The sequence below is a fragment of the Leptosomus discolor genome, chromosome 3 (assembly GCF_034619465.1).
Source record: "Leptosomus discolor isolate bLepDis1 chromosome 3, bLepDis1.hap2, whole genome shotgun sequence".
Lineage (NCBI taxonomy): Eukaryota > Metazoa > Chordata > Aves > Leptosomiformes > Leptosomidae > Leptosomus > Leptosomus discolor.
In genome coordinates, this window is record NC_141393.1 from 49895109 (window position 1) to 49966303 (window position 71195).

The following is a 71195-nucleotide window of genomic DNA, read 5'->3' on the forward strand; positions in this document are numbered from 1 at the left end:
TAATGAATACTTTGGTATTGTCTTATGTGGGAAGCGCACAAACGCTACGAAGACTGTTCACAGTTAAAAGTCAACGGATTGGTAGACAGACAAGCATAACCTAGAGAGCTCTCTGGATAAAGGAATTCACCCTGTAAAAGACCACCTGAAGGCGTAATGGATTTTCCACTGCAGTAGACTACTCAAGGTTTCCACTGGCTACTGCTCTCAAATTTTTGAGGTTGCTTAACGTGCCTAAGAGCTTTACAAACAGCTGTAGGTATTTGTTAAAGCTTTTTGAGATACTCTAGTTTCTACTCCAAAGCAAATGCCAATATTTCAATATTTCGTACTCACAATATATGTACATTTTGAAAATTTGCTACAGAAATGAAGTTGAGAAAGTCTGATTTAGAACTTTGGATAGTATTGAAAAATTGTGCAAGAAAAATACTAGAAAAAATAAAGTGTACTGCTATGAAATATTGGCTGAAGACCAGATAAAATCAGTAGCATGTGCTAATAGAAAAGGCAAAACAAAATATGACACAAAGATAAAATCCAAATTAAATAGTCTCCTTTGTTTGGATTGAACATTTCCTCAATATCAACATGTCCCGACAAAACATTTCAATTTTGCCAGAACTGCATTTCCTGGCAGAAATGGACTCTGTAAAAAGGGTTTGACTAGCTTGAGCGCGTGTATGCCAAGTGATTCCTTTTGTGTTTTGTGGTTTTCATCCACTGTGGAGTGAACTTTCTGTGAGCCTCATTCATTCATCTGCACCACCATAAAAAATGCACAGCTATTTTAAGCACGTTGTAAAGTGGGCCATGTCACTTGGCCAGGCAAGCTGGGTCACAGGAGCATGGGCCAGGAATCCCCCTCTGCACCCACCCACGTTAGGGGCAGTGCCTGGGGGCGCATCAACCCCTGCAAGCCCAGAGGGAGCATGCACTAAGTGCCTCCTTCTGGAGATGTCTTTAACTTCAGCTCACCCACAGCAACCGGGATGATTCACATGAAGAGATATTCGCATTTCTGATTCTTCCCCCTTTACAATGTCTTTCTTTCCAAGATGAAAATCGCTGTCTCAGAGCTGAGCATGGAGCCAATAAACCCATCACAAAAGGGATCGGCTGCCAGAGTCCAGAAAGGGTTAAGGCAGCAGTTGGAGAGGTTTGGGGTGACGTCTGCTTCTGGACGCCTGAGAAGTCTCTTGAAGGTAGTTCCCCTCTGGTGAGGATGGGAGCGAGCTGAGGTCTGAAATCTGAGATTCCTTGCAGCCTGGAGCTGGTGAGGTCCCAGTAAAAGCTGTTTGCCTGCCTTCCCTTCCTGAGCAGTCACACTGCTGCACTGGCCTGGGCAATATGGAGCAAGCCCCCTGGACACATGTAGGACTCATTCTCCTCCAGCTCCTGCTCATCTCCTGCTTGCCAAGAGGTACCGTAAGTGAGCGTGTGCGTTCCCGGCATGTACGAACGAGTCCCTTTCCTTCAGTGCATTCAGAGGGGTTTGATCTCACACGCTGTCATAGGAAGTGGAGAGATCTGCAGGGATGGTAATAACAGAAAGAAGGGGCTCTGCTTTATTTATTTTTTACTTGCTAGCATGGAGTGTGTGTGTGTGGAGGTTTGCCCAGGGAAGATTTCCAGGCAAAATCCATAGCCTTAAAGAGAAACAACTGGCTGGATTTGTTTGCCAATGGCCATCAAGAAAAGGGTACGCAATCACTTTGCTTACTACTGCTTTATTTTCTCAACACTCAGTGCTAAGGAAATTATGATAAAAAGAGGCATTTAAGTCTCTGAATTGTAAAGTGTAATTTGTTTAGTTTGGCAAGACAGAGACTTTCCTTTCCAGCCCCAACACCAAGAATGAAGGCAAGGGAGGAAAAAAGTGAAGGAAAAAAAGAAAACAAAAGCCACACATTGTTTCCAATCTGGGCTTTAGTTCTGCCAATATTATTCTTTCAAAGGGGAAGCATTGTTAAAGCAGAATGATCTTTTTTATACTCACGCTTCACTCCAGTTTCTGCTGAACCAGCATGTATGGTTTCTCCTTGATAAGGTTAGGCAAAATGCATTTACTGTTGAGTGCAAATTTGTTGTTGTTATGGCCACGAACATGGGTTGTTTACACCTAGAAGTGGCTGGAGCTGCTTGCAGCAGCTAGCTATCAGCATCGCAGGCTGCTTTCTGGGAGATACAGCCCTAGGGACTGGGAGGTGACGTGCCCTCAAATCACCCACCCTTCCAGCTGCCACAGATTGCGGCACTCCTGGCAAGGTAAGTGCCTCTCACTGGCAGGGCTGTCAGGTACACAGGCGCTCCGACTGCAACGACTATAAATAATTGGTGTCAAGGACGGCGCTTCAGAGCCCGCCTTGCCAGGGGCCGCGGCAGAGGGTCTGCCTCTGTCGTGTCCTTCCCTGCTGGCCCCTCGGGGTCCAGGCTGCAGGTGACAAGTAGTGAACAGGGACGTCTACCCATCAGGCTGGCCACCAGCGCCTGAGCCTTCCTGGGAGGCTGACCTCCTGCCAAAGTTTCCCCCTGGGGCACGAGCACAGAGAGCTGCTCCACACCTCCGTCCCACATGCAACAACTCTTCCCCGTGGTGGCCTGATCCTCAACCACGTGCCACCTTCCTGGCTCTGTGGCACATGCCGGAGTGGCACAGAAACAGCCCTGCCCCCTCTAGGCACGGGCTGCGGCTCTCAAGCGGCTAGGTGAGCAACGAGTCTCCCCTGCCGCGGGGGCGGCATGTCTCTCATCGTCTGCAGAGCGGGCAGGCACGGGGCCGCTCGGGACCCCTCGGCAGCAGTGACGAGGGGAGGAAGGAGGAGGAACAACAGGCAATGGACATGGGGGTTGTGGGGCTGCGAGCCTGGGAGTAAGGATGCCGGTTCCCCGCGACACCAGCTCCTCACACGCCAGGAGCACAGCAAGAAGGGAGGGCCTGGGAGACACATGGGGGAGAGCCATCCTCCTTGCCGCCTCTCCTTCCTCGCCGTGCCTCCTCTGCCCTGCTATGGGTGCTTGCCTAGCACACTGCTGGCAGTGTGAGGAGGGGGTCAGGAGGTCCCCTCCAGCAGCAGCAGGAGGGGCACTCATAGACAGGGGAGCAATTCAGAAGTGCCGTGGCCTTAGCATGTCAGGGCACGTGGGAAAATAGCATTTTGCCTCCTCCCCACAGATGTATCCAATTTTTATCCCTATTTATCACACCCAGTTGCACAGGGCCTGCCTCAACTGTTGAGGGCAGGAGTCAGGGAGGTCTGGGAATTGATTTTTGGAATAAACTTGAAGTGCAAGTGACTCATATTTCCTTAAAAATATATGTGTGTTTGTGTGTGCTTCTGCCTATCTAAACCCTTCCCAACCTCTCTTCCCCTCCCCCTCCAGCTTCTGCCTAGAGAAGCGGAGGCCAGATGCACTCAGACACATCCAGATGCATTCAATCTTAGCAAATGGGTTACTTCAGTTCACATGTTTAGGTTCCTAGCATGGACAAAGGGAATGAGACTTGCTTTTTATTTTGGAGAAAAGGTGGGGTTACTCACTCTCGACCCCAAGGCCACCTCAAGGTGCTCCCAGGGGTCCCTGCAAGCCTGCTGGTGCCCAGGGTTTGGCTCCATGGGCCCAGAGGGAGCCCTCCCTGTGCAGGGCCGTGCGGGTGCTGCCAGCAGCACAAGCTCCCTTGGGGATGTGGATGCCCCTCTCCCTCCTGCAGGACCAGGGACATCATGCAGGGGCAAACAGAAGGAAGGCCATAGGGCAGGGAGGCAAGCTGTCCGCAGGGACAGAGGGCATCTGCAGGCCTTGGTTAGGGCTGGACTATGCACCCTGGGGAAGCTGTGCAGAGCAGAATTTGAGATGGAGGCTCAGGGGTTTCACTGCTGTCTGTTTGGACTGTCTGGGCAACCTTTATGGCAAGTAGACTGCCAACACATTCCAGGTCTCACACTTTTAGAGCAAGCAAGCGCTTAAGACAGGCCTAGGATCACTCCTCCATGTTTATAACCCAAGCACATTCTCACGTTATGTTGTCATGAATTTCAATACCGCAGCTTCTTCTCCACAGATTCGCAAATATTCTCCCTTACGGCAGAATTCTGGCTTTGCCTCCCAGACCCCATTAGCAAAGGCTGGGCTCTACCCTCACCAATGCTGTCACTAGCTCCAAAGTGCTATGTCCATTACTTGCTCCCTTTCATTGTCTTGCAGCACAGACAACAAAATCTCTTCCTGATCACACCAGTATAATCTTTCTGGCCAGAATAAGTTCCTCTATCCCAGAAAGAAATCAAGGCCTGAAGGGTAATGCGGCAACCTCTGAGTTTTAGCCTTACCCTGGCTATTTTAGTCTGTCACAGCCCTTCTCCGACCAAGACACGAGGCCACAGTGCCGATAATAAGATCACAAATGCCAGTGCATAATTACAGAGAAGAAAACGAAGGAGGGGGAGGTTTAGGGCAGACTTCTTCGGGTTGTTTCAGATGCTAAAAACACCCTGGCTAGTGCCATAGATGGCCTGTAATTTAAATCCAACTATGGCAAAAAGATACAGCAAAAGGAAGCTGTGTGGTGTTTGGAGGGCAGCGGGAAGATGCATGCAGAGGAGAATGAGGTTTAAACTGGAACTGAATATGAAATGTGGTGGAGGCACGAACACTTGATGCAGCTCTCTGGGCCTGTGGCCCAACCGGCCTGTCCCTAAAGGGAAAGGAGGGGATATGAGGGACTGGTACAAGAAAATGGGGAAAGGAACAGTTTCGACTTGGGAGGTGTGCAGTATGGCTCTGTCTTGCATGTTACAGCTTACCACCAGGGAAAAACAGCAGCTGAAACGTAGGAAGAAAGGGAATGGGAAGTTTCCAGTAGGAATAAGCATCCTACCCTAGAGCTACCTCAGTCCTCTCTGCAGCAGTGCATAGAGCAGGCAACAGGAGGAGCTGCAGGGCATACAGCTTATTGAGAGAGGAAAATGGTGGGAATGACACAACTAGCTGGGCACCACAGCTGAGGCAACATTGGCTGAGGGGCAGTGGGATTAGCAAGGCTTTAACATGTAGAAAGACCGAATTGACAGTCCTGTTTTCAGGTAAGGCTGGAAACAGAAAACCCTAGAGCTATTTGTGTTAATGCTCTTTTAGCATTAACCCACCAATACAGCACTTAGATGGGCAAAGTCTAGACCTGACAAATAGGAAGCACAATTTTTATTTGGCTTTCCCTTTAGTTACACTGAGACGCTTGATTTTTATCATGGACAAAGCAAAATAAGGCAGAGTGGAGAGAGATATAAGCTTTGGAATTCACATGAGAGATCCTGTTAAAGACCTGATGGAAACCTCAAAAATAATTTTTTTATTGAACTAACAATTCTTCTCTCCTTGGAGCAGAAGTGTTGGGAGTTTATGATTTCTTTGTCATAGCGTAGTTAAGAATAGAAGCTTACAAATGTAAAAAACGCACTACCGTAGGAGCACGATGGAGCAAACCTACAGCCTATCAGGAACAGCACCAGGACTATTTATTTCTGAATTTACAGCTACGAAACAGTATATGACAACAGGAAACCTGGAATCGAGACCTTCCTATTTCAAAACATTAGGCAGACCCCAACTCCTGAATCAAAGGAGAATGTGCATTAGCCTTTTTTTCTGTGTGAAACATGTTCTGAATTGTTAAAAAGGCAGAGCTTAAGGCAATGGTGGTCTCATCCAGCAGAACACAGTTGTACCTATATTAGACAGGTTTTTAATGCATTTCTTAGACAGAACACACTTTCTGTAGTAGTTTAGTGTGCTTTCAACACAATCCTGCATTTAGGACTTCAAAAAGACAGTTCAGTTAATGCACGTTTATTAAGTGGACAGATTTGGCTTAGTACAGTAGATTTCCCCCTGTGTTCACCCACTGGCTTTGGGTTTTTTTTAATAGAACTCCTTTCTTCCCTCCGCCCCATTCTCACTGCTGTGTGAAAGCACACACTAATGGCCGGGAAAGGATGCTAACCTACGCTGTAGGAGAAGCAGTCTAATCATTCGGAGAAGGTCTGCGACCCATAAAGTAAGGACACTGAGTAAAACTAAAACAGGCATGTATTTTAGCTCCTCTTTTAATTAGCCCAGCTGCTAAAAAGAGTAATAGGTACATAATTTCTAAAGAGAAGTAAGTGTTTTTGGAGTCAGAATTATCCCTTTCATCCTCTTAGCATATCTATTAGGAAAACAAGTGCCATTTGCACAATAGGTTGGTTATCTGAGGCAAAAAGAGGTTAAGAATAAAGACCTGCACTTTTCATCATTATGAATGGTTTGGGGCACACTGCTTTGCAAAAGCTCCAGTAAAAGCCTTTTAAAGGGAACGTTCCTCTTCCCTTCCGAGGTGTATTTCTCCTGGCCTTACTGAAATCAAACGGAGAGTTTTACTGTTCATCACAATAGAGCTGCAGTTTCACTCAATACATTTCTCATTTCCAGCTGACAAACTCTAGATGTCCTGTGTGCTCAGAGCACTTCTTGTTATTAATGTTAGCATCCACACACATGATACCTACAGGGTGGGGCCTAGCTTGCACATCTGTGCAATGACAGTGGAGCTGATTAAGAAAGGACCTGGATAAAACAGTAATAAAAATAAGACAGACCTAAAGAAAATGTTAGCTGTTACTAGGTTTCACCTCTGTTGGAGCAATTTTTTCTTTAAATGAGAAAGTTTCATTTCAGAATTATTACATGGCCAAACATTCCCTAATAAGGGCCTTAAGAAACTCCTCCTTCAAACTCTAATGCTCATTTCTTCTGCCAAAGCCAGTAATTGGTTTTGAGCATCATGCTGAAAAATTAAAATGCAGTTGAATAAAAAGGGGCACGTTCTCATCTGTGGAACATGAACTGGTCGAAACATCAAAGTCCACTCCTGTGGACTTTAATTTTAGAGATGTATCTGTTTGTCTTTGCTCTTATTTACAATGCACTGTTAATTTGTATGGTGTATTTTGGAGCAAATTGAAATAATACTTCTTTGAGCCTAAGTAGTGTTTTACCAATGTGCTGCTGGATAAATTGCGGCATGGAAGGAGAACTCATCTTTGCAGGAGAACAGAATGGACTTGTAGGATGGTAAGTTCCATCAGTTCAGACCAAGACACGGATGTCCTTATAAAGTGATTTCTTCCATCTTTCAGGAATTCTGACAAATACGTATATCCAGCAGGGTCCTAAGGTCCTCTCTCTTTTCCAGGACTGTGGAGAACATTTAGGTTGCAAACTTTTCGGGGAGAGGGGGGGTCCCTTAAGGACAGATGGAGATGGCAAATTGGTTTTCTGGTGGATCGGTCACAGAATCACAGAATGCAGTCCTTTGATCCCTCCACATAGCAGCTAATGCCAGCATAAAGACAGGGAGTGGGAATGGGAAGTCAGGGAGAGAAGGGAGAAAAGTGTCCCATCTCAGCAGCAGCATGGGCTTATATCAGTTTAAAGTGACTGCAGTCTAAAAAAAGCCATTCTTCCAAAGAAGTGGAAGACACAAGAGTTAATCAGTGTAATGAGGCTTGCTTCAATTCACGTCAGATCTTAGCAAGGTAATTTTCCCAGACCTTTGGATCAAAACCCCTCTTACTATCTAGCAAGGTATCTTATGACTGACAAATTCACCATGGCAAAAGATGAGTGTGCTGAAGCTGAAGGTTTTCCATGACAAGCTGCCTGACACACCCCGAGGCACCAATGCACTTGTCAATCTTTTCCTGAATCACTGAAGGTTTAAGCCTGACCTAGTGAGGTAAACCAAAATTGAACGTGGTTTACTTGAATATCCCAAGGTGCAAAGTACAGTTGCTTAGAAGCTCACTAATACATGGATCACACTTTATTTGTTTCCACACCCTCAAACCCTTGCTCACAGAGTCTCCATAAACAACCTCCCTGAAGATGAAAGCTAATAACTTATCACATTCTGCACCATGGTCTCACATTTCATCCGCACCCCAATCCCACAGGAGTTGCTCTTCCTCTTCCCTTATTTCTTTTTTCTTTATATGGCTGAAGAACCTTTTGTTAGTATTTTAATTTCCTTTGCAAGGTCAAATTCAGCTTGGCTTTTGGCAGTTTTTCCTTTGTCCCTGAACTCCAAGACATAGCTTGCTTTGATGATCAGATTTTTTTTCCATCCCTGATAGGTCTCTGCTTTTCCCTTGAATGAGAGATTTGACTGGGCTCATTGTATATCCCACAGGATTTATCACTATCCTCTCCAGCAGACCTTGTATTGAATAGAACTAGTGCTTTAAGGTGGTCTTCTCTTTGCAGCTATTTTTTATTACTTGGGCATCCTCTTTGAACTCACTGGCATAAGATTAAGTAACATATCTCCAGTCTTCAGGGTGAGTGCTAATGGAGCCTTCACTTATCTTCCAAGGAGACTTCTGCCTTTTCAGAATGGTGCAGTAAAAACTACCCTTTTGGAAGGTTGCATTTTCTCTCAATGTCAAATAATATTCCTGTCAAACCTCCAACATGACCCTTCCCAAGTACTAGTAAAAGAATTTCTTGTGTGGTTTTTATCACCTAATTTTCCGAAGTCCTGCAGTTTGGAACAGGATGGTATTTGAGGTTTAGTGAGAACAGAGATGTCTGAGTCGTTTGTGTGCCCAGACCACGAGGGTGATAGCAAAACCAGATGCACTTGTGTCAGGGAGATGATGAAGATGTCGCTGTTCAAGCTCCTCTGCTGCACACTGGGCTGCCCAAGCACATCTTGGCCAAGGAAGCTGGCACATTTTGAAAAGGTGAAGCAAAAATAAGAAGCCAGAAAGGGAATTCTGGGCCAGAGAAAGTGAGGCATGTGAGTGAGTCAAGTCAAATCAGAGCTGGATTTGCTACAATTTCATAAAGGAAGTGAGTGACTGAGTAGAAGCTTGATAGTCCAGCAGATTAAAACTATTTACCCTTCAAGCTGTTGCAGCACCAGAAGTAACTTGCCTCCACTCCTTTCCTTCCCTTCCCTGGCTCCTGTGGGTCCATGGTACAGAGGCAGGCAGGCAAGCACCACTTCTAAAAAGGCAAATACCGAGCCAAGTGAACATGAAGAGCAAAGACTGAAAGATTTGCCTTTGCAGTCCTGAGGATCTGTGGGGGGACTGAGGTCCTGTTACTGATAGGGGAAGTCAGTACGCACTAAACTACTCAGCAAATTGGCTGTGCATCTAATTCGGTGTCAGCTCCTCTGTAGATGTTCTTCATCTGTTTTTCAGTGGCTTGTCTCTCAGTCCTGGCTCAGCAGTGGGCAGAGCAGGATCAGCCAGCCCACCCCTCCACACAGTCCTGCTCCATCTTCCCCTTGCTGCGGCTCATCACCCGCCTGCAGGTTAGCACAGAGGCAGCTCAGGGCTTACCTGTTAGTGGGGAGGGCTCCCCAAAGTGAGGAGACTTTGGATCCTCCAAAGCCCTGGGTCAGCACAGGGGAGCAGGGGAGGTGGCAGCATCACTCTGATGAATTGCCGTTGCTGTAACTCAGCTCCCGGACTGGGCTGCTAACAGGGAGGGCATTGACTGGGAACGTCCCCTCCTACAGCCACCTTACAAAATCCATTGCTGGCAACCTTTAGGATCTGACATGTGCCACAAGGACTAAGCGGTCTTGCTAGGTGCAGATGGCCATGAAAAGCATGAACATGTTGCCATCCAAACCTGGAAAATGCATGAGAATTACCAGCCACCCTGCGTATGCCTCAGTGCTCATCTCCCACCTTACTTGTCCCTCAGGCTGGACTCAAAGCATCGGGTGAAACTTTGCGTTGTGCTCTGCCAGGCTCCTGAGCCAAGCCGGTCTTTGCTCTGCACCTTCCCCGGAAGTTCACGTGCTTCCCCAACATGGCCATTTCTTGCTTGGTTTCCATGGTCTTGAGCTGCTTCCATCTGTGCTGTTTATGCCTGGATTTAATGGGCTTTTCTTCCATCATTAAAATCCCATAAATTAATCCACTGTTTATTTGCCTGTCCAGAGTCTTGTTTGTTCTTTTGAGCTAAATATTTTGCATGGGTTGTCAAGCAGCTTCTTCCTGCTTCTCCCAAAATCAGGTCAAGCCACTTTATGGACTGTGTTTGACTCTGGGAGACACAGGCACTCCCTGCAAGCCAGACAGCCTGCTTTGGAGTACTATCCAAGTCAGGCCCACAAAACACCCCACAATTATCTCTGCCACAGCTGGCCAAGGCCTGGCTTCCAGTAATTTACTCAGTCAATAAATCTCTCACCACTCTTCTCTGCCTCTTTCTTTTCTGTTTTGGGGTAATAATGGCCAAGTGTGATTGTGGGGAGCTGCCAGTGCTCACCATTCCCCAAGCACATAAGGGGGAGCAGGGCTATGGCTCTTCCTCCCTGGAGCCCAGGCTGAGCTCAGCAACACAAACATTCAGCACACACACTAGTGGCTCTGCATCTCCCTCTTAAATTTCTGAGGGAAAGGTTTCCTTTGCCTTTTGTTCAGTAGCCTGGAGATACTTATGCAAAACAACCGCTATCAAAGAGGTGTGCAAAGTCTTCACACAAACTTCTTTAAAGAATAGCTTCTACAAAACTTCAGAATAATAGATTTCATTGTTTCTGTGAAGAAAAAATCTAGAAAGGGTCACTTAAAAAAAGTCTCAAATCCACAAATTTCCTTATCAAGGCTATATATGTGCTCAAACTGCAGTACCTGTGAACCTGAAAGGGAATTAAACTGTCAGTAAATCAAAAGACAGTTTATTTTCATTGTCTCAGTTGAGACAAGGGCAAGAAGTGAGCAAATAGCATTTCTAGGTGGCAGTAAATTTATTTTTACAATTCTTTAAGGGCCAAGATCTGCTGCTCCCATCTTAACACTAAATATTAACCTTAAACTGAACTTACGCTACAAATACACCCATTCAGTTCACCAAGAATAAGTGTGGCATCTGCTTTTTCGCCCTGTTGTTTACACAAGCTCTGCATATAAAAATGAACACGCATATGCAGACACACACTCCTGCACAGACAAATCCGGGTGTAACGTTTTATGGAAGCATAGAGTAATTTAGGTTGAAAGGGACCTCTGGAGGTCATCAGGTCTAGCCCCTCTCTGAGAGAAGTGCTAACTTGGAAGTTATATTGTGCTGCTCGCAGCCTTGTCTCGCCAGGTTTTGAATCCCTGCAAGGCTGGAGACGTGCCTTAGTCACACCAGCGCAACTTTGCCTGTGAACAGTTGGATCATCTTACAGATAGTGATTTCTCCTGGGCAAGCTACAGCTACAACCCAAATGGATGTAGCCATTTTCTTAATAAGCTTTAGCAATCTTGAGAGAAATCAGATTTCTAGCTTGAGTTGGGAAAGACGAGAATTTGAAGGAAGCTTTGCAAAAGCTCCTGAGTGTAGTGTAGTTATTTATTACTCAGACCTTGGGGAGTCCTCCTGCAATAAGGAGTGAGACTCCCCACCCCTATACACCACAGAAACAGCTATTTTCACTCATGTACAGTGAGATGTATCAAACTGAGTGTAATCAATTTGCTCTGGAATCTGAATCAGATACAGTTTCTAGATAAAAGGCTTCATTAAAAGAGAATAATAGCCATAGGTTAAAAAGTCCCAACTTGGCCAAGTTGACTGACTGCTGTTCTGGGAATTAGAAGGCATAAGTTTAATTCCTGGCTCTGCTATAGTTTTTCTCTGGGACCTTGAGCAAAGTCACTTCACCTCCCTTGTGCTTCAGTTTCCCATCTGGAAAAAGGACTTTGTCAAGCATGTTGAGATCTATAGGCAAAAGGCTATATAGCTGCTAACCACTAAGGTTCTTTAGATGCGAGAATTTATTATCGGAATAAAAAAATACAGAACCTTATTGAATGGCAGAAATTATGTTCCTTTTCTTTCTGGAATGATTAGGGAGGCGGGGAGGAGGAACAGAAAGGTTTCAGCACAAACAGCAGCCTGGTTTCCAAACTCAGAGCAGCGGTGGACTCTCCCCAGTCAGTACACCAGGCACAAGTGAAAGGCTCCGTTCTGAGGAGCATAAGGGGCTGAATTTCATTTCCCAGCCAAAGGGGAAAAAAAAATAAGAAACAGTTTGGTGGTCCATTTTTTATGGAGCCTTCTAATTTATAACATTAGGGGGAAAGATAAGCTTCCAGGAACCAGGCTTCATGAGGCCGTGGAGAATCAAGTGAGACAGAGTAGCAAGGCTCAGTGGCAGGGAGCTCCAGCAGACATGGTAAGTAGGTTGTGAGCACAATGAAACAAAAGACAGCAGTGTGAGAAGGGAGCCAGGAACAGGCACGGATGGGCATGCTGCTCCTCAGAGATATATGGCTTGTTACAATGACAAGGCAGCCCTGTAACTCAGAGTTTAAAACAAAAGGAAAAAGGATGTTGCCTAACTGCAATGAAAAAAAAAAAAAGGAAATAAGGGGAGGAGAGAGGGAAGAAGAAAGATATAGTCTCATTATGTTTCCTTCATGTCTCATCTTTCTAGTCTGCGCTCTCTGTTTTTACCATCAAACTCCATGAAAGCAGATATCAGGTCTGTCAGCTGGTTAGTAGACATGCTGACAGCACCGTGCACTCATTAGATTTCACTTTGTAGAATTTAGACAGCATGCTGGTGGAGAAAGACGGGATCTGCACTCACTGTGGTGGTTTGGAGTCACAGTCTGAGGCTGTTTCCTAAAAGGGCACTTCCAGCATAGCTTAAATATCAGCATATGAGGCTATGCTAAATAATAAAAAATATTAATAATGTTACCATATTAGAAATGCCAGACAAAATGAACCTTTAAAAATAACGAAAAATCTTGTTTCCTCTGGCAGCAAAGCTGAGCGCAACACCACATGCTTCTGAGTGAAAACGAAGTGAAACTGGCTAAAACCCAGCCTCGAAATCAGCCTTTCCTGGTGGACACCCTAGTCCTTAAGAGTAGCAAATTAAAAAACAGAAATATGACCAAAGCATGCTATTATAGTTCAGATAATCTATACTATATATGAGGCCATAAATCAGCCCTGTGATCTGAAGAAGACTTTCTCATGTGGTGTCATCCACTGTGGATTTTTTAAACTATTTTTCTCACAACAGAAATGGGAAGGCCTTGCAGAGAAAAGACCGAAGTGAACATATTCCTTTCCTCTGGTCTGCTTGCCTCCTCCAGCTGGCAGTGCAAAACTGCCCGCCTGTTCTTCAGGCACCCATTTGGGCCTGACATTTCAGCTGCACGTTACCATGTAGTTTGGGATTTCCTGGGCCAAAGACCTTGGCTAGCCTCACACCATACATCATGACAGATCACTGAATAATATCCTGCCAATCCTCGGCAGATAATGCATTACACCCGTGTGTCCCCCACTCTGTTCCCTGCTTGCAGAGTACACGGTGATCAATGAAAAGTGCCCGGGCGCCGAGTGGAATATCATGTGTCGGGAATGCTGCGAATACGACCAAATTGAGTGCATCTGCCCAGGACGGAAAGAAAGAGTGGGCTACACCATTCCCTGCTGCAGGAACGAGGAGAATGAGTGTGACTCCTGCTTAATCCACCCAGGTGTGTTTAGGGCCACACTGTGTTCACACTGGATCTTTGGCCAAGGTTTCAGCACATAAGGGTAGCTGCTGGGCAGGGGAGTGGCAGGGGCAGGTACACCTCACTGGGGCATGGGATTGCCTGGCGTCTCCTCAGGAACTCCCTCTGCCACTCTGCTGACAGCAGCAAGAGACTTGGCAAGGTGTCCTTGCAGCAGGTAGCATTGCTGCCAGAAAAAAAATAATTCACTTTCTACAAGCAGTGTTGTCCTCGGTGCATCTTGGGCAGGTTTGGGAGCTGCCAAAGGGTGATGTTGCAGCTGGCTTCCCACCAGAAGTGTTTTGTAGGTGCTCTGTGATGATTTGCATCCTCAAGGCAAGAAGGGAGAGAAAAGCTAGAAAGGAGGAAAGGGCAAAGAGAAAGGTGAGAGCAGGAGGAGACAGGACCAGTTTAGAAGACATCAGAATCACCTGGGCTGGGCCTGAGTGGCACCAGCATCCACACTCTGACTCCTGAGAGAGGCATTTACAGTTGGAGCAATGATATTTAGAGGTTTGGGCAAGACAGACTGGGAGTTTGGTTCCAAATCTGAGAGTCTGCGCTGCCTAGAGTTTGGGGGTGGAGGTTGGGTACAGTTCAAAGCAGGGGAGCTGTCAGCACCACAGCAGTACTCATGTCATTGGCAATTTTTGTGGAAGAGAGAGAGGCTGCTCCTCTCCCTGCAGGACACTCCGCCTTGGCTTTCTTCTAACAGTGCCTCTCCTTTCAGGCTGCACCATTTTTGAGAACTGTAAGTCCTGCCGCAACGGCTCCTGGGGAGGGACGCTTGATGACTTCTACATCAAGGGGATCTACTGTGCAGAGTGCAGACCTGGCTGGTACGGAGGGGACTGCATGAGTAAGTGTGCTACAGGGGCAGGAAGGCATGTCAAAGACAGGGCGAGGTGGGATGGAGTCAGAGCCATGCTGTGCCTTTCCAGCTATTCCTGTACGGTGACTCTTGTGAAGGGCATGGGCAGGAGAGGGCAAGCACAACTAGGCAGGAAGCAGATCTACAGTGGGAATAACTTCTCTCCCAGTGCTCATCTGCTAGGGATCGGCCCGGGCCCCAAGTCATGGGAGGTTACAACCCTGCTGAACTTCTGGTTTGTTTTGATTTATTTAAAAACTTTAACTACTGTGACCCTGGAAATCTTCTGTTCTCTGCGTTTCTTGGACATACTTCAGCATAACTGATTCCCCAGAGGCCTTCAGCAAAGCATAAACATTTATAAGGGTCATCGGCTATATCAAAGAGCTTCTCCTCTCTCCTCCTTCAAGCGCTGGGCTGCAGAACCAGCCCCAAGGAAGTTCCCAGTGCTCCTTCACACACCTCCAACGCACTCCAAGGCAACTCTGGAAAACAGTGTCGGGCAACTGCTAGCAGCATCGCAATGGACCAGGAGTGTTTCAGGCTCTGGTAGCGATAGCTGAAGGTTTTGCTCCCTATAGCATACGAAAGCTCCTGCTTCTTGGGTTTTGCTAAGCTGTTGGTCCCAATGGTATCTTTCCATGATGAATTCATAAGCTAATTGGATACAGCTTAAGACTAGTATTTCCTTTACCAGTTTCCCACCAGCGAAGGTACAGCCTTTCATCAATCCTCTATGAATTTTTATTGACTGTCTCTTTGTTCACATTTCACTGAAAGTGATGAAAGCAGAGCCTGCTTTTCCAACTCTGTTCTGTCCACTGTTCTACACACTTTAGGCTTGTCTCCTCTTCATCATTGATTCTAAAGCAACAATTAAACCTGCTCTCCCAACACAGCCCATGACCATTCAGGAGGTGAAAGCAAACAAAATAAAATCATTGCTTTAACCAGTAGAATATGGGGAATCAACATGTTTCAGCAACAGGGCTAACTCAGCCTTGGTGCTTCGGAAGTTGAGGCACCGAGTCCTTTGCAGTTCACGGTGGGATTTCTGGTAACGCTTCAAAGTCCCGTTTGCTCTGGGTCAATGCTAGAGCTCCCCTGGCACTTTTTATAACAGCAGAGTCAAAAAAGAATCATTAGCTCATCCAATACTTCCTCCCTCTACCCGAGCAGATCACTTGCCTACAGCGTATTTCAGCCTGTTCTGCCTACTCATGTTTTAAAGCAAATACACCACCACACTGCAGTCTGTTTGGATATTTTTGCGATGCTGAAATTTTGCAGAGCTTTGTCTTGAAGTGTTTTTCCTGCTACTTACTCTTTTGAGGGAAACACTGAGGATGTGGTCTCTTTTGTGTGGTTCTGCAGTACTTCAGAGACAGGGTAGGATGGGCAGATAGTGCTATTGTCTCTTCCAGTTTTAAAGAGGAGCACCAGGAACAGCTGTGATCCCAGCACACTCCTGAGCTCCCCTGCTCTGGCTCTCACGGCTATCTCACTCCCGGCTGTGACAGTAGGCTCAGGCATTCAGAGACTGCATCTCCAGGAAGCAGCCTACAACCACACCAGGCGCTGGCCTGCAGGCTCACAGCCTTTGAATGAACAGCCTGCGTTGGCTGTTGGAGCAGCAGATATGCTAACGCAACACATTTTGGAGGGCGAAAGAGGAATCTCTCTTTGGTAACTGCACGCAGGACCACATCTGGAACTTTGCAGCCTGCCCCGGGCGCCTCGCCAGCAGCAGAGTGCCAGAGATGCAAGGCGTCCCCAGCTGAGACTTCTTCCCCGTAATTTCACCTCCTCCTGCTCGGCGAGGCCACCTCCGCCGTGCCCTGCGCGCCCTCTGCCCTCGCCTACTGGCTGCCCGGGGAGCGCCGGGCTCTGTCTCCCTCTCGCGGGGAGCGGCAGCCGTTGCCGCGGAGCAGCGGCCGCGGCCCCGGGGCGCGCCCAGACGGCGAGCGGCTCGGCGGCTCGGGCGGGCTCTGCCGTAACCGAGCAAGCATTCCGGCGGCGGGCGGGCACCTTCTGCCTCTATCCCTTCACCACCGCGCCGCCCTGAGAAACCGCTCCGGGCACGGCGCGGCCCGACCTGGCGGGAGCTCCCCGCTGCGGCGCAGCCCCCTCCGCTCCGCCCTTCCGCCGCGCCATCTCCCTCAGGCGCCCCGGCCCGGCCTAGCGCCCCCTCGGGCGCCGCCCGGCAACGCCGTCTCGGGGGCGCTAGGTGGCGACCGGGGGCGCCGGAGGAGGGGGCGCCGGAGAAGGACGCGACGCCTGGCCCTTGTCCCAGGCCCAGGTCCCCGGCCCAGGCCCAGGCCCCGGCCCCAGGCCCGCTCCTATTAGCCAGATGGGGAAATGCGTGTAGGCACAAGGGGATGAGTGCCAGGGCTGCAGAGGAGCGCGTAGCTGCCGTTTAGCCTCTGGGCAGGATTAATGCCTATTTAATACCGTACAGGGGTGGGGCGCAGCGGTGGGGCAGGACCTGGTTACTCCAAGGGGAGCAGCAAGGCTGCTCGCGGGGCAGCGCTGCAGCCCTCGAGTACCCCATCCAGCTCCATGGGCTGGTTGTGCTGCCGTAGCCATGAGGCAGCAGTCGAGGGGCTGCTTGAAATCATGAGGGCAGGGTGAGCCTCTGGGGGCGATTTCTGGGAACTGCCAGCAGAAGTGGTGATGTGCCTGGAGGGCTGTGGCAAGGAAGAAGCAGCACAGGCTAGCCCGTGGGGCCATCCAGTTCATACCATCTGCTGGTGCGGACGTGGCTGAAAAATAGCGAAAGGACACCAGATCATTTGGTAAAAAGAAAAATGATATAGGGTAGTCCAAAGGAATATTATTAGGAAACAAATACACTGAATAGAGTTAATTGGGTCATCTCCTAATGGGGCTGTTTGTTGGATTGGACTATCTTGCCCTAAAAGGCACATCAGAATCTAAAACCAGAAGAAAAATGACCCTGCAGGACGCTTTCCCCTGTACCCTGCACTCCAATAGCCTTTGTCGACTTCCGATTGTCATGCTGCTTGAGCACACATGCTCCGAGGAGTGGGGGAGAAAGTGGTGTTAGATGGCAGCTGTCCTCAGCCTTGCTGTCCCAGTGTGGTCCCTGTGACGAACAACAGTACTTGTAGGTTTAGAGGCTTTGCAAACATCTGTGCTTCACATGATACTAGTGACCAGCAAGCAGCAGGTAGCAACAAGGCATGATGAGTGACAGCTGTCTTCCTGTATCAGCATGTTTCCCAATACCAGTAACATTTCTACTCTCATTTTCCTCTGTTCAGTTGTCTCGACTTTTGCAGGAGCCCTGCATTGATGCTGTAGCACTGGAACAGCAGATAATGAGTTGTTACCGGAGGTCTCCTCAGGACCTCTCCCTCCATCGACCCGTGGGTCTCTGTGGGCTACAACTCTGTCTCCTGATTTGTTTTCTTTTCTGTTAGTAACAAGCTGTAAAGGAAATCTTACTGTGGCCCTGAAAGCTGCCTTTCTTTCAGGAACAGGAACGGAACAAGGATGTTGACACTCTGCCAAAGTGGATTATTTTTTTTGTAAATGAGGCAGAGTTTGCCAGCATTTGTGTTTAGGATGTGAATTATTTTTGAGAGCTTTCCAGGTCTCCCACGGATTCAGAATGGGAAGAGAAAAGACTCCTTTTGATCAACAGATGATTGAACTGTTGGTCTGGGGAGTCAGCCTAACTTCTGCTAGAAGGGCTGGAGATACAAGAGCACAGATCTGATGTGATCGTGAAGGTGCTTCATGTGGAAAAGGGCAGTAGCAAATCTGAGAACGTTCTTTTGGAGGCGGTCATTGAATGGCTCCTCTTTAGCCTCTGGACCACCTGCTTTGCTGGCCAAACCTACTTCCTTGGCACCAGTGCTCAGAGAATTCAGGCTGTACCACTGCAAACAGAGAAGGGCGTTTAGTATGCCATGCATACAAGTATCTCTTTGCACCAGTTCTTTGGCTTCCCTTTGTTAAAGGCATCAGAAACTCAAAAGCCCTTTGGGATGAAAGGGAAACTTTCTTTGAGGTGGCCCAAGCCCCCTGTCAAACCATCTGAAGATTTCTAGCAGCTTTGTCTCAGGTTGTTTTTGAGGCAGGAGCCAACGGCAGCACAAGGTCCTGTTTCTTGCTGTGGAAAGGAGCTTTATCATATGCACCACAGCAGATTCTGCAGTACTCGCTGAATCCTAATGTGGTTGCTGGGCACAGTCATTAATCCTTGCCTTTTACAGAGTGAACTAAGCAAGCCACAAAGGAGAATGAAACACTTTTGAGGAACTCTTCTGAGCAGGATTTCTCTTTCCTTGGGTCCTGCTTAATTAAGGGTAACCGAGGGTAAATGAACAAAGGGTATTTCATTTGAGCAACACTTTCTTAAGAAGAAAGAGGAGTAATTGACCTGCAGTTTTCACGTTTCCCCATAGACCAGATGCAGCGGGACTGATTTCCAGACACTAGGATCGATGGGAACTGCAGATGCTTGGTACTTCACCAAATCAGATCACTGTCACTCTCTTTTCTCAAAGGAAGGAAGGACCCTAAGGCGAATGCTAAAACCCACCATTTCAGTAGGAAACATTCATCCTGTGTTACTGGTTACCAGTTTAGGGTTCTTCTTTGGAAACAGGTGGAAGGAGCAAGTCTTTCTGTTGGACTAAAGAGGGAAAAAGAAGCAAGAAAGTTGCTGTGGAGGTCTTTTGGGTCATTTGTCTTTTTACTTATTATCTGTGGTGTGCAGCCTATCAGAGTCGCCTGGTTCGGTGATGCTGTTAGACTCAGTTGCAATTTCTGGCTTATGGGTACAGCCCCACCCCCCAGCAAAGCAACAGAAGGCTTAGCAGTGAATGCGGCCATGGGGAAGACTCCATTCAGAAGGATGTAGTCAGGAAAGTAGAAACAGAAATTAGCTCTGTTTGGTGCATGACGATTTAAGTGTGCATTTTGCTAGCACTTGCGTTTACAGATCACAGAAGGCTCTACAAAATCACTAAACAACTTTCCTTCTTCCACAGAGGGAAATGCCGTTAGCCATATTTTATAGCTGGGGGTAAGAGAAGATGAGAGAACTCTGTAGTCTAAAAATGTTCAGCGTCCGAGATGAGGAACTGGGACAACTATCCCTGGACAGCTGCCTAGGGACAGCTGCAGGATAGCCATGAAAAAGATATTGCTTCCTTAGTGTGTAACCTTGTCTGCTGTTTGTTCAGGTTATTGTCCTCTGATGGTGTTCTCAGACTGGCCACAAATGACCGGAGTACTTCATCTTGCTCTGTTGATGCTGGGCACCGAAGTACATTCCGTAGTATGGTGGAAAGCTGAGAGTAACACAGGCAGAATGGGACAGGAGAGAAGGATAGGAATGAACCTGAGAGAAGGGGTGAGGGCTGTGCATTACATACATGTCACATTGAGTCATTGCTGGAGGAGCTTTGATGATTGTATGTCTCCGTTGTCATGGGGGCATTAACATGTAAGGATGATGAGGTGAATCCTCAGGAAAAACAGAGGTCTCCTCCAGGAGTACATCTGCTGTTTTTCCTCCAAGAGTCTCCTTGTGAAGGACTCGAAACCATGATGTTGGGTGCAACAGCTCCTCCTCTCATTGTTTCCTTCACTAGAGGTAATTCCAGTGTTCATTGTACCTTTGGCACTTTCCCACCAGCTTCCTCGGCCTCAGTGATTGCACAGGTCAACATGAGATCCATCAAAACTGTTCTGAGCTGGAATGCCAGCCAGGTGGGTGGGTGGGCTCATCAGGAGTGGGGCAAAAGCTGTAAGAAATGGTTTCATGGGGCTGTGTTGCAAACCAGGGAGAAGCAATAAACTAAAATTTTTCTAGGGATGCTTTCAGCCTAGACAATGCTCTAACAGAGTCATAACTCTTTATAGCCACTGTGTGGCTGTCCCATTATTTTATATACTGCCTTGTAAGAAAGTGTGTATCATCCAGCCACCCTGTCTTCTCGTTCCAGTGTTGTTTCTATATGTATTTTCTTCAAATGCCTCTTGAAGGTCCCTGACACAGATTTTTTTTCTTCTTTTGCTCCCCAGGGTGCGGGCAGGTTCTTCGAGCTGCTAGAGGTCAGATTTTGCTGGATGGTTACCCACTGAACGCACGATGTGAATGGACTATTCATGTTCAAGCTGGACTTAACATTGAATTAAGGTAGGTCGTGCTGACTTTTAGCCAGCGCTGGCTTCAGGTGGACATTGGGGCATGTGGATAACCAAGAGTCAATGAGGATCAGCACCTGGGAGCCCTGGGGCAGTGAAGGTACTGCCACCGCTTTGCATTTGGTGCCTCAGCTCCTTCCCCTGGTCTAGCTTGTGATGTGCAGCCACCGCAGAAATCATCAGTGCTGTGCCTTCAATTCCCATTTAGGACAGCCAGATGCTAAGGAGAGTTTCTCAGATATGGGGCACAACGTATCTCTATAGAGGTCTCTTTGAGACCTTGACACCAAAGGACCCAGTATTTTCTGAAGAGTGTACTAGGCTGAACTTTGAAGAAAAGCTGTAGGAACATTTTAGTATGATGTCTCCTGCCAGGAGAAAGTTGCCCATGGGACCTGCCTTGCATTTAGCCTACATTTTCCCTCTTGTATTTTCCTTTCACTCATTTTACCATCCCTGTCCTCTACCAGCCTCAGTTATTCCTCTTACCACTCCTATGTCTGGAGGAAGTGATTGATTCCCCTGAAAGTCATCGTCCTCTGACCTGTGTGTGCTTAGACCTGTTAACGCACCCCTGCTGACCCAAGCTCACAGTTCTTGATTGGGTGTCCTGCCTAGTGCAGGAGAGCCCCTGGTTGGGGAAATTAATGCTGTTCTCACGTGTGTGTAGTACGGAGCTCACACAAGCAGCAGGAAGCTTGGCAGGAGCTTGTATTCAAAACCTGCTGGCTAATATAATAAAAACAGTAGCTAATGCCTTCACATCAATATTTCACCAGCTTTGGAGCCCAGGCAAAAGAGTTATGCTAGATACATAACCATATTTCCTGCTATATGTTTAAAGGGAGACTTTAATAAGAGGAAGAGAAATCAATTGATGACAAAAGAAGAGCTTGTGGCATTCCCACACTAATGCCCTATTTTCAGACTTCGAAATGGAAGCCTATTGTGTAGTTATGAGCATCTGCAATTATTGCCTGTGTAGTGTTGGAGCCTCTTGACTCTGGAGAAATATGTAGGAGACACAGGGAAGCAACGCTTTGAGGAGGAGTTTTGTGTTCTTATGACACAGCTTTGCATCCGTCTCAGCAGGTGTGAGTTGTATCTACCTCATTTTTAAAAGGTGTCATTGGCTAGGTGTATGATTTGTACAGCACAAGCTCAGGGAGGTAGTAACCTGGTGTTTTTTACATTTCTGAACAAGGCTTTGTCAATTGTAAGGCTTAAAAAAGTGCTTCAGGAGCCCTGTCTTCACTTTTATGGGAGTGGGTGTGAGAGTGGAAATAGATCCTGGGCAGGCACATCACTAGTGAATGCACCCATCCCTGGGTAAAGAGTTGACAGCCAGGTGACACCAGGCACAAGGTACAAGAAAGGGAGGAAGTCTATTTTAACAAAGGCCACTAGATCGGACAGCAGTTCTTGCTGTGGCTGTGCTAAGGAGACTCTCATCTGTTTTCAAGGCAGAGGAATGGGGAGTGCTGTAAAGTAAGCTAACAGAGGTACTAACTCTTTGGTGAAATCAGACTTCGACTCTAGGCCCTGAGGGCCATCCACATACATGCTAGGAAGAGTTAGTGTCATGTGAGATCTTTACAGTTCACTCTGTTTACCTTTGCTGTTACCAGAAGATGCAGAACTTTAACGTGAGGGACGTCTTGCAGAGAGTGCCTCTTTCTTTCCCTGTGTCCATCCTTCCTACAGTCAAACAAAGACCATACTAGCCATCTCCTAGATGTGACATAACGTTACATTCCAACTGTGAAAGTATCCAAGAGGGAAGCCTGGGCTACCAAACTTCTGTTTTCAGCAACTACATTTATTTGAGCTGGGTAGCATTGGAGAAACCTAAAGCCCTGTCCCCAGCCTGAGCTGAACTTGGTGCCTGAAGATCCCAGCAGATGACATGGCACTTCGAGGGAAAGATCAGGAACTGTCCTGAATGTCCACCTTAATCCTGCCACCCTGCAAGTCGGGAGGCATAGGAGGATGCCTCCAGGGCAAACACAGAACATGAGGACCTGTATCTGCCTCACACAGGGTAACCCTGGAATGTGTTCTGAATCAGCTGAGGTTTTCAAGGTAGACCACCTCAAAGCTGGCCGTTGAGGTACTTCAGGAGTTAGATACTGTGGAAAACTGGTACATTTTGCCTAAAGCTTCTCCTTTAGGCCTTTCCTACACAGAACGGCAGGTACAACTAAGCAGGCCACCAGATTTGTCCTCCCCTGTCTGCCATCCACGCTGAGTCTCTGCCTTCCATGCATTTTCATATAAATGCACTGATCCCCTCTGTGAGTGCTAACTCTGCTTAGAGCTTTCTCTGCTTAGAGCTTTCAGCACAGCCAACACTGTGCTGAATCAGCACAACTGCTAACAAAAGAACTACTTTCTTCATTCTCTCTGTGCACAAACCCTGTTTGCCGCTGCTCTGGTGGTTTGCAAGGGCAGGGATGGGGACAGTGTGATACAGAAGGGGAACAAAGTGGTTTGTCTCTGCTTACATACAGCAGGAAGAGGTAGCTCGCAGGAGCACAGATAAATCTTCCCTTGCTTCAAGCTGTGCCACGCAGTCCTTTGGGGGTTGGCTAAGCAGAGCTGTTTTGATAAATGGTGCCCAGATTGTGCTGGTAATTTTTCTCTGCTTTTTTCCAGCCTTGCTTTTCTTTGGGTTGTGATGTATAGGCTCCCTCAGCCCGACTCATGTCAGGGATGTTGCACCGCAGTAGAAGTAGCTCACAGCTTTCAATCATTTTTTTAATGTCTCAGCAGAGATGCAGTTTTAAATGTTTTCCTTTGGCTAGAAGCTTTCCTCAGAGGGATTGGTGAATGTATTCACACTGCAGACGCTGAGGAAATCAAGACAATACTTTGCATTCCATTTTGTAACTGACGACCTGTAGCACTAAATTACCATGCTTAGTTTATAATCTCCAAGAGAATTATGGTATAGTTACAGTTTCACAGGTGAGGGAACTGAGGTTCATTACATTGCCTGTACCTGTGATTTAAACAGCAATGGACCTTGTGGTCTCTAAAGGGTCCCATTCGCTGGGTTAAGAGGTTTTGAAAAGCTGTGGTGGGTTTCCTGACCTGCCAATTCTGAGTCTTAATCATGGGATCCCATGTCATCAGTGCAGTGTATCTACTTCTATGCTAAATTAAATAAAATGCAAATGAGACCCCCCTATGCCTTTCACATCTTCCACTCTGTTTTCATCATTTTTTAAAGCAAAGAAACCAGTTAAAAACGGTATTCTGTGTATGGCTCTTCCATTCTGTGCCTTCGCTCTGTGTGAGTATCTCTTGATATTCATTGTTCAGGAACACACCACTAGACAGGGTTTACCTTTACAACTATAAACGATACTGCTCCCATTACATGGTGGGCACCCCAGAAACCTCCCTTCTGAACTTACATACTTACTCAATTTTAATCAGAAATGTACCGGTTCAGAGAACCAGTAAATATTTTCAGGATTGAGTCAGGATAAACTATAGCCTCCTAAGTGTGACAAGGATGAATGGGTTAATTTGTATTGCTCTGTAACTTCCCTAAGGGTAGATCCCTGCGGTATGATCTGCCAGTGGAAGAATGTTTTGAAGATGTAGTGTATAATGTGATGCCTGTGAGGATGTCTCTGGCAAACCTGACAGAACTAGAATTCAACTCATGCATTTTATGCAAAGCTAAGTTGAGTTAATCTCTCTCTAATGCATATTTAAAACAGATGTCAGTTTTTTCTTATTCTACATTCCACCAGATGATTTTAAAAATGAGAGGCTTTGCTCCATTGGCATAGCTTCCTGCAACAGCTCTTTCGTTTCTCTGTATGCAGTGTGCTCCTGATGCTCTAAAACCAACCGTAACACCTGAACAAAGGTGACTGGGTGAACAGACCTCTTAAGTCAGCTCATGAGTTGTCAAAGAAAGGTCATTTCACATAACATGGGGACCTCCTTAACATGGGGGCCTGAGTCCCAAGAAGAGAAGAGCAGGAAATAGGCTCCAGTACTCTCTTCCCTCTTCAGACTGTGAGAGCCAGCAGCAGATCCAAAATTTGTTTCCTCTCTTTGGTGTGAAAATACAGTCTTTGCAAATCACTAGGCCCACACTGGAACAGGCAATGTGGGAGATCTAGCCTAATCCTAAATACACACGTCTGCGGTGTTAGGAGTTCTGAGGAAGACCAAATACACAGGTTTCATTTATAGCATATTCTGCTGAACAGTTAGTAGCATAGCCTCTCCCAGGCCCAGATCTTCTCATTCTTATCTGCTGTACCAAGGCTAGGCCCAGCACCCTGGCCATTGCTCATTCTCCAGGGGCACTTGGTGTTTCTCCCTCTGTTTCTCATTCATATTGTGGTGGGATGCTTTGGCTCTGTGCCCCCTGGAATTCAAACATTAGCATATAATGTTGCTGTTAATGAACAAGAGCCTCGTGCAGTGCCCAGATCAAAGCTAGGAAAGTTAATCAATGTGGGAAAAGGCTTTAAATATTTCCCTTCTGCACTAACTCCTGTCCCTGATTTCTGCCCTCAAAAGAAGGGCAAGTGACAGACATGGGGGATTTACTACCCTTTTGCTTTCTAATGCAAAATGTGCTGTAGTGCTTTGAAGTCCCTTTCTCTGCCTATTTCTGCTTCTGTTACATACCCAAGCTTTCCTTGTACCCCTGATTGCTGACTTCTGAACATCACAATGTAAATAACTGTTGAACCTTGGTCTTTGATACTGTTACTTTCAGTACTTAGAACTTTATTTAGGGAAAACAGAACAGTGTTTAGCAAACAGCCGCGATAGAAATATGCGCCCTACAGTGTCTGACCCTCGATGAAAGTTCTGGCATTGTGATGTGGTTAGTTAGGGACCTGGTACATGCCAACAGACTGTATGGCTTCAGTTTAGACTCCACTGTTCTGCCACTTAAATATTCTCATGGAGCAACTGTGTAGAGTTGAGCCGGCTTCCAAGGATGATGATGCAGAAACTGAGAGGAAGCGAGGGCGACTTCATGTGATTAGGGACTTGAGAGGGGGGAGGCACTAACGTAACTAAACATCCAAGTAAGACAGAGTCAGGGTGCACAGATGAGTATGCAGTCTGACTGTGTGTCCTTCTTCCCCAAGATTTTCCATGCTGAGCCTGGAGTTCGACTACATGTGCCAGTATGACTATGTGGAGATCCGTGATGGGGACAATCTGGACAGCCGAATAATTAAGAAATTCTGTGGAAATGAGAGGCCATCTCCCATCCGAAGCACTGGATCTTCACTCCATGTCCTCTTCCAGTCCGATGGATCCAAGAACTTTGACGGATTTCATGCTGTCTTTGAAGAAATTACAGGTAAAATAATCCAAAAGCAGAACATGCCGCTGATTCTCATTAATGCAATTTCTAATCTCTCTCCCTGTTTTTTTTTCTTCATTAAAAACTTTCATGCTGTGTTGCAAACAGCAACTTACACAAAGTCAGCACAGGGAAGATTCAAAAGCCGTCAGATGGCATGTGAATGTGGGGCTCTTCTAACAAAGACTGACTTCCTTCTACCTGTGTGAAGAACAAGCACATCAGCCAGCACAGAAAAACTGCTGTTTTGTGAGACTTTTCTATGTGAATCTGAGAACTAAGAGCACAGAAGGAAATAGAGAAAGGGGCATGTGTTTCTGCAATTGCAGAGTTGCTCAATGCTGTGTGCAGGAGCAGAGTCACTGTCTCAATTAGCAAAAACCTGATGCAAAACCTCATAATTAGCTCAGTAAAAATGCCCTGACATGACTCTTGTGTTGGCCCATGTATCATACCATTAGGGCTTAAAAAAAAAAAAGTGTGTACAAAGGACAGATTATTGTATTTAAGAAAAAAAAAAGAGAGGCATTTTGCATTCTGTGATGAAATCAGTGTTATGAATGACAGAAGCAGGGCTCCAGAATTCTGTGTTTTTGTTAGTACTCAGTGCTCAAGTCCCCCACACTGCTCTCCATCGTTTCTTTCTGGCTGCAAAATAACATTGAAAGTGTAGCTGGCTCATCATTTTGCCTCTACGCTTTTCCTGGATCTTCCTTGTTTAGCTATGTGGGGAATTCTGATCAAGTCTATCCATGGTACTACTGGCACAGAAGGCTAATCAGAGTGTGCTGCTTTACCACAGGTAAAGCCTGCCGGAGCTATGAGTCACCATAACTTGCCTTCCACACACCCTGGTGACCCACATTTCATGAGGTCATCCAGGGTATATCTGGCTCAGGAAGTTTAGTTAATTTATGTAATCCTTATATAAATACACAAACCTACAGCAGAGCAGCTGTTCACCATGACCAGGGGTGTAACTAACAATCCAAAGTGGATGCAGTGCCTGTGCCAGTTCTTAGCCTGCCCTGTCCTTCAAGTGTTACCTTTAGTACCCGTTAGTAGCAGAGCAAGAGCAGTTAACTCTGGCTTGCAGCCGCAGAGGTGATATACAACCAAGGAATGTGGTGTGGGCTACATTGCATAAGGACTGCCTACACTCAGGGAACTAACATTTTCCATATGGTGCAAGCTGAATCGATTCTGTTTTCTCTGCCCAGCAGGGAACACTTAGTATTCGAATACTGTTGAGCACTTTCTTTCCGCCCCATTTTTAGAGGTAATTATCCCGAGGCTGGGTGACTGCAACTGTGGTAATCCACACAGAGAACGTAGCAAAGGGCTTCTTAGGGTTTGTGAGAAGGTCTTATTGTGCACTTTATTATTAGGCTGTTCTGGCCCAATGTGTAGCTGCAGTGAAAGGCTTTTAAAACCCTCCCAGTGTCTTTTTATGTGGAGCATTAACCTGGCCAGCAGGACAGTTTAGGAGAAGAATATAGCGTGCATGGGGCAGCATAGAATTGAAAGCGGGGGCAGAACAGGATCGAAAAATCTGGCAGCACATTGCAAACTGAAGCATTTCTCCTGAAAATTTCCCTCTGTGCAGAGCGCTGTGGAAAAGCCGAGGTCCCTGGAACAGATTGCACAGGGCTTGCTGTGCTGCAGATGACAGCAGCAGCAGCACTTTTTCTACAGGGTGTGCACCAGGCCATGGAGGTGATCTGATGTCCCCAGCACCTTAGTGGTGTAATGGAAAGGGCTGAAGAAGCATCTTGTGCTGTCAGAACTGAATTCCTTCCCTTTCAGTCTTCCCTTCCTCTGAGCTCTGTGCTGCCTTATGAGTCATAGCTTGTCGAAGCAGTGGCACTGGCTGCACAAAGGCCACTGGTTCATCTGCAAGAGAGGTTTTGATTGGTACAAAATAAGCTGCAAAGCCTATAGCCCCTTTAGGACAGGTCGCTGCATGTGTTGTTATTAAAGGATGAAACCATACAATCTGCTACACTGCCTGGTCTGAAAGCAGGTCTTGGATCCCATCCCACGCCAAGTGTCAAACGGGAACCAGTAATTGGCATGAATGACTAGAAGGTACTCAGCACATTTCAGATGAGAGGGATGGGGGCCCAGATGAGGAGGCATCAGGGTCTCTTACGGATTAGACATATGCTGGATCTAGTTAGATGAAAGCCTGTTATTGAATTTCAGTAGTGCTTTACTTTCTGTACCTCCAAGCTGGTGATCTTTGACACAACATAGGGACTTTAACCTTTTCTAGTACTGTCCATGTTGTTTGACTGAAGCCAGGAAATTAAGACTCCTTTAAAAAGAAAAATATTTAGTGCTCTTGAATAGCAGGCATATCCTTGTTTGGTTGACATGCTTACTTTTAGAGAAGCATGAGACAAAGCTGGGGCAAGGACAAAGCTGAAAGTTCACTGGCTTCAAACCAGTGACTACAAAATATCAGCCTGTACAGGCTCTTCTGCTTCTCTTTCCCTTTCTCAGTGATATTTTGCATTAGTTGGATAATCCTTTAAGATAGCAAGGAATATGTTTTGTAGTCAATGTGAGCTGAAACTGAGTTGGTATGGATCCAGATGTGAACTTTGCTGCAGAGTCTTGTTTTGTTAAGATGGACTCGAAGCAGGGCATCAGATCCTGAACTCCTCAGGTGTTGGCATGACCTAAATCTTGAACTGGATCTAAGTCTTGAGATTTTGGCTCTGCTTTCCAGGGAGACCTTGTAGTGGCCTTCCAGTGCTTAAAGGGGGCCTACAAGGAAGGTGGGGAGGGACTCTTTATCAGGGAGGGTAGTGGTAGGGCAAGGGGTAACGGTTTCAAACTGAAAGACAGGAGATTTAGATTAGATATTAGGGAGAAGTTCTTTACTGTGAGGGTGGTGAGGCACTGGAACAGGCTGACCAGAGAAGCTGTGGCTGCCCCCTCCTTGGCAGTGTTCAAGGCCAGGTTGGATGGGGCTTGGAGCAACCTGGTCTAGTGGAAGGTGTCCCTGCCCATAGCAGGGGTTGGAACTGGGTGATCTTTAAGGTCCCTTCCAGCGCAAACCATGCTGTGATTCTATGATCTGTAATTTAGGCTAAGCTCTAAACACTGTTGGAGCTTGCTGTTAATTATTTTTCTTCCACAAACCTTTCTCACCACTTGACTACAGTTACAGGAAGATGGTAAGAGTAAATGATGAATGCTGTGAAAAGAACTGCCCATCATTATAACATCCTGTCTCCAGTAAGATGAGCAGAAGGCTTTTTGTCAGGCATTAGGCCCTTTACTGTCTCTTCCTAATTTTTAACCAGAATATGTAATCTACCCCAAGACACAACCGTCATGAGGAAAAGCAGATAGGACCCCCATCCTCTGAGAGACCATGAATGTTCTTGCTTTTCTTTTATAGCTTGTTCTTCGTCTCCATGTCTTCATGATGGAACGTGCATTCTAGACAAAAGCGGTACCTACAAATGTGCCTGTCTGGCTGGCTATACAGGGAGTCGCTGTGAAAACTGTGAGTACAGGCACTGTGTGTATGACCAGCCTCCAGGGTTGTCACTGATGCAGGCCATTAATTGTTAGGACTGTTATTGATGTGTAGGTTAGGTCAGTCACAGTGCCAGAGAATGCACTGAGCTTCTTGTGGCATTTTTTAAGACACGTTGCTTGCAGTTGATGAAGATTTCCACTAAATAGTTCTGGAGCTTTATATCCACCCATAAAAAGGTAAAACAAGATTGGAGCTGAGACACAGCACACAAGAAATCTTGTGATGGACTAGCCTTATCAGACAGAGTTATACCGCCTGCTGTTTTCCACTGTGTGGGTCAGCTGCTCTCTTCTGATAGCACATACCCCAGCTGAGCCCTGCGCTTGGTGCTTTAGCCAGAGTCAGTCCTAGGAGGTTTGTCTTCCCGCACAGCCACCTGAAAGGTAGAGTTCTGGCACCATGAGTGACAGAGACTTGGGATCAAAACAAATGAAAAAGGGTAGATTCTGTCCGTATCTCCTCACTGCACGTATAGTCACACACCTGGTTTTGTCCTGCCGAGAGAATTTAAAATAAATGAGTTCGAATCAATTGTCTGTTCTAGCGATTTTGTTCTTCAAGCTTGAGCAAGTGTCTTCGTCTAACAGGGCTTGAAAGAGCAAGAAGAATTGTGCAATATATGCTATGATAAAGGCTATACCATCTCTACTAGCTGAAAGGAGCATTGTGCAATATTTAAAGTCACTGAGCTACAGCTCTAGCTGACTGTGGAGGATTTCAGTGATTCCAGTGAAATCCACTTGGGATCGTATTTGGCCCAAGACAGAAAGCTTACTGTGCCTTGCTGCCGCATTACTCTGGCCATAAGGCACACAATGCCTTGCCTGCTTCCAGAGTTTCCAATTCTATGTCAGAGCAGCCAGTATACACCAAACCTCATTACTTCAAAATCTTTTTCCCCCAAGGTGCCTTTGTCAGGAGTGGATTTCTTTCCTGGAATTGCTTTTACTTCATCAGGGAGTTAAAATCATAGTGACATGGTACCTCTTTGCATGGATCATTTTGAGATAAAAGACCTTTCGATTTCTATAGGTCCAGAAGTAGTTCGTAAGACTTGACTTTCCTCCCAGCAGACTAGAGGAGAGGTAGTTTTAAATTTTCTATAAGCCTGAAAAAGTTTTGGTTCTGAACAGCATGCCACATTCTGCCAGACTGCACAGATTCCTGGTATGCTTTCTGTAGGGAAGGTGCTGCTGAATATTGAGGTTCCTGACCTTAGGACTGATGTGGCTGGCTCTTCTGCTAACAGCCTCTTTCCTATGAATAGTTGTTTAGCAGGTCATTTAGGGTCTGGAAACTCCCCAGCTCTTTGCAACTGCCAAGTGAGATTAGTTCCATTCCTGTCTTTAGGAGAGAGTTAAAAAAAAAAAAAAAGATTTCTCTCTGGTTAAGAACCAACCTAAATTTCGAATTAATTACATTTCCAGCAAACCTCAACCCTAGTTTTGGCAGGCTGTGCACCACAGTCAAGGCAAGAAATGAAGCTCACATTCTTTTACTAGTTTTCTGTTGTAATTCCAGCGTAGAAACTTCACCCGCAAACACACAGAGCGAACAACAGAGAAGGTAGACGAAAAACAATAGGATAAGACTTCTGTCTTACTATACCAACGAAGGGTGTAGGTAGTAACAGAGTAAAAGGGAGGAGACACTTAAAATATTTTAACTCAACAGCAGTCCTGCAGTTTGATTTGTGAAAGAACAGTTTAGGTGGATAAAATACTGTTACTTTACTATATTTGTAGCTATATGCTTGCCTTTTACTTATGCTATGAAATATTTTTCCAGCATCTATAGTGCTGCCTTCCATAACATAGATAAAAGTTGATCTTTTTTTCTTGTGTGTGAATAGCAGACCTCACAGTGAGAAAACATCATAGCAAATCTCTGTGCTCCCTGGCCTCAAAGAAGTTTTTTCTTAAGACAGTTCCTTCAGTTTTGACAAAATGTATCCTAAGTATTTTCTAGTGTATGGGGGGAAAAAGGCAGAAAATTACAGTTTGATTTGGTTTTTAAGAGCAATAGGAGGAATTGGAAAAAAATATCTGGGGCTGTAATTCTTTAAAAATTAGTCATTTCCTGAATGGAAATGTTAAATGTTTACGTTTAACAGTTTAAATGTTAAAGGGAGACCACGTGATGCTCAGAATCTTTCTCTCTATTAGGTCTTGCAGCAACAGTGCTGTCTTGTGAGGTGGACCCAAGGGAAATAAATTTATTTCTGCAGAAAACAATCATAAAATGGTCACTTTTGGAATATTGACTATGACTTTGGACACTATGAGGCTGATTCTTTCAGTCTGGTTTTCTTGGAGCAAGTCAGGTGCAATCCCATTAAAATCAGTAGATTTATGTTGATGAAAAATAGGTATAAGAAAGAAGAAAATTATAGCCCCTTAATGTTAAGTTAATGTAACGTAGAAGATTTGAGGTGGTTCAACAGAATGTACCCAGAGAGGTATGAGGATTTTAATGAAACTCAAGGAACATACTTCAGAGGAAGTCAGACTGCGGAATTATCTTGTTGAGGAATAAGTTAAGGCTTATTAAACAATTAAATTTATTTTAATTACAATTATTTAAATTTAATTAAATAAAATTAATTTTAAAAAGTCAGCAATGGACATTTCATGACAGAATCAAAAGTCTTCTAGGTCCCTCACCATCCTGATGCAGCTGTGTCTTTTTTGTGTTTCCAAGTTGTTTTAAAGATGTGGGAATCGCTATTGGAATTATGGGAATCACCTTAATGAAATAAACCGCAAGGAACTTATTTTTTCCACTGTTAAACTAAATTCCATCTATTTAATAGGATGATCAGCATTCATCAAGCAGCTTTCCTGGCGTAATATTGAACCCTGATTGCTCTGTCAGTTGCAATTCGCAATATTAATAAAATAATTAAAGGCACAGGTTGCTTATAATGAGCAGTGTCTTTTCTCTTCTATGTGGCAGCCAGAAAATTGTCTTTTTGTTTACAATTAGAGGGACTAATACAGTGATTAAAAGGCTTTGACAGCATGAAGTGAAATGCAGGCATGTACCTTTCTAACAGCTGTTAATATTTCCATCAGAAATATGTCTGATTTCACTCCAGAGACTGATTAAAAAAAAAGCCTATATGAAATTGTAAGCCAAATGCTAACCAAAAGAGTGAAATCTTTCCTTCTTTCTTCTGCCCTAAACCACAATAAAAGTCCTACAGACCAGCAACAAATACCTTCTTATACATAAGCATGCTCTGTTATGATGATACAGTAAGTAGAGAAAACTAATTCCTATTTTAAATATTTGGGCTTTTTTCTGATCTCAAACTGAATGTGCAGTTTACCAGCATACCCCTCCCAGACACCCCTTATCCATGCTGGCCTCATTGAGGTCAAACTCAGGCTTTTCTGACTGACCTCTGCACATTTTAATGCAAATAATCCTGCACTCAGAGGCAGTAGAAAAAAAACCCAAATCTAGATCATGTGATTCTCTTAGCCTGCACTGAAACAGAGCAGTAACTTCCTCAAAAGATGCATGTTAGGGAAAAAGTATCAAGCTGACTAGTGGCCTCGTCCTGGTGCTCTGCATGCTAACAAGCACCTGCTCAAGTGTTAGACTGTCAATGGCACTGTGCAGCATGGCAACTACTTGTTCAGCTCAAAATAAGAAAGCTTTTTTCCAAAGTCTCAGTGTTGAGTTTGCCTGCTGAAGATGCGGCTGTAGAGGGATGACACTACTGGTACCCTATGGCAAATGCTCTCCCCCTCTGCTTGTCCTCCTCCTAGGACGGGGTGTTCTGACTCAAGAGTCCTCCCAGGGCTTGCTGGCCCCAAAGCAAGGGACCTTAACCTCATCCTGCCCTGAAATTTCCTGTTACCTTTATTTCAAACAAAGCCAGGCAAACTAGTCTACGCAAATAAGAGGAACTTGTGCTGAATGGGGAATTCAGGGCTCAGATCCGATTTCCATTTTTATTCTGTTTCTCCCTCCTGTCTGCCAAAAAGAAGAGGTTTGTTCTGCATCCTAATGAAGGGTCTAATCCAACTGGCTAAGCTGTGTAAACTAACTCCTTGCTGTAGCCTTTGATGTTGCTAGGGCTGGCCTTAACATGTTCCAACAGGCTTCTGAATATAGCTTTCAGGCCCTTCCCCACTGCTGATATAATCCCCTTCCATTCTTCTTGGCCTCATACAGCTGTGACTTGGTATGGTTCTTAGGGATGCCCTCACCCTTAACGGACTGACTGGCTGATATTCAAGACAGGGAGAAATCGTTAACTCTCCCCCACCCCCTGCCTTGTTCTGCTATGGGAGCAATGAGCCCAGCTGTCAGTGCCTGGCAGAGGCTGGACAGAGTTTTGATTCCAGCAGAGTCTGGGATGAGGCACCGCGGAAAGGTTCTGAACATTACACATAGTTTCCTTACCTAACCACGGACATGTAATACAGTCTTCTAAGGGAAGGCTTGGAGGTTTTTTTGATGTTGTCAGCAAGATTCTCAGTGATGGTTTTCAAGGAGTGCCTTAATCACTGCCTATAATCACTCATACATGTTGTGCCATTTGCACATGTGTGTTAGACCATGTCTACGCTGCATGATTACCGTGGAGAACTCAGGTATAACCAAATGCCCCTGAACCCTTTCTTGCCACTCTGGCCTGGAAATCAGTCCTATTCCAGTTAGGGAAAATGTTCCAAAAAAGAAATATGACTCTCAGTTTCCCTAATCCTAGCCCTGCCATTGGTTTTTTGGTTGGTTGTTGGGTTTTGCTTATTTTTTTCCAGTGGAAAACAGCTTATTACAGCTTTTTTTAAAGGGACAGAGTTCTTCCCCACTTGTGTCAAGGTGGCTTTTTTGGTGGCTATGTCAAAAAGATGAGATTAATGCCACTCTTTCTCCATTGCATTTCTGCTGTCCTCCCTATAGGCTCGCGTGTATAGGGTGGGAAATAAGAAAGCAACTCCTGCTGCTGCCAAAGCACATACACACCTGGAGCTGCTAAGGAGTAAAGGCTAGTGGCCTTTTTTTCACTGTCACAATGCATGGTTCACCTGCCTTGAGACCCACATGCTAGCAAACACCTTTAACTGGAATGTGTCGGTTCTCGAGTTTTGCAAATCCGTTAGGGGTTACAGGCTAAAGCTTAAACCAGCACTGCCCTTTAGCTGTCATACAGCAACCCTGTAGTGTGAATGCAGGCAGGATCTGCTCAGAGGTGGTTTGTTCTCCAGAACCTTCCTGGGACTCCCTCTGAGAGCCAATGTAGTATTGCTGCTTGTATCTTGAGCGCTATTACTTGGTTACACTGTTCTTGCGGGCAAGTCTATTAAGAAGAACAGTTCAGGCAGGGTGAGATGATCCCGCAGTGCAGATATGGCCAGTGCATTCATATAGGAAGCTTCACGGGCCCACATGTCTCTGCAAATCCAGGTAAGATACTAGTACTGCAGCCCTCAGAGAGGTTTTTAGTAAGTCACCTTCAGAGTTCAGTACTGGTGGGATAATGCCCTCTTTTGTTCTCCTGAGCTGATCAGAAGTGCATTGTGATGCTGGCTAGTCGTTCACTAGGATGTTATCCTTGCTGGCCCATACTGCCCCCCAGTATACTCCTTTCCAGGAGAATTGTGTGTTTGCAAGGCAAGATGTGTATTGTTTAGTGCCTAATGAGTGGATTTGAAGGGCTTGGCTTGAGATGGAGGTAGAGATTTCTGCTCCCAGTTTTCACTTCAGTATATTTCCTGGAGGTCTCTCCCTTAGTTAGAAGGATGCGGGAACTGTTCATGCAGAAGCTGCCAAACCACCAAACATTGTGCCTGGTGCTTTAAGTAACTTAACATCAATTTTGGGTTGTCTTAATTCACTGAGCGACAAACTAAAGCTGTTCAGCTCCTGTTACACAAACAGCCAAGATGCCCCGTAAGAGGACGGAAACACCTAAGAGAAAAATGAGGTTGATGTCTGAGGATGGAAGCTGCTACAAACATCTGAAGCAATCACTAAACAACTGCTCCTTGTGAATCAGCCTGCAGAAAACTGGTCCCTAGAACTGCTCTTTCTTTCCGCTCTGTCAATATGACTGTTGGATTGGGCAAGCCATGCAGTCTCTGGCAGGAAGTTGCTCCTACCATTTAGCAGTATGTGATCTCATAATATTTTTATAGTATTTTGAAACTCCAGTGAGTAAATGTAGCTGCCAGCAAGGCTGAAAGAGACAGGACATCTGCTTTATTGACAGCTCCTTTTGTCCCTTTGTTATTTTCTCAGTCTATTAACTAGTCAATTTTTTTAGTTTGTCAGAAAGCAAAACATGTCGTAAGATACCATGGTGTTCTGCCCAGAGCATAGCCCCAGGCATTGCTATCTTCAAAATAAATCGGAAATTGTATCTTTGTTAATGTTATCCACCCAAGGATAGGCCTGGTGTAGGAAGAGGTGTATTTCTAACCACATTAAGTGGATTCATAGGGAATCTCCACTTGCCCCACCTGAAAATGATCCTGAGCTTTTTCCTCAGACTGCTAACATGCCTTAGAGATAAAAATATCCACAGGATTCTCCCTGGTATGACTTGCTGTGTGGAAGGATGAATCAGTGTTGCAGGAGAACAGGTTAGACCAAGCTACGTTCCAGGTATTCTTGCTATGCTGGATCAGACAAAGATACTTTTCCCTGTCATTTCATCACTGAATCACTTAGGAGACTAAGTCTTCCTGACAGATCTGCTCTAAGGTATGGCATAAATCAGGTCTTCAGCACAGAATATCTGCATGCAGGCCAAAAAAGCAGTCTCCTGGTGTGCAAGCATACAGACTGCATGCTCTTGCAGTGCTTTGGGCTAACCTTAAAACTACTTTGAAAGTGTGCTGGAATAACCAGCATGCTTAAATGCTGTCAGTTTCATCCCTGCCCCGCACCCCTCCCCAAGATCATGCAAAAGCTTCCTTCCTCCTTGAAGATTTTACACAGAAACATCTCTGAGGCAAGCTACCTTACATACTTCCCTTTGTTGCACTCATGGGCATGATTTCACTCTCTTGCACACTGTTTAGAGCTGATACAATCCACTGCCAAGGCAGAATCGCCCCAGGTGGTAGGAATGATGACACAAAACGACCAGGCAGTATCCTGCTTGCTGTCTCTTATGGCTCCCATATTCCTCTTTGGTTTTCTCAAGAGCTCAGGAATGGCATTTCACAACCAACCAAATTGCCCTGCTGCTTCCTTAGTACTCTCCTGCTTTCTAGTTCCCTTAATTTTCTTTTTCCCTACACTCTCATCTCAACACTTGGTAATTTCCGTCTCTTAAACAGGCAATGTCAGATCTTCCTTTCTGTCTGAAATCCAGCTCAGATCACTGCAAAAGGCTGAGTAAATGATCCTGTCAGCTACGCTAGGGTGAATCTGTATCATTAAATGGTGTTTTCCTGTTGCAGCTGATGCACACCACAAACACTGTTTCAAAGCATTATGCATTTCTTTAGAGTGTCCTTCTCATCCAACACTGCCTGGGCATTGTCCCTGTTGACGTCTCCAAAATTAAATACCTCCAGATGGTTTACTCTTTTGTAATTTGGTATAATAACTAGCGTATCAGCTTCTCTATTGCCCTACAGTCTTCCCCCTGAGCAGATAGTGCTCTCCTTTGCAGTGTGATATTGTGATGTTTTCCAAGGCACACCTTGGGGAACTTACTCTAAGTATTAGTTCTTGCCACTGATAGAGAAAGTGATTGTTGAGGATAGTTAGGATTTTGCTCACTCCGGCATCCCATGCACAAACAGGTCCAGCTGTGTAATTAAATAGGCCATCCAAGTACCGGAAAGGTTGTATCCAGAGGCATAGCTTTCTAAGGGCTCAGAACAATGCTGATAAAGATCAAGTGGCTAATTGTAAGCAAAAACCTCCAAATTACCTCCGGATGAATAAATCACAGTGGGTGATCCAAGCATATTTTCTCATGGATACAGTCTCATTCACAGAAGCAGGGAGCTGGAAAACATCAGGGGTGAGTTCCAATTGGCTGGAAGGGAATTAAAAGATTTGGATTTCAGTAGGGATTACATCATAGTTTTGTGTAATTATTCCTAGCTGGTGGAACCACTGCAAAAGCGAAGAGGCCCAGAAAGCAGGACTGGAAATCTATCTTTGGTACTTGGGGTTGGCTGATGAGCTGCTTTTGTTATGATTTCCTTTGACGTTTCCAGGAGTAGTGTGAGGACTGGCAAAATGCAATAGTGAGAGAAGATTTGGACTTCCAGGTCTCTTTCATGGTCGATAAATTAAGGCCAAAAATCTTTGTGATGAATTGCTTGTCCCGGCATTTCTGCATGAGATGGGGCTGGAACTGGGCATGGGGCTGGGAGAATGTGTCCTGAGACATCACAAGAGGCACAAAGGAGGGTGGGGAGTTCCATGTCTTTTGAAATACAAGTGAGTGAGGGCAGAGATATTTATCCAAAATCCTCCCTGGCTAGCAACCTGAATGGAAGCTACTGCAATGCAGGGGCAAACTTTTTGGAAATAGTGCTTTTTACCACTCCAGGACTTGTATTTGATACTGAAGGCCAGTTCCTAAGTGACATTTAGGCATCTATTTAGGCACCTTTTAGCTGCTGAAATCACCATGACATGGTCACCTTTGTGGAACTGGCTGTTAGTATCTTAGCCTTGCTGGCTAAAGTGCTTGTGATATGGTGGAGGTTGGATGTACCCCTGAGACTCCTGCGTAAAGCCTTCCTCCGTCTTTGTCGAGTCTGCAGTGACAGGCATGACCAAGCAGAGCAGTGCTGCTTGGATGTGTGGCTATAGCTGTTCAGAGCATCCTTGTTCTCCAAGGTACAAAAGCCTCCCTATTCCAGAAAACACTGCCATCACTGTGAACACCTTTTTATCACAGTGGTTCCCTTGCACTTTCCCGTACAGGATCTGCTGCAGTGTTTGCATATGTTTGCTTTCTGCTTTGAGAGTCTTGCTTTAAAAAAGATAGTTTTCAACCCAAACCTTAGCACTCTTGGCTTTCCTTGTTCACCCCCTTCTAATTTCTCGTTGTAAAAGTTGCAGCCACACTCTTTTTTTCACCCAAAGCTGGCTAGCTCCAAAAAGCAAAAGTTTTGAGGGGCAACAAAGATGATGAGCAAGCTTTCTAGACATCACCAGCCCCCTCAGACACAGCCTGCATAAACACACACCAACACCACCCCCAGAAAGCATTTCCTTCGGAGAGTCCTGACCAAGGCCACCTGTCATCCAAAGCAGTTCAGCTCCCAGCAGTCTGTTCCTGCTGTGGGGAAGAATGATGGTCAGATAGCAAAGCTAATGCCATGGAGCCTCTCCTGCTCTTATTCATATCGAGCTCTTGCCAGGGTCTGGAGCAGAACAGCTGGGCTGCTTGTCAGTGTGTGGCTTCCTAGTCAGCAGCACTCTCCAGCGTGGGAGAGATGGGAGGTTCAGGGAGGTGGTGGCAAGAAGGTTAATGTCCTCGTGATGGATCCTGCAGTATTTGCTATCATTTATTCAGGCGAGCCTGAGCTGAGAGATGATCTTGAGAGCAGCATCAGAAGATGCCAGGCTCTTCCTGAGCATAAACACCATCACTGTGGATTGAGCTCCTTGTTCCTTGTAGGAACAAAGCCTGTGCAGAAACGATTTCAGGCTCAGGGTCAGCAGTGTCACGGGGAGAAGGACATCCTCACCGCAGCTTACACAGCTTGCTCTATGAGGTGCTGCAGGTCCTCATGAATCCAATGTTGCTATCAGCAGACTTATGATGTGCCCATGATCCCAGCATGCAGAGAACCTTGAAGTCAGACAAGAGCCAGACAAGAACGCTGAGACTCCTAAAGCATAAGTCTGGAGTCAGGGCTCCTGCCTCATAGTGCTTGTGACCTGACACACAATGTCTGACAGCTTTGCGCAGAGGAGAGTGCCGACCCACACTGCCTCTGGATGGCAGGAGGGCCTGATGCTTCCTGATGCTGGCAGGCTCTTTCATCAAATCCATCACCAAACTCATATGCTTGCTTGAAAGCCCTGCTCACTGCTTATGAGAAAGAATAAAAGAGCAGTTCTCCTGAGCTCTCTGAGCCGTGGCCTCCAGAAATCCCTCACCTCATTCCTTCCTTGAGGACACAGCCATTCCAAAAACATTTTGACAGCCAATGTCCTTATGCTTTTGGCTAAAGTTAGTCTCCATGGGCTTATGTATTAGGCATTAACCATCTCTGGGCCTCTATGCCAAGCTGCAGAGTGATGGTGTCTCGGGGGAGCCATCTGAATCCTCCCCCATGTCAAGTTCTCTTCTGCCAGCAAACCCTGTGAGAACCTGGGGCGTCCTCACCTTGTGGATGCACACTGGGGAGAGAAGGGATAACTGTAGAAGTAAATTGTATCAAAGATTTACTTGGACTGACAGAGCTTATGGGGCAAGATTAGGAAATAAGCTCTGTTATGAGTGAAGACCACAAATTGTGTAAGTCTGAATTCGGAAAAGCTCTATACTCACAGGGCTTTGCAAAGGGCATCGCAGTACCCAGCAGTGACTGCTAAGCTGTTTGCGGCTGGTTCCCTCCTCAACTCTACATTCAGGCACACGGGACTGTCTGCTCCCATATGGCTCCATCCCCTTTGTACAAAATGCTGCTGCTGAGAGTAATGTGTGAATTATGTAATGGTGTAATTATTTAATGCAGATTTCTGCACGAAGCTGGGTCAGTTTAAATGTAAATGTACTAAGAATATCAGGAGGTGACAGGACTGTTCCTAGCTCTGCCGCTCACTCACTGTTTGCCTTCAGGTAAATCACTCAATATCTCTGTGCTATAGCTTCCCTAGCAGTAAAATACAGGCAGACACTACTTTTATAACAAACTTTGGAAATGTAGAGATTATAAGCTTTAAGAACTGTTATATAATGCTGCTCAGGTAGCCATGTAAGCAGACTTGCCCTCCGAACAAAAGTTAAACCAAGAAAAATAAGTTGATCAGATAAGAGACTTGCAGGCCAAAAGTCAAACCTGATGGGATTTACCACTGTTGACTTCAGCAGGCTTGGCCATAGGCAGTGACTACAAATATCAGTGAGCTGCAGGAAAGGCATGCAGGTAGAGCTGTCAGGGAGTTTTCTGTTAGAATGCTTTCACAGCAGAAAATTTTCAAAGAAATTTTTATTTTCTGCTGGAATTTTTAAAAATTATTATTTTCATAATCAGAGAGGAAAAAAAATCACTTCCACATACTCTGCGTGTCATGCTCCCTCCAGCAACAGCATCTTGATGCTGTGATTTCTGGGGCTTCCAGGTTCTCTGGCTTCAGAGCACTTGCCAGCCACTGCCGTGGAGCTAGGAAACCCCAAAGCTCAGGATCCAAAATCTTGATGCTGAGGTTCCCTGTGCAGGGGCTACTGTGGCTTTTAGCAGCATGCTGGGCTGTAAATTACAGAAGAATGTCATTTAGGCTTTCTCCTGACAAAATGTCCTCTGTCTGAGGATAGTTATTTAAATTCCTTCAGTTTCAGTCTCTGTCAGGCTTTCTCTGAAGTCATCAGGCCGATTTGGCTAGGATGGGGGTACCCAGGGTCCCAAAGTGAGTCCACAGCTCGCTCTTTCACTGCAGCAAACATGTGTTAGGATTCATAACAGCAGGAGTGGCTCCACTCCCCTACTTGTGACCACGTGCAGTTTCGGTGGCTATTTTCAGTGTTCGGCCTCCACCGAGCATGCCAGCACACGTTATGCGAAAAAAGTATTACAAGTGCATAGAAAAATGTTCCCCAGAGCCACTACTAGCTAGTCAAAATGTGCTATATACATTGGCACCAGTCAGCCTGAAAGGCAAGCGCTGACTTGGGAATATGCAACAAGAGAAATTTCTTTAACAGTAGCAGTATTAAAAAATCCTGTACGCAAATTAAGAACAAAACTCCATACAATTACAATATCTTGCACCCCATATTTCAGGGTGGGACAAAACTGGAAATGTAAACATTTCATTAGTACCAGCAATGAGAAATGAGATTTATTTCAGGCATGCAGTATGTTATTGAAAGGTCATGCAGAATTTAGAGATAATGTATGATGTGTGTGATGGGGTATACATTATTTAACGAGGAAGTGGGTGAGAGGAAGACAGCAGAAGAAAATGGTGTTTGTTTAATGAAGAGACCCTGGGACAAAAGCAAAAGATAATTCCATCAGGCAGGATTTGCAGGACATTGAAGAGAGAAAAGCATAGCTCAAGAGATCATCTAATTTATCTCACTGGTGATAAAATGAGCATGAAAACTATTTCTAAATGGCAGATAATTCAGATCTGAGGAATGCCTTTTACGTATAATTTAAAAGGGAGAGGATTTTGCACTGTTATTAATAATGGAACATTTTACTTAAAATCCAAGAACCTACTGTTCCTCTAGTCTAGTTTTTCTCAGATTGCAGGAAGTTGTCTGTGAAATGTGGAGCCATTTTAATGTTTCATATGGGACAGAAATGCTGTTTTCTTTTCTTTTTTCCAAGACATCAAAGTAAGAGGCAAGAAGGGTACTAAGTTTTATTTGGAATCTCTGAGTTTGTTATATAGACACTGGAGGCAGCTCTGGTTTTTATTCTCTCTAACAACTAGGCTGTCACAACTGAGCATTTCTCCTAGAGGTGCCTGTAGCCACCTTGCCTTATCCCTTCCTACTTTGCTTCTTATGAACTGTACAGAGCTGGATCAGGCCAAAACTTGCCTCAGACCCTAAAGTCTCTTTTATGGAACTTCGCAGGAACAGCATTGTGTAGCAAAATATGGAAAAATTAAAACCACACAAAAAATCTCAGCTCAAAACGAGCTTGCTAGTACCACACTGTTCTCTCCAAAGTCTGCTCCAGTTTATTTGTTTGTTTTTTTTTTTAATCTGGAGTTTCAATTTTCAATTTTCAGATGATGTGACACATGTAATTTCCTCTTACATCCTACTGTGCCTTTCAAACATTTGTCAAGGACACTTCTACCAAATTTTTCTTGAGTAAGAATTCTCCTCTTCTTAATTTTGTCCTGCCTGGATATACTTCTTTGTCTTCCTTTAAACATCTTACTGTATTCTTTCTGGTTTTAGCTTTTAGATTATTGTAGCTTTTAGCTTTTGCATGACCAGGGTGGTCATTCTTAGCTCTTAGTGACACTCATGTCTGTATTTCCCTAACATTAGTTTCACCTTTCCCTGAACTCTCTCCGATCTTCCTACTGTTTCCTAGATATAAATTCTTGAGAATCTTTGTAAGTGTGATGACACCATGGCCTGAAGAATGGGATCAGCCTGACCCTCATGGAGTCTCTGGTTGCTCAGATATTTTTTGGCAGACCTTGAATGAATGTCTTTCATATTTGGCTGTCCATTATCATCTCATAGCAGAATATTAGAGCCACCTAGTCCATTTTTTGGGTTCCTGTTGGCTTCGGTCTTCTGTTTGTGGAGAGAAAGGTGCAGAGATTGAGCACTGCAACCTGAAATCCTGACACTCTTAGTCCCATTTTGGCAGGGTTGTCTGCAGCCTTACTGTTTGGGGTGAGTAATGCTGACTTCATGGTACATTTCATAGATACTTCTGTCTGAAGCTTTCTACCTTGTCTTTTGCTTCTTCCTCTGTCTGCTTTGCAAAGTGCACTGAGAGAAAAGGTAAGGTGTTAATCTTGTGAAAAGCTGGGCAGTGACTGCTGTTCAGAGGGCATTGCACTAACACTAGGGAAGTGTTGATAAGGCCTTTAAATTGCTAAGACCTATGGATGCCATTTCTTTCTTTAACCACTTCTGTGTCAGTGAGAAAGTCCTCCCATGGGTTATCAAGACAGATTTTCCTACTCCTTCCTCTCTCATTTTGCTAGGAATAAGTGATGCTATAGCCAAACACAGCACAAATGGCATGTCTAAGACACCCTGAAGGTAGGAAGCCAGAGTCACAGGGCAGTATGAATCATTTATTTCATGTGGAGCTGAGCAGTGTAGCTGGTGGCCTAGAAGGGTTCAAGCCCATGGGGTGCTCCTGGCCAGCCCACCATCTGCTTCCCAAGGAAGTGCTGGCCAGGCGGCTTACAGCCCCACCTCTGCTGCAGCTCTCAGGCTAGCACAGGTACAGCTGGGGGTGGATGCTGGGTGGGGTGGGGCTGGCTGTGGGTGGGTGAGGGGAATCCAGCCCATGTGACTGCAAAAGCTGGACCACGCAGAGAAGAAGGACTGATACTCAGAAATACTCAGTATATGGCAAGATCAGGCGCATCCTGCCTGGGCAAGGGAATCTGAAATCCTATCAAATATCTTAGAGAGCTTAGAAACTGAAGACAACCGCATCAGTTCAGGTGGTCAGATTTTATGGCTAGTGTGTGTATCCAGAGGGTAAGGGCAGAGTGAGGTATGAATGACATTTACGGAATGTTCTTTTCCTTTCTTTTTGACATCTGAGAAAAGTCTGTTGGAGAGTTGGATATAGTCTTACACCAGGAGAGAGTGTTGAGAGACTTCAGTCAAATATCTCAAACAAAGGAGGCTGTCCTAACATTCAGTGGAATATACCACATATTCTGTAAGATGTAAGGACCAGCCAAATTCACACTCTTGATGGGAAGCTAGCCACGAAAAGATGAGAGAATGGGCTGAAGCACACAGGGGCTAGGATTCCCTTCACAGTAACTCTTCAAAACTCCATTGCCTGAAGTGTTCATAAGTAAAGGGGAAAGGTGCAGAAGAGCTGCCAGAAACATTAGGTAAAAGGGATAAAAGGCAAGTCAAACTGGGGAGGGAAAAAAGCTATAGAGCTCAAACCAAAGCATCAGAGGCAGGTACTAGAGTGACTGTATGTGACTTCCAGGCTAGAAAATGTAGATGAAAACAGAGGGCTCAGCTGTGGTACTGAGGTGCCCGGAACATCTCAGGATTCAAAACCACATTTAATTTGTAGAGAGAAAGAATGAACTTACAAAATGATCCAAAGAAAAAACTAAATGAGTGGCTGCGCCTCCAGTGGCAGAGTTTAAAAATGGGACAGACCGTGAGGGAAGATCCTGTGTTACAAGAGATCAGATAACCAGCAGATAAAGGCATAGGTAACAAAAGGGACACATCTATTAATAATACTTAGCTATTTTGCCACCAGAGAAACCCCACGGTGGCTCTGTGACACAAGTGGGTATGAGCTAATGCTTGTGACATCCCTGTGAGGAAAGGGATCTGTTAGATACAGCAGATGAAGCAACTTACCCATGGCCACAGTTTTATAGCTATGATTAGATCTCATGACCTTCTGCCTCCATATCGTCTACTCTAGGTCACAGCTCCAGTACTAAATGAATCTGTGCATGAAACGCTGAATTTATGTCATAAATAAAACCAGAGTTGTTCCAGCTGGGTCACACTGGCACAGAGAATCTAAATAAAGTCCAGCAACCACAGCAAATCAAAAGGACTAGGAACTAATTATCTTAATCGCTTAGGAGACAGAACAAGAAAAAATACTTACAGTTTGTGGAAAAAAAGTAAGTGTAGCTTGGTGACATTTTTTCCAGGATGGACCTAGAGCACAAAAGCACCAAGACATTTGTTCTGCAGAACTGAACTGGACCACAAGCAAAACAGAAAACCTGTATTTATGATAAAAAGGACAACTCTGAGTGGTGCACAGATGTTTCTAATAATCTTCTCTTCTCATTTGACAAGCTGATGTGACTTTACGTTGAAAGAGAAATATAAATGTAGTGAAATGAATTGCTGCTCGAGAAAGATATGGAGGAATGACTGGGAAGACAAGAGAATTTAAAAAACTTGGGCTAGAAACCAAACCAAAGGCAGCAGTATATTTTTCTTACAACACTTAGTCTGTAGAACTCATTGCCATAGGATATCATGGACCCCAGGTATGTATCTGAGTTTAGAAAATACTCAGACAAACTAATATTAAAAAAAAAAAAATCACCAGGGTATGTTATACCAAAAATACAATTGTAGTTCAGGTAGTCCTTGAGCCCCAGGTTGCTGAATGCTGCCAGAATGTGAAAATGTTTGATATGGTTGCTCTGTTTTTATATTCCTTCCATCAAATCTGCTATTTACCACTGTTGAAGACAGGTTTTTGTGCAGGATGGGCCTTTGTTCTGATGTAGCATGGCTGATTTGATGCTCTCAGAGAAATCTTGCTTACAATGTTTAATCCAATATTTGCTGCTTGCAGCAGTGAAACAGACCATTGTCTGTAAGTGTTCTCCCAATAGAGCAAACCTTGTGGAAAGGGTAAATATCACAGTTTGGTAAATATCAAGGTTCCTTTTTAATGTCATTATGATAATGTTTGATCTACACAAATAATGATGCTTTAATATTTCAGTGGGGTTATCTGAAAAACTGTATAAAAATGGAAAGACGAATTTGAAAACATTTCAATATAAGGCCTTTAAGGGTCTAAATTTTTTCTTGACTGAGCATGCTAGTTCATTCAAAACCCCTGTTAAGATGGGAAGTGCTTCAGGTACTAATATTTTGAGCAAATGAGCCCTAATGATCACTTCACACTTCTGAGTGATCCTGTTGAACTGAACAGATCTAGGTCTGTTTTGAAAAGCAGCTATATGTAAGTGTGTGCAGAACTGGTGTCTAAACAGCTTTCTGAAGATCAGCATATACCTGTCTTATAATTTTGACTCCTGTGCCCATTTTAGTTGTTTTTTCAATGTTCTAAAGAATCATCCTAACACAGTCCTGTTTTTGTAATAAAGTGGATTTTTTTGAAATATCTGAACTGTCAGTGGTGATGTGTAGGACTCCAGGTGCTCCTGCTCATGGTATTGTGGAAGGAGATGACTTTAAATACGGGGCCCAGGTTTACTTCAAGTGCAACGCAGGTTACAGCTTAAAAGGCAGCCATGTTGCCTACTGTCAGCTTGATGGGATTTGGTCAACACATCATCCTGAATGTGGTAAGGTCACTTTAAGTTTTGATTCTTATCAAATGTTTTGGCCAATGTATTCACATGAAACTAGAATATCCAGATCTCACTTGAAATTGGGTAGATACATGGCTTAACATGATGTTCTTTTGTCTTCCTGTCTTTAAGAAGCAGTAGGGATTCTTGTTTTACTCTGCTGAAGCCCAAGCATGCTAGGCTTGCTTGTGTAAAGGTCTGACTGAAACATCAAATGACTGAAAAATAATTTCCTCAAAGACTTTAGGCATACATCCTTCTTACACACAGACTGAAAATGTCTAGGACCAAAACCAAGTGAGGGACATAGTGCAACAATGAATAGCTATTTCCATTACTATGTACCTCTGGTACCTTCTCTGCAGAAGTCAGGTGCACTCTGTGGAGGTGATTAGGGGCTCTCTGTACGAAGACTAGACTCTTACTTCAACCGAATTCCCATCCCAGAGAAAAATCGATCAGAGAGAAGCTTCCATTCATTCTGGCTGCGCAAGCTGGCATGCCTACTGTTCACATGGATTCAGCTGTGACATTTCAAGCCCCTTCTTCTCATTCAAAGAGATGTTTAAGTTTTCTTTAGTTGCTTTGTATTGCACGATTTTATTTCTATATTCCAGAATAATTTGTATCAATTGGAAAAATGCTTTCACAAGTGTGTTGTGGCAAACAATGTAAATTTGGAGGGGGTGACTGTTGTGAAACAGCTGTATATAAGTTCATCTGAAAGAGAAGCAATAGGCATTCTTCTGTCTAGAGAGAATGCTTCCAGTTGCAGTAAATGTAACATCAGGATTATGCTCCAGTCCCTGCTGCATGATGTCCCTGTCTAAAGATCCGTGGAAAGATCCTTCTCTAGACTTGGCTGACTCTGAAGTGCTAGGTGGTGTAATTTCAGTCTCTCCTTCCCGGATGTTTTCTCTTTGTTTTTAATCCGTAAAAAAGTCATGACCCTGAGCTTAGAGAAGAAGAGAATTACTGTTCAAGTTACTGATAGGGATAAGACGAAATAAGAGGAGGCCTTCATTGACTGACTTGGTCAAGCTTAGGTACTTTTGGAACCGTGCGCTCTGCTCATCAGAAGATGCCTCTAGGCAAGGTGTCAGTGCAGAAAGCAGCTTGTGAATAATGCCTTGTACTGTGGGTGATTCCCTGCAGTCTTTAGCTGCTATCAAGTTACCAGTCATTTGTGGTTCACAGGTGAGAGAGCCTGTGCATTACAGAGAGGGAAAATGGAGCCAAAGTAAAAGGAGACAGGGCTCTGCTGCTCCCTTTGTCTACTTGAGAGGGAGTTCAGATGTCCTCTTTGTTTACTCGATGTGACTCATGTGGAAAAGTATTTAAGTACATAAATAACCCTCAGCATATGCTGAAATCCAGTGTTGTTAAAGAAAGCACTGAAGTACATGCTTAGCTTGAACTGTATATGCAATGTTAAGTGCACACGCTCTTCATCAAACCTGTGCTGTTGCAGGTAGCTGTGTGCCCACGTGCTTTACTGAGCTGGCTCCGTCTGGTGCCGTGAGGGTACGGGAACAGGACAGGACCATACCTACACACAGTTAATGTGCTGATTTCACAGGAATTTAAATAGACATTTAAGTGCTTTGTTATGTGTTGGTGCTTTTGTGAAGTGAGGATCAGCAGGCAGCCGAGACTGAAGCAATGACATGAAGAGGTCATGTCTGGTCAGTGGAGGTATCTCAGTCTTCTCAGCCCTCCTCTGTAAGCAGAGCAGCACCAGCACTAGCTGTCTGAATGAGGTATTCACTGGTTATTATGCAGTGAGACATCACACAGAGGAATTAAACAGAATTGCATGTTATGTGTCAGCCCGACAAACCTGAGATGAAATACAAAAAAAAAAAAAAAAGTACCTTTTCAGCTGCTGAACAGAGAATAGAAAGAGCAGAGGAGTGAAAAACAGAGGGGAAAGCATTTATTAGCATCACATGGGGAATACTGTCATCCAGATTTAGGCCAAAAATTTAAGTTTATTGAGAGAAAAAAACACAACAACAAATAAAAAGAAGGGGAAAATACTGGGAAGGAGGAAGTAAAAGAGGTTTTAATAGGCAGAACCTAGCATGAGTAAGCTTTCCATATTAAATGTTTAGTATCAATAGTTATATATGTATGTTCTCTTTCAACTCCCATATTTCCCTGGATTATTGAGAGCTCTCTCTCAGTGCTGAGAAACCAAGATGCAACCAAACATAAAAGTAAAATTAAGTAGCCTAGTTTTATTATCCAAGTCCAGTGAAGTATTGAAAGTACAGAAAAGGGAAAATAACACCAGGGACCTGGTTCCTGCATATAGTTTAAGTAAATCCTTTTATGCTCTTAAAGTAGTCCTGTTAATGTGGATGGTACATCATGTAAAGTTGAGGTTCTTTTTCAGGATTGCCAGCTACGTTTTAAAGTCTTTTTAACCATTTGAGAATCTTGCACTTTCAGTGATGACTAAAGTGTGTATTATAAACAGACATCTGTATATTATCATTTCTTCTTTAATATTTGGTCTTTTAAAAGACCAGGTGGGTCTTGAAAAGGCGTCTTTAATAAAGTGTAGATTGCACCAAACAATCTGATGCTGTAAACCTGATAAAATGGTTACTGTTTTTTTCCCCTATCATTAGTTCTAGACGAAAAAACCTGCTCAGATCCTGGTGGCCCACTCAATGGCTACAGAAGAGTAGTAGAAGACATTGGGCTCTTGAATGGACGCTATGCAAAAATTGGCACAGTCATTGCTTTCTTTTGTAACAACTCATATGTTCTTAGTGGGAATGAACAGAGGACCTGCCAAGATGACGGAGAATGGTCAGGGAAGCAGCCAATCTGCATAAAAGGTAGTTTACAATCTTTTTTACCACAACTCACAAAAGCTGCTATGGTTTAACTGGAGCTTGTTTTATATAACTTACACTCGGCAAACAATCATTTTTGCTAAGAACAAACCATCTGACTGACACCTGATACGGGGATGTGTAGTTTGCCAGCTCTACTGGCTGCTAAACTCAGCCGGAGAAGATGCTCGCAATTCCAGAAGACATTTCCGCCTTTAAACATGGAAAGCAATGTTCCCCAAGACCCTTATTACCCTCATTCTAGGTTGAAACCTGCGTAAGATAAAAATCAAAGAAGATCAGGAGGGAACTGAAATAGAAGAAAATAATTGTCTCATTAGAGTTGCTGTCATGGGGCCCTGCTTTCTTCTCGCAGTGCTTTTAAGTCAACGGGACTAGTCAGGAGTATAAAAGGCCGAGCCTGCAGATCACAGCCTTGAAGGCTGGGTTCAGAAAGACACTTGAGGACGTGCTTAAACTAGCTGTATTCATCAAAACACTGAAACACGTCTTTAAATACTTCCTAGAAAGGCAATTACGCTGTTGACCTGGAGCTACTCTAAGTGTGTCTGAAACCCTGAATGGATGAATGAATTTGGGCTGGGGAGCTGCCAAATTCATTCTCCCAAAGCAATTATTTGACACGTATTTTAATGGATTTTTTTTAAAAACTGAAGTAATGATAATATAAGGAAATATGTCTGTCCCCTGGGGAATTTGCATTATGCTGTTATTTTAGATGGAAATACTCTCTCCCTGAAGCATATAATCATCTGTAGAAAGCATCTTTATTGATGTTAACTTTGATAGTGACACAAAGGTTAACATATACAGTAATCACAAAGAGCTTGATATTAAATCCCACAGAACACAAGTGCTGAGGCATACAGATAAAATCCAGCCTGTGCTGTGTGCAGCAGGAAGGAGATCCTGGCAGAATTATTTGAACTGATAAATCTGAATATTTAATCCTGCTCTTAGAGTAAACAGAGTGAATATGAAAAATAAGAAATCCTGGATCTCTCTTCTGTTATTCTGTGCATATTCAGGTAACCCTGAGGTGTTCCTTTGGATCAAAGTCTCTAGCTCCTTCCAATGGATGCACGAGCAAACAGACTCTTAGAATTCTGTACCATCCTTCAGCCTTTCTCTGTATGCCGAGTCACTGGGATTAGTTGTGTGCAGCCACACAGATGGAAATTAAGTATTTTTTTGTATAGTTCCATTATTGCAAAAGTCTGCTCAGATTCCAAACCACCAGCTGTAGTGGTGTAAATCTGGCACTCAGACACACCGATGGACAAATCTTCCTTCGTGGCTGAAAAAGCTAGTGCAGAAGACGCTCAGTTGCTTCCACCATGGTTAATGGGACAGATCTGGAGATCTGTGGGGAAGTATTTTCCCAAGGCTTTAGGTTTTAGGGCCTATCTTTATTTTAATGCACATAACTCACTGCCTCTTTTCTCAACCCAGTCCACTCTAGCTAGTGAGAGGATTGAGTGGAAATGTGTACGAACCGTAGCACTTGAGCTGTGAATGTGGAAAAGTCTGTGCAACGTTGTATTTTTTCTAGCCTGCAGAGAGCCAAAGATCTCTGACCTGGTGAGACAGAAAGTGCTTCCAATGCAGGTTCAGTCAAGGTGAGAATGCAATACCTCAACTACAGTTTAAAGAAAAAATGTGATTGCTTTTCCACTCCTCCCCTTTCCACCCTGTGTGTTTAGCCTGCCTGAGCAGCTGTCCCTACCACTCCCCTGATAACTGGGCAACGAGAGCTGCTGGGAGGGAGCTCTGGTTGAGCACAGGCTTGCAAGCTGCGGGATGCAGCCAGAAAGAAACGCGCAGTTAAAGATGTTTAGACTACTGGATGGTGCTGGAGTGAGGCTTGCAAGCTTGTGACAGGCTGTGAGAACAGTCTGAGAATGGCTTCTCGGGGCTGCTGGTGTGTCTTGAAACATGAACATGTGCCATCTCTGTGAGGAAATGAGGGGGACAGCACAAGGAGAGAAGGGGGTATAGTGATGTAATCTGCTCCCCTTAAGTTTCACCATCCAGAGCAATATAGCACAACTGAGGTAAAGGTGGGTTTGGGGTGGCCATGGAGGAGAGGAGGGAGTAGAGTAGGAGGGGAGGAAGGAATGAAAGATCGGAGCCCGTGTGGGCTTATCCTTCTGCTGATTTCTTGAAATATGCCCCATCTGAATTAGTTATGCTGCAATGTTCAGGTTCATTTTTGTCCAAGTAGTAATTTCTCATTTCAGGTCTTTTTTTGCAGTACATGATTAATTTATTTTTAAATGCAGTGCAAGAGCTGTCCTCATCTTTCGTCTTAAGAACTCAGGTTAAAGGTCCAGCTCAAGCCATATCCTGTCTCTGGCAAGGGCCAGTAGCAGATGCCTAGAGAAGACTTTAGGAACCAGGCAAGCACGTACTCTGCCACTCTCCAACTCTGTGCTGTATGATTGTGGAGATGGCTCTGAGAAGCCATCAGGGAGCTTTAGGGGGGAACAGGAGGTTTTTCTTGCTTAAATTTCTCAATTAACATTTGAACACAGGTCTATTTATGCTAAATGTTTCAGATGTTAACACCAGCTGTATGAGAGCACATACATGTCCCCACCTTCATAGCATCATGGTGGCATCTCATGGTCATGGACTGTTTTTATCCCTCGAATTAGGATCTCCATTCCATAGATTAATAGCGAGGCAAAGTGTGGATTATGCAATATTGCAAGGTTACATGTGAGTAGGGAATGGGACCCTGGCAGTCCAAGTGCAACCACAGCAGGTCTTGTCCTTCTTCCAAAACACAAGAAACGTTCCGTGGCTGTCCTTGAATGCTGTTATATATTGCCCCACAGAATCTGTGTGACAGAGGCAGTCTGTGTCTGCCTGTGATCAAAAATGGAATCACCACATGAAAAAACGTTCTTACGGCTTTTCTGGATGCAGGCAGTACCAGAAATCTCAATGGAAATTAATTTCCTGCTGAATTTTTCAGATATAAATAGTTTTTTTTCTGTAGATATGTGCTTTTAAACATTAGAGCAAGGGACACGTTCTAAGTGATGACGATTTAAGTATGACTGTAGTCAAGCTTATGGTCCATATCTAGGCTGGTGCATGTATTTTTTTTTTAATTATGTGCCACATTTCAGCTAATCAGCACAGTTTCTAAATGGAAGCTTAGTGATTATTGCAATTATGAAATCTCTGTGGTGAGGCAATTATCTCTGTTAATTGCTAAATCAAGCAACTTTATCAACATGATTTAATCTGAATCAATTCCTAATACTGCCTATTAAAATGTTCACTAGAGAAAAGATGGGCCTAACTCCTCTCTAGTGAGAATTAATTTCTTTGTTTAAAACCATGGTATCTCAGTCCTTTTGTGAATGGCAAAAACTGTTCCACATTCAGAGACAACTGGTTTGCAATCCAGAAACTGTAAAATGAAAATAAAAAGAGGCACAAATAGAAAATTTAGAAACATATGTGTATTTATATATGTGTACATATATATATGTAAATAAAATAGCTGGGATGTAAATGGGAGTATTACTAAACCATGTTGGAATGATATTTTTGCCTTATTCTTCCACAAGCCAACTTCATATGCTTTTAAACACAGCTGGTGATAAAGCCATGGTCATGATTGCTTTTAGAATCTTGTTCTTAGTATTATTATTATTACCTTGTGTTCTTTGTGCCTTGAAACAGGGAAACACCTTTGCATCAACTTTACTCATCTGCATTCAGCAAGCAAAAGCTTGAAATTTATCCAACGAAAAAGCCAGCACTGCCATTTGGAGACCTGCCCCCAGGGTACCAGCATCTGCACACTCAGCTTCAGTATGAGTGCATCTCTCCGTTCTACCGCCGCCTGGGAAGCAGCAGGAGGACTTGTCTGAAGACAGGCAAGTGGAGCGGGAGAGCCCCTGTGTGTATTCCAAGTGAGTCTTCAAGGGAGAAATGATGCACATATCTCTGGGTGGAGGGGGGACAGGATGTGCATTCATCTAATATAATTAGGGAGTCCCAGCGGTGTAGGCTGCCTATGCTTCCAGCTGGGAAATAGGAGCAATAAAGTTTGGAGATATATGGCTGTTTTTATCCACCGGTAGAACTGGTGCAGTTGATGGTAAAGTCATCAGGCTCTCAGCACTGTATTTGCCATCAATTTTTCTATTCTTTTACTGAGCAAAAGGTGTAGTGCGTTTCTCTCCTGATTTGAAAAATGTTTTCCTGTATTATTTACTGCAAACATGATTTTTCTTTCATCTCTATCCTTTGGCACACCGCACACAAAAACATGAAAGTTTAAGCAATAGAATGGAGAGTCTGCATTTGAAAGAGTCCCTTCCTTTATTATACCCTGCTAAGGAAGGGTTCATATTGCAAACCCTAACTCCAGATAAAATCTTATCCAGAGCTAGTGCACAGAGTAAGTCAGGGCAGGAACATTGCAGGATTTGCTACAATCCACTACTAACATCAGGCAAACTGTGGAAAGTAGATCCTAACAGCAAGCAAATTTTTGGAGTTCTTGTTGGTGGTTTTGCTTTGAGATCACCTCGTGCATTGACAAGTATTGCATTTGGTCCCTTTTGCTGCAGGCATGTACATGCTGCATCCCAGGAGAAAAGAGTGTCCTAAGGAGACTAAAAAATGTGACGACATGACATAACTCTTTCAGCTGAAGTAAACCTTTCCTAATATGGGAGATTTTACCCCAGGTCTGAGGCCTGGTATTCCTAGAACAGGGCAGAGCTTTTTGTTTTCCCCAGGATGGCTGTTGATGTAGATGCATTTGCTTCAAGGTTCTTGTAAGGACAAATCTGTTCTCATAGGCATGAACTCATCTGCACTGAGGTCAGTTCTAGGAGAGGACCTCACCATTACTCTGTCACTGCCTAGGCTGAGTTTTAGTGCACTCTGCCTTTACGGTGGTTTATTATAAGCAAGAATCAGGGGTGTTCTTGCCATTTCTTTGTGCAGTCATCTCATTATAGTGCAGATTGATAAGGTCGTCATGAAAATTCACCTGCTCAAATGCTAAATCCATGTTCCTACTTCAGCCAGAAATTCAGATAATAAAAGAAAAATTGACAGGTTTTTTAAAAAAGCTATCTAAAATACTCCTATATTATAAGGTCAAGGTCACGCTTGATGGGGCTTTGAGCAACCTGACCTAGTTAGAGATGTCCCTGCTTATTATAGGGGGTGGATGACTTTTAGGGGTCCCTTCCAACCCAATACATTCTATGATTCTACAATAATTTTGCAGTTTGGAGACAGTAGTTAATTAGAAAGCTGTCCCTCATGCTAGTCACTGCAGTTTGGTCCCTTTTGGCACATCCTAAGCAGGAATCAGGAGTGATATTCAGATTCTTTGGTGGGGAAGAGGCATTACCTCGTTCTTGGTTCATGTTTCCTCAGTCTGTGGAAAAGCAGAAAACATCACCCTTCAGAAGACAGTGACCTCTACCAGGTGGCCCTGGCAAGCAGCAATCTACCGGACGGCCAGCGGGGTGAAGGAGAACAGTCTCCGGAAAGGGTCCTGGATTCTTATCTGCAGTGGGGCTCTGGTGAACGAGCGGACTGTGGTGGTAGCTGCTCACTGTGTCACAGACCTGGGCAAGACCATTGTGCTCAAGACAGCCGAGCTCAAGGTGGTTCTGGGGAAATTCTACAGGGATGATGATAGGGATGAAAAGACCATCCAGAATCTGCGGGTGAGTAAGTCTTCTGTGAGTGGAAAACGATGAGCCAGGACAGATGCTGATCACATCCGTCTGGTGTGGGGAGAGGAAGGTTATCCTCTGAGCAGCATGTTGTTCTACAGGCTGTTCTTTGAAATGCGTATCTAGAGACTCAACTGACAGAACTGTCATGGCACAAGGAGGGCAGGTGCTGCAGTTCATTAAATTCCCCTGACACTGTCCAACTCATATGCTGACCCCCTAACACAGATCACTAAGAAAATAGCTCAGGTTCCAAGGGCCACAATGTCTTGAGTAATATTGCCAGAAAAAACGTCGAAGAGATGCCAGCTACCGTCACAAGTGATTAGCATCATTTATGAGGGAAACACTTGTGCTCTAGATCCTGGTTTGACACCGTGAGCACATTTCACATCTCATCCCCAAGACTGTACAGCTCTGAACTCAAAAGAAGTTTATGTCTGACTCCAGCTCCAAAAATAGCACCTTAGGCTCACCAGAGTGGTTTGTTTTTTTCAAGTAGAACTAGAAAGGTTGAAGTCAAAATGAGGAGGAATACAGCAATTTTGGCTCTGTGTGTGACTCTTTTTCTGGTGTGTGGAGGTGTGTGAGTTAATGAATGGATTTTATCCAAGAAAGCATAGTTCATTTGATTCTTCCCCCTCTCCCCCCTATTTTTAGTTTCTTTCTCTAATTCCAGCTTTTTCAGACTTTTCCTGTAAGGAAATACATTATTTTTTACAGTATTTCCTTATAGGAATCCTGTCCCTTCTTGCAGTTTTTCATCAAGGTAACTAGCAGTGAAGGTTTGGCCCCAGCATTATGTAATGTCTTGCTGGTATTCTTTTTTGGTGGGAAGATGATTGAATTTCCTTGTCCATCCACCCCCTTCAAATTCTCTAGGCTGAAGATGACATGGCAGGTAAAATCCTTTCAGAAAATAGTGGAAAAACTGGAACTGCACATTAACTCCCCATTTTGCTGAAAACGTCCTTGTCTGCTTTTCATTAGGAAGAGTTTCATGTCATAAAAGCTGTCCGGAAACCCACACCAAAAAAAAAAGTCAGAAGATGCTTGGGGTCTTTGCACATTTCTCATCTGAGTGAGCACTACAGTGAAAGAAGGGTTTGGGAGTGGAGGGTAGAGAAGTGCGCAAATTAAATGAACATGTGCTCTAGCAGTATAGAAAGAGTGCTGCTGACTTGCCGTTGCTGTTAGCTCTATGATTCTTCCTACTCTGTTTCCTCCCCAGATTTCTGCCATCATAGTGCACCCCAATTATGACCCGATATTACTTGATTCTGACATAGCTGTCATCAAACTCTTGGACAAAGCCAGAATCAGCAGTCGTGTTCAACCCATTTGCTTGTCATCTTCCCGTGACTTGACTTCATCCACAGAGGATTTAAAAATAATGGTTACTGGCTGGAAAGTATTGGCTGACATTAAAGATCCCGGGTACAAGAATGACACAGTCCGCATGGGAGCTGTTCGGATGGTGGATTCGCTGGTGTGTGAGCAACAGTACGAGGATAACGGGATACAAGTCAGCATTACTGACAGCATGTTCTGTGCCAAACAAGACCACACAGCCTTTTCTAACATCTGCCCTGCTGAGACTGGTGGGATTGCAGCCATACCTTTGCCAGGAAAAGCATCTCCTGAGCTAAGGTGGCACCTGATGGGATTAGTGAGCTGGGGTTATGATAAAACTTGCAGCCTAGAACTCTACAGCGGCTACACCAAAGCTCTTCCCTTCAAAGACTGGATTGAGAAGAATCTGAAATAAAAAGCTGTGTCTGGAAATGGCATTTTATAACTATCATAATATCTCTCAGTCTCTGCTGCTTTAGGCTTTCCATCCCAGTGACGAGCCATGTTTGGGATAAGGTTAAGGCAGATTGCCAGGTAGAGCATCCTAGGACCAGGCATTCCACCAGGCTACTTTCACTTACCTCATGACAGAGGGTCTTAGTGCATGAGAAGTATTGCCATATTTGCCTGTCTCCCCTGGTGGGAGGACGATGCTCTGCTCCTGCGTCTGACGTACAGAAACAGGACAGCAAATTCTGTCTGAAATGCATCTGTAGTGCTGAGTCCCCTAGAGAAACCGGTGGCAAGCCTCTCCCAAAGCTCGGTGTGACTGAGCGGATGAGGAGGCTGGAAAGAGGAGCCGGAATTCATTGTGATGGATGAGCTTGTTACAGTATGTGCTGTCTGTATTGCCATAGTACAATGTAATCTTTTTCTCTCCCAAGTACTTTACACATCTAAATAAACCATAGTTTGTTTTTTTAACCTACATACGCATGTCCGACATGATTTAGATTCCTCCTTGCTTTGTCTGTGACACACTCTAGAGACTCTCTGGTGCCCTTGTCTGTTTGCATGTGACTCTTGGGACTCTTCAGGCACACTGAAAGGCAGAATTAGCACAAAATTCATTTGCTACATAAATAACAAGTTGAGGTTTTTTCATAATACATACAAGTCTGGCATTGTTGTTGGCACATTCAATGGTTGAACCATTGCAATGAAATGTACAGGGGAGTTCTCTCCCACCTTGTCTTCTGAACAGATACTTCCGAAATATACTTTTAAAAACATTTTTCCTCATGTGGATTACTTCAAAGACCTATGAAAACCTCAGGAAAACTTCTAGTTTCCATCAGTTCACATACTTTTGTAGCAAAACAACTCCTCTGTAGCTCTGAAGGGTGAAGAATGATGTCCAGGTCTCACACGTAGCAGAGGCTTGTCTTGACTGGACTGTTCGATATCAAAGTATAAGACTCCCATTGGGCACTTTGTCCAGTAGAGATTCTTTGGTCTCCTTGTGGCCCTCAGTCACTGCTCTTCCACCAGATCATTTGCTGTTCAGTTATGGCTAAGGACTGGAGACTAGCCCCAGAAGAAGCTGGGGAGGAGGAACAGGGCAATGCCTCCTGTCGGTAGCGACTCCAGGCCAAGCTGCCTGCCACCCCCTGGAATCTGCAGAACCTCCAGAGTATTACAGCGCCCAGAGCAGCTCAGGGCAATAGCTGGCTGTGCAGGCTGGGGGTCTGATGGAAGGGTTTAGTGGTCTCACCATGGACGACTCAGGTCCTGAGACTGTGGCATGGCTGTGGCAACTGTAAGCTAACAAGTCTGATTCCAGCTCTGACTCTCTGGTGCTGTGAAATTTTGTCAAGCGTTTCTTAGCTTACAGGAGCTCCCACCTACTTTTCAATCTGAAAATTGCCACTAAAAGGGCAATTCGTACTGGAGGTCATTCCATGTAGTTTAGTTTTTGCTTTCTGGGGCAGAAAGACTTAATGTGTCACGCTTTTGCACTTTTCACTGGCAATAGGAGCAGGTGATGTTGCTTGAATCGAAAAGTTTAAGGGCTACAGCCGAAGTATCTTGCTTCTCTTTGTCTTGTTTGCCTGCCTCCTTCTGCCCGGAGGTTATGCTTGGCTGACAAACAGTATGGCAGCAACAGCAACAAAAATTCTGAATTAAATGTGAAAAATGTGTTTTGTTCCTCTGCTGGGAGGAACACCTGCCAGTGAACATGTGGCACTCCCACGCTGACAGAAGGGGTTAGAGGAAATTAGGTGGCAGTTTTGGAGACGGGCAAACCTGCAGAAAGCAAACATGTGTTTCTTCCTGATGCTCTTGACAAAGAACAAGAAAGGAACAGAGCTGTTTATCGGAGCCTGGCTTGCCCAGTCAGAGCTCTTCCATGATCGCATTAAATGAATGAGAGTCTCTACGCTCTAATGGTAGGAGTCATTTTCCTCTAAACCAGAAATCATAAAGCTCTGTAGCTGGTTCTTTTCTCAGTTATGGCCCTGTGACTGCATTGCTCTCTTATTGTTCTCCACTGCTACAATTAAGAGAGAAGGGGAGGCCCTAAATGTTTTTTTCTGCTCTAGGATTTGTCCAGTAGAGAACTAAGCAGTCCACACAGGTCTGCAAAAGTCTGCGTGAATTCCAGCTTTACTTCCCTCTTCTCCTTTTACTGAAGACCAGCCATGCCTGGTATTTACGGATCCTCCAACCCCCCCATCAGTGTTGAATCCCATCCCCATTTGGCTTCAAACCGCTCACAGATCTGGCAACAAATTGCTGGAAGTTCCTGGACTTGGCCAGCAGCAATGAAGCTGTTCACTGGCTGTGTGTCACACACAAGGGTGTTCTGGAAGAGAAACTTGAAGGAATTCACAGAATGAAAATCACAGGAGGAGGTTGCTACAGCTGTCTGTGCACGGCAGAGTTCAACCCCTTCTTTTTACAGTCACGATGCTCTTCAAAGAAAACAGAAGCAAGGGAACGGCCGGCCTGCTCCTGGCCCCAGGACTCAGCTTTTAGCCTAGTCCTTTGCAGAAAGAGGAATTAGCCACAGCATTTGGTTCTGCTTCTGGACCTCAGTGATGTTTGAATCCTAGATTCGGTGTGGCTTATCTCTCAGTCAAACACAATGCCTTATTTCTGCTGTTAGATGACACATGTATTCACATGTATGGATGGGCAGTCATGGCAATGTACCCGAGTACCCGTACCATGCCAAGCATCCGTGGGAATCACCAATAGGCTCGTCAATCCTGTCTAGCACTTGAGCAGAACAGGGGTTAACATCTGGCTCCAATAATGAGGAAAAACGGGATGAATCTTTGGAGGAACCAACTTGAGGGCTGGAATTACTAATCCCTTTGATAGCTAGGATCTATTTTTAAGATGCAAAACTATTTCGAACATCTTTCTGAACAGGTGAGGATCTGTGCCATCTGTTGGAGGAAGGGTGTGAAATAACACGACGTGGATAGCAACACGTCCTCCCCCCCTAGGCAGAGTGCTGTGCCTTCTGGAAAGGCTGTAAAGATACTGCTATGAAAAAAAGAGAGCAAAACAGCCTCTGCATTCTTACTCACTCCAATGGAGTTATGCTTCTCCCTTTGTATGTTTTTGGGGCTGCGAGTGCATGAAATTAGGTCCAAAAGCCAGGGTGCTTAGCTGAAAAACAGCGCCGTAAGGGAACGGGCATGCTGGAGTACATGCTCCTCTCAGGCATACCTGTAGTGGCTCTAGTGGAACCGCCCTGTGACTGGTTTCCCTTCAGAACTGATGTCCGTGGTGAGATCACAGGAAAAAGATGTGTCTTTGGTTAGGATGTGTCCTGACATGTTACGGATGGGCACTGGAATTGGCTCAGCTGCAGGGAAGGCATCGGGGGGGGAGCAGGAGTGGTGGGCACGGTTGGGCAGCCCTTGCTCGCTGTGCATCCCCAGCAGCATCACAGCCCCTTGTCGTGGCAGGCACCCACCTGCGTGGCTGCGGGCTTTCTGTGACGCCTCCTTGGTGCAGAGAGACAGGCTGTGGCACAAGCATTTGTTCCCTGTGAGAGGGGACGTCATGCTGGTCACACTTAGATGGAAAGACATCCGCAGGCAGAGGGGGAAGCTGAAGTGAGGGTGCATGGCAGCATCTTGACACGGCGTGAGAGCCAAGTGCCCAGCACGAGTGCTGACAACTCCCTGTCCCACGCCGCAAACCTGGAAAATTCCAGCGTAAACCCTGCCGCTGATCCCGAGATGGACGAGGTGAGAAGGAGGGGTCGCACTGGCACACCCCCGGGTTCTGACCGCCGAGCTGCTGGGCGTCCCTCCAACCCTCCCCTGCTCCGAGGGCCGTGGCCATGCCATCCCGGAGGCTCCCGCCCGGCCTCCCCCGGCCTCCCCGGGCCTGCGGGCCCGCCAGGCCGTGGCGCCCCCTGCGGAGCGGGGCGGGGCGGAGCGGGGCGGGGCGGTGCTGCGGGGCGCAGCGGCGGCGGCGGCGGCGAGCGGTGCAGGTAGGGCCGCGGCGCGGGGCGGGCAGAGGGCGCTGCGGCTACCCGCGGGACGGCGGCCGCTTGCCAGGGCCGCGGAGGCGCGGGGCTGGGCCGGGCCCGGCGCCCCCGGGCTCTGCCCCGTCGTCAGGCTGAGCCCGCGGGGCCGCCCCCGGGCCTCGCCGCCCCGGCCGGGGTCCCGCGCAGGTGGGGCCTCCGCCGCCGCGCCGCCCCCACCTCCCCGGCAGGGGGCAGCACTGCCTCGCGCCGCCGGGTCCCTGAGGGCGGGCGGCTCCGCTCGCCGCGGCCATTCGTTCCCGCGGCGGCGTGGCCGGAGCAGGTGACGGCATGTCGCTGCTGCGGGCGGGCTGAGGGGCTCTTCTCCCGCCGGAGCGCCGGGAGACATGAGGGGGCAGCCGGACGACCGCGGGGCGGGGGATTCGCTCCTTCGCGTCGCGCCCTGCCGCCTCCCCGGGGCAGCCTGGCCCCTCCGCGCGGAGGGGCCGGGCTGCCCCGGGGAGGCGGTGGCGGTTCGTGGCGAGAGCGGGGCAGGTCGCGGTCGGCAGCGCCCGGCCCTCCCCCTGCGAGGGGCTCGCCGCGCCCCCCCCCCCCCCCCCCCCCTTGGGTTTCTGTCAAGGAGCGGTTGGGGGGATTTATAGGAGTAACAACGGCTCGTGATGTCAGCCCGTGCCTAAAATAGAGAGGGATAGACTGCAAATCCAGGGCTCGAGGGCTAAAACCTTCCAATCCAGCCTCGCCGATGTGAAGTCACCCCCACCTCGCACACACACGCACCCGCACCCCACGGCGAGGAGAGGGCGCCGGCGATCGCAGCCCGGGTGCCCAGTGCCTCCTCGCAGCGGCGACGGGCTGGGGCTAGCCGAGGAGAGCGGAGCCGCCGGACCCCGGCCCTGCGGAGCCCCCGGGATTACAAGGAATCGTGTCCTCCTTCCCAGGCGCTATCCCAAAGAGCCAACCTCCTTCACGCCCCGCTGTCCGAAATAATCCCTGGGACTCTTGAGAGGACAGGGGGGCTTTCGGGACCATGGCATCGACAGAAGGGTGAGGAGAACCGTCTCTCGGGAAGCAGGAACGGGAGGTTGATGGGGGGGCGGGGTGGGGGGGGGTCCGGCGTTGTGCTTTTGGTAACAGTTTCCCGTCATCTGCTTCATTGTTAATCCTTGCCCTTCGCCATTCCCTAACGGAGTAATTAGGGAGCCAGAGGAAACGAGAAGCGGACGAGCCCCGTTTAGGAAAGGGAGAGAGAGAGGGAAAAAAGAATTTCAAATATGAGCCACTGGAAAGGTTTTGGTTTTCCTGCCATCACTTCGTTATTTAACCCCTGGAGGGCAGATCAAGCTTACACCACCTGCCTGAAAGAAGAGTCCGAGTGAATGGTTAACTCAGAGGTGGAGCAGCCTCCTAAATATGATGATGATGATAATAATAATAATAATTATTATTATTTCAAAAAGAATCGAGGCACTGACCCCCCACCCGTCCCTTAAGAAGGCACCAAACAAATCCAACTTCTTGAGGAGTTTTGCAATTTTGCAGTTTTGTGCCAAATGCATTACAGTGCTAGCAAGAGAAATGCTGGGAAGGACGAAGGGTTATACAAGAGGCTTTAAAGAAAAGCAAACACAGTTTGGCCCTGTCCGTGTCCCTTGGAAGGAAACCTTTTTCCTACCTGCGACAGGATCACGAGGATCAGCCACTCCATCATGCTGATGGTGTTGGGGGCTCGTTTGATTTGCAGAGTAACTGGCAGTAGGACAGAAAAGAAAACGTTTCCTTGATCTCTGGTTGCCCTCTTATAATACTAGCTAGTATTAGACTGCGTCTGGTGTGAGCCTGCCCTTTATCCCTGGATGTTGTCAGGTTATATCAGCGTGATCTGCTCTGGATAGGACTCTCTGAGGACAGAGTGCAAAAGGAAGCTCTGTTTGTATTGCTTTTGTGTCTCTCAGGCTGAAGACTTCCTGAGCTGATTTAAATAACCTGACACATGTCTGAGGGAGCGTGCACGCAAGTGTCCCGGTACCTGGACAAAGGAAGGAACGGGCTCTCCACGGGGTAGCCCTGAGTGGTTGGTTTGGGAGGAGTGGAAGGGTAGGAAGTACTGGCTTTGGTGGCATTAGAAAAAGGACAGTCCCCCAGGTCTGACAGAGGGTAAATCTCTAGGGCTCTTCTGGCTCTTAACGGGGCTGTGGCAGAGGTAACTAACTCACTGTTTAGCTACAGCCTTGCCTTCGTGGGGAATTTCTGCTCCAGATTTGTACATTCCTGTTTTGGTAGCAGCCCAGCAGTTCAATCTGCCCTGTAATGTTTCCTCTGACAGTGAAATCGCTTAACTAGATACTGTCAACAAATAATTGCAGCCACAAGGAAGAAGCTTGGAGATGGAGGAACCAGCCTACAGCTATAGGGTTGCAACTCTCTGTCCCTTCTGTATCCTCAGACTACCCCAGCGTTCGCTCCCCTCTGGATGCTGCCATCACCTGCTGTTTTCATTCCCACACAGGGCGGCTGCAGAGGTCTATGCTTGGTTCGGACCGGCGGGGGAATGTGGGATCTGTAGTGCAGGGGCTTAATAAGAGGAGACGTGATGAGAGGTGGCTGTGTCAGAGGGATTTGTCAGCTTTGGGTGAAAGGAGGTTTCAAATGTGTGTAGAAAGAGAGGTGCTTTTAAAAGAAGTGGGCTAAAAAAGATCCAAGCGCTAGAGACAGAAAGGCTTCAACAGCTGCATGCTCTCGCTTTCCTTACCGGACAGAGCTAAACTGTCAGGGTGAGAAAAGAAACAAAAAGTTTAGGCTTTGCTTTCAAACTTTTTAGGAAACTTACCTACAGTAAGGCAAGCTGAAGCTTTTTGTTTGGTATGGTTCAACTAGGCAATAGCTGAAGGAGGTGTGGAAAACTAGTTGAGTGGGAAGCATTTCACTTGTCAATCCCTTTTTACCAGTGAGAACTTCTTCCAAAACTGAATTGTCATCTTTCCCTCCCCTCAGGTAAAAAGCTGAGGATGGAGATAAGCTTTACACTCAGGCCTACAGGTCAGCAAACTCAGGCACCATAAGGATCACCAGGGAAAGTGACTACTGACCAGACCTTGCTCAAGAAAGGCTTTCCACCAGCACCGGCACAGTGGCAAAAAGGGACTGGGAAGTGCCCGTTGCCGCAAGCAGAGCGGTATATCTCAGACACACACAGGTACATGGAGAGAGACCTGCTGGTGTGGGAACAACTGCACATCTGGTGGGTGGTGGGGTGTTCAAACAGATATGTTAGTCGAGGTCTGAAGTGTATAAAGGCTCTATTTTGTTGTGACAGGACTGCTCCAACCACAGTTGGTTTTGCAGTGTGTTATTTCCCCTTTAACAGGGGAGTTAGTTCCCAAAAAATCTCCAAAGTGGGGATGTCAGGGCTTTGACAGGACACTTGGCGAAAAACAAAAGGCCTTGATATATACCCAGAAGAAAGCTAACCTGTATGCCGTTGTTAAGAGGTAGTGGTCACTTGAAGCCAGGATTTGCTAGGAAAGATTTCCTTGTCTGTGCCTTTCCAGTCATTATTATTTTCTTTCAATGTATTATTTGGTATTGTCTCTGTATGGAAATTTGCTGCCCAAATCTTTCTGTTCCAAGAGGGTGGTGGACAACGGGAAACTTCAATCAGTCGAAAATGAGAAAGGAAATGTCCCCCCGCCTGCCAAATCAGACCCACGTTCCCTGGGGTCTACCTTGCTGTAGTTCCAGCAAGCAGGGCTTTGGCTTACTGTTGAATATGCTGTCTGCGTCTTGACTGTGAAGTCTTCCTTTCACAAAATCCCCTGATACAGATCTCATTACTGAGGTGGATTTTTGGTGTTTAGCTGGTGCTGAAAATGGAAAATAGCTGGTTCAAGGAGGAAGGGCTAGAACTATGTATTGGTACTGTTAAGGGTTGCTTGTTTCTCTGTTTTCTGTTTAAATGTCCTCTGCGGGCAGGTTGCTGCTGGGAGAGGTGGCTTTTGGGTCTGTGCTGGCATCACCTTTCAGGAGTCCTTTGCATGGTTCAAAGACCCAGCGACATGAGTTCATGTTCACAGAACATGGTGTCTGACACAGGGCTCAGTACGTAGTGGGTTGGACCTGCGGAGATGTACTGTGGCAGAACATGTAAGCGTTTCCTTTGCTTTTACAGGGTCTGAGAGGACCTAAAGGATAAATGAGATTGACTCTGATCCGATTGATCCCCATGCTTGTCTTCAGACCTTTGAGCAAAGTCCTGGACACATTGCTTCACATGTTTTTGTTATGGCTCTCCTCTCTCTCTGTGGTGTTACTGTTTCAAAAGGGAAAGAATGCAGTACCTTGCTACTGGGTTTTATTTGGTTTTGGTTTTGGTTGTTGTTGTGGTGGTGTTGTTTTTTTTTTTTAAAAAAAACATATTTGTATAACTTAGAGATAGGTTTTAGATGTTAAATCAGGATGCAATTTTGTAACTCAGATATTAAACCTTGAGTGTTTAAATTATTTTACCTATTTGAGTGATGCTGTTTTAGATACCCTAAAAATCTAGAGGTGCATTTGAATTTCGTATACCTTGGCAGAGAGGGAGTCTCAGGTGTGAAGTTTAGGTTCGGGTCTGTTCCTTCAAGAATATAGCCACTAGGAGACACTGTCACTGCATCTATGGGAGTAAATCAAGCAGAGGCAGAGCCCCTGTCTGCAGGTCAGCCCCAATCAGCGCAGTCCCACCATGGCCATGTCCAGGCAGCCCTCTCCCAATTCACAGGCATGGGCAGGGAGCCAGCGTGGCCGTTCCCAGTGGGCAGTTGGGATATGATCACTGTATTTTGGAGAGTTCAAAAATGCTGGCATGTGCTTTTCCGTTTCAGTTGATCTCAGTGCTATGAAAAGCACAGAGGTGTTACCCTCAGGGATACTTGGTACACAGCCTGTCCATGCACCCTGCTACAGCATAACTCTAGCGATTATGGCGGTGAAATACTAGTGGAATAGGACTCTGAAACACCATTATGTTTGAAAATACAGAAGTCTGGGTGATTGCTTAGCATCGTGACTTCATTAGTGAAATAGCTGTAAGTGTTTCACAATTTCATGTACACTTGATATAAATGGTGGTTGCGTGATATGAAATGGCACGGATGCAGAGCTCCCATTCTGTTCAGAGTAGCAGATAAACTGCATGAAAGCTACAGAGATCCATGTCTTCATATTTGACTTTATCAATATGTTACTTAACAGGGAAAAAGCCCCACAAAAAACCAAACCACTGCTTTGGTCTGTTCCTCCTCTCCAAACTTGATTGCTCCTACATTCTTCTTCTATAGATACTCTCTGTCTTCATCTCAAATGTCACCGTCTCTGAAGCTACAGTTCCACAGTCATGAGTATGGTTTGTCTGTACTACCAGATCGCCAAACACGAGTTTGGTCCAGATCAGGGGGCATATGATTTGATTTCTCCAAAATTAGCCATAGCATATAGTATGGAACTTGCACAGGAACTTAGCTGCAGAAAGATGATTATTAGTCAACTCAACATACAGTTAACACAGGAGGCACAAATAATAAATACTTTACCTGACATCAAGCCCTGTGGATGCAGGTTAACCTGTCAACATTTTCTGAACAAATTTGAAACTTAAGAATTAATTTATTACAAAGGATTAGTGTTTTAGTCATGAAGCTGTGGTGGTTTTTGGATCTTGCAGTACAAGTCCTAAAGCCATTTGCTGCCTTGTCAAGACAAAGCCTGAAAGGGAGATTGCCAACAAGTATTACATGCCTAGCCCAGAGACCATGGGACACACCTAGGTGAGTCACAAAAACTAGCTCTGCATTTCATGGTAGGGTTCAGGCACCTACATAGGAAAGCGGGTTTTCAGGATCTGCCAGAATATATACAACAAGCACACCCACACATTTCTTGTCATCTGAGGTTTTACTCTGTAATTTACCCACAAAATTCCTCTAAATGGAAACTTGATGAAATGTACTGGCACAAATGTTTAAATACTGCAGAGGATCAAATCCTCCGAGTGCTCCCACTGTTATTTTTGTGCAGAATTTGAACAGCACCAACTCAGGATGGAGACATTTTACCCTATGCTCTTTCTCAGATGTTTTGTGGGACAGATGGAGTGGGTGTAGCCTATTAATTAGACATATCAGCTGTGGCTCTGACCTCATTTCGCTGTTGTTGATTGCAAATCTCTCATCAATGTCAATAAAATAGAATTAGGCTCTACAGAAGATAACTGATGTTCCTTAAAACTAATCCGATGACACAATAGTTCTCATGGCCCCAGCCTTCAAAAAGAAGTTGTCACCTAGACATTAACTCCATTTTTCTACATATCCAGATCCTTATATAGACACACAAGGAGGTTGGTTTTTTTGAACTTTTTGGGAAAAGCAGGTTATAGTCTTGGATTAGATATGCAAAGGCTAATGGGGGATAGCACTTCCATAAAAAATGGCTGAAGTTTTCAAAAGGCTTGCCTTACCATACATTCCTGTGAGATAAAAACAAACATCTGTACACCGTCCTCCACGGATGGATGTGCAGATGTGTATGAACCAGTGCTCTAAGAACGCAGCATACAAAGCAGCACTGTATTTCTATACTAGCCAGTTACTTCCTTTAATCTTTCTTCTTCACCTTCTTGTTTCCCCGTGATCTACAGGCCATCCCAACCAAGGTCACTGGTAACTGCACATTTGTGACTAGTGTTTGAAGGGTCGCAGGTTTCCAGTTAGGAAAGGCTGCCGTTAAAACTCCGCCCCATTTCACCTGTGTAGCAGCGCAGTTGGTGTGCAGGTTCCTTCTCAGTGGACACGACAGCGGGAGCACCGGGGCTTTGCATGTGGGGGGATGCAGAGCCCATGCTCACCCTCGCCCGCAGCCCCAGGCTGCCTCCGCAGAGGTGTCTTCATGCGGGAGCAAGCTGTGGGCTCGGGAGGGGTGTGGAGAGGAGGTACGGCACTGCAAGGGGGTCTTCATCCTCAGTACCTTCTCGTTTAATACCTTTTCGTTTTCTGTATGATCTAATTCTCTTCCCCAGCCCAGCATGGTGCAATACCTGCTACTCAGAAGAATTAATTGTGTGAGTTCTTGAAAACACTGGCTGGACCTGTCAAATCCATCAGCTCTGTTACTGTCCATTTGCTAATGAAAACTCCTCTCTTGCCAAGACACTACAATTATTTCACGCTTGTAGCCTCCAGCTCCTTGGTTTGAAATGCTATTTCCAGAGGCATATAAGCAATAAAAATAAGTGTGTTTTTATATATTTAATCCTACTTCTATATTAATTTCAAAGCCTCTCAGTGTACTTAAAGCTTTAAGACAAGTAGCTACAATACATGTCTCAGTCTTTGGGAAAGATAACAGATTAGGTTCAAAGATCATCATATTTTCTAATTTTTATCTAGAATATATTTGATCCTATGTAAGAAATGCCAAATTTGGGATCCTTACAAGGAAGAACAAAAAAGAACCAAGGCATAAGAGAATTAAGGAACACTCCTGCTAATTACAGGCGTCTTTAGGCGAATGGCATGAAATTCACAAAACCGCAGTATTTCAGGTTCACTGACATGTCTGAGAAATTAAATTCATTGAAGTGTTGTAAAGAAAAGGTGGAGGAAGGGGAGTCTAAAAATGAAAACCATAATTTTACTTTTAAAAAATAAATGTTTAGTTTCAGCCCAAATATTTTCATTTGAAACCTGTTTTTCAGTTGAAAAATAGGTCGATGAAAAAATGAAGACTAGAATGGAATGGTAGGGGCTCCAATACAAAGGAGAACACTTCACCGTATATTAAGGAAACATTTTGGGTTGAGTAAAACAGGATTTGTCTATTTTTGTGATTTTGTTTTTTTTAAGTTTTGAACTTGACAAACTGGAAACATACGTGTTTTCAGTGTGACTGCCACTGATCTATTTCTTGACTTCTAAAAAATATAAACACCAAGTCAAAAATCGGTAATTTTTCCAGGCTGCTTTCTTCTCTGTAGCCTTTTTTTACTATTTTCTCAACATGAGTTAAACTCTGAGCTACTCCTGCAGGCATTTAAATTTATATAGAATCATAGAACAGTTTGGGCTGGAAGGGGCCTTTCAGGGCCATCTAGTCCAGCCCCCTTGCAGTGAGCAGGGACACCTTTAGCTGGATCAGGGTGCTCAGAGCCCCGTCCAACCTGGCCTTGGTTGTTCCCAGGGATGGGGCATCTACCACCTCTCCTGGGCAGCCTGTGCTGGTGTCTCACCACCCGCATCGTAAAACATTTCTTCATTGTTATCTAAATCTCCCCTCTCATCACCTCTTGTCCTATCGCGGCGTGCTCTGCCCCCACCTTTCCTGTAGGCCCCTTTAAGCACTGGAAGGCTGCTATAAGGTCTCCCCGGAGCCTTCTCTTCTCCAGGCTGAACAACCCCAGCTCTCTCAGCCTGTCCTCACAGGGGAGGTGCTCCAGCCCCTGATCATCTTTATGGCTTCCTCTGGACCCGCTCAAGCAGGTTTGTGTCTGTCTTTTACTGGGGGCCCCAGAGCTGGACGCAGCACTGCAGGTGAGGTCTCACCAGAGCGGAGCAGAGGGGCAGAATCCCCTCCCTCGACCTGCTGGCCACGCTGCTCTTGATGCAGCCCAGGATGCGGTTGGCTTTCTGGGCTGTGAGTGCACATTGCCGGTTCATGTCCAGTTTTTCATCCACCAGTACTCCCAAGTCCTTCTCGGCAGACAGTCCAGATCAATGACATCTGTAGCTCTTCGCTTGTCCACTGATGTAGTCACTCCGTCATAGAAGGCCACTGGGTTGGTCAGGCAGGACTTGCCCTTGGTGAAGCCACGTTAGATGTGTCGAATCACCTCGCCATCCTCCATGTGCCTTAGCATAGCTTCTAGGAGGATCTGTTCCATGATCTTCCCAGGCACAGAGGTGATGCTAACAGGTTGGTAGTTCCCAGGGTCCTCCTTTCTACCCTCTTGAAAAATGGGTGCAATGTTTCCCTTTTCCAGTCACCGGGGACTTCATGTGACTGCCATGGCTTTTCAAATATATGGAGAGCCACTTGACAACTACATCAGCCTGTTCCCTCAGGACTCTGGGATGCATCTCGTCAGGTCCCATAGACTTATGTACGTTCAGGTTCCTCAGTGGTCATGAACCTCATCTTCTCTTTCAGTGGGAGGGACTTTGCTCCTCTAGTCTCTGCCTTGCGGCCCATCCACTCGAGAGGTGTGGGAAGAGGGGTTGGTATTTCCCTGTTGGCTCCTATTATGTCAGGAGCCCCCGGCTCATCTCCATAAGACTTCAAGTGTGCTCCGTTGCAGCCAGCACATCTCAGAGCAACAGGCTGAGGGCCCTTGCTAGCACCTCATCCCTCCAACCTTGGTGTGTCATCCCGCAGCTTATCATGGGCAAGCCTGATATTATCCCCCTCCCCTTTCAAGCCTAGTTTAAAGCTCTGTCGATGAGCCCCACTAGCTCCTGAGCAAAGACCTTCTTCCCCTTTGAGATGCACATTATCTCTGCGGCTCCTTCCTCCTTGGGGACAGGACTCTTCACATTCCTCCCCTGCTCCAGCACAGCGTCCCTCCCACAGGAGACAGTCCTCCATGAACTGCTCCAGCGTGAGTCCCTTCCACGGGGTGCAGTCCCTCAGGAACAGATTGCTCCAGCATGGGTCCCCCACGGGGTCACAAGTCCTGCCAGCCATCCAACTCCAGCGTGGGCTCATCTCTCGCTCCATGGGGCCACGGGTCCTGCCAGGAGCCTGCTCCAGTGCAGGCTTCCCATGGGGTCACAGCCTGCTTCGGGCATCCACCTGCTCAGGCGTGGCGTCCTCCACGGCTGCAGCTGGATATCTGCTCCACCACCCATGGGCTGCAGGGGCACAGCCTGCCTCACCATGGTCTTCACCAAGGGCTGCAGGGGTAATGCTGCTCCAGCACCTGGAGCACCTCCTCCCCCTCCTCCTTCACTGACCTTGGTGTCTGCAGGGCTGTTTCTCTCACATATTCTCACTCCTCTCTCCATCTGCAATTGCTCCTGCACAGTAACTTTTTTTCCCTTTCTTAAATATCCCAGAGGTGCTACCACTGTTGCTGATGGTCTCAGCCTTGCCTAGCAGCGGGTCTATCTTGGAGCCAGCTGGCACTGGCTCTGTCAGACATAGGGGAAGCTTCTAGAGCTTCTCACAGAAGCCACGCCTGTAACCCCCCCGCTACCAAAACCTTGCTGCGTGAACCCATTACACAACTGCATTCCCAATAAGAAGATAGTGGACAGCACCTCTGTAGTAGATATTTTGAGGCAAGTTTGAATTTAATCAGTTATCTCTT

The 71195-nt window shown here is 45.7% G+C and overlaps 1 protein-coding gene across 5 annotated transcripts; it reads left to right on the forward strand.

Moving 5' to 3' along the window:
- Positions 1-1350: 1350 nt before the first annotated feature.
- PAMR1 (peptidase domain containing associated with muscle regeneration 1) lies at positions 1351-56821 on the forward strand. Of its 5 annotated transcripts, none has more exons than XM_086462836.1 (12): positions 1351-1423; positions 13371-13547; positions 14296-14424; positions 20497-20611; positions 25752-25969; positions 29385-29492; positions 46287-46457; positions 49100-49312; positions 50883-50949; positions 53030-53262; positions 54749-55044; positions 56285-56821. In XM_086462836.1, exons 1-12 carry the CDS (start codon positions 1351-1353, stop codon positions 56819-56821), a joined length of 2337 nt encoding a protein of 778 aa, XP_086318962.1. The 5 variants fall into 5 exon arrangements, with proteins under 5 accessions (XP_086318962.1, XP_086318963.1, XP_086318965.1 ...); XM_086462837.1 differs by lacking the exon at positions 1351-1423 and adding an exon at positions 11128-11151 and having other exon boundaries at positions 13373-13547; XM_086462839.1 differs by lacking the exons at positions 1351-1423; positions 46287-46457 and adding an exon at positions 11128-11151 and having other exon boundaries at positions 13373-13547.
- The last annotated feature ends 14374 nt before the right edge of the window (positions 56822-71195 follow it).

Excerpts from the sequence above, each read along its gene's own strand:
- PAMR1 (XM_086462836.1), top strand. The coding sequence starts at position 1,351 with ATGGAGCAAGCCCCCTGGACACATGTAGGACTCATTCTCCTCCAGCTC. Across the intron at positions 13,548-14,295 it reads CTCCTGCTTAATCCACCCAG|GCTGCACCATTTTTGAGAAC; the intron begins GTGTGTTTAGGG and ends CTCTCCTTTCAG. Across the intron at positions 46,458-49,099 it reads AACACATCATCCTGAATGTG|TTCTAGACGAAAAAACCTGC; the intron begins GTAAGGTCACTT and ends CCCTATCATTAG.